The sequence below is a fragment of the Vulpes vulpes genome, chromosome 2 (genome assembly GCF_048418805.1).
Source record: "Vulpes vulpes isolate BD-2025 chromosome 2, VulVul3, whole genome shotgun sequence".
NCBI lineage: Eukaryota > Metazoa > Chordata > Mammalia > Carnivora > Canidae > Vulpes > Vulpes vulpes.
Genome location: NC_132781.1, coordinates 148,840,443 through 148,912,531, shown reverse-complemented (window position 1 = coordinate 148,912,531; position 72,089 = coordinate 148,840,443). Strand labels below are relative to the sequence as shown.

Genomic DNA, 72,089 nt, shown 5'->3' with positions numbered 1-72,089 from the left:
TATCTTGTTCCAGAATATTTCATCACCCTAAAGGGAAACCTCAAATCCATTACAACCACTCCCCGAAAGCCTCTGGCAGGCCCAAGTCTGCTTTCTATCTCTATGAATTTATCTATTCTGGGTATTTCATATAAATGGAATCATACAAGATGCAACTTTCTGTGTCTGGAGTTTTCATTTAGAATAATGGTTTCAGGGTTCATCCGTGTTGAAGCAGGTATCGGTACTGCATTCCTTTTAAAGATGTTTTTATTGAGGTAAAATTCATGTAACATAAAATTAAACATTTTAAAGTGTACAATTCCGTGTCATTTAGTACATTCACAATGTGTGCACCTACTACTTACTCTACCTAGCTCCAAGACATTTCATTACCCCAAAATAAAACTCATTCCCAATAAGCAGTTAATTCCCATTCTCCCCTACTCCCTGGCAACCATCAATCTGCTTTCTGTACCTAAGGATTTATCTATTCTGGATATTTCACATGAATGGAATCTTATAGTATGTGACCTTCTATGTCTGGCTTCTTTCACTCAACATGATGTTTTTGGGGTTCATTCACGCTGCAGTATCAGTACTTCATACCTTTTTATGGTTGAGCAATACTTCATTGTATGCATAGACATTTTGTTTATCCACTCATCCATTGATGGATATCTGGGTCATTTCCACCTTTTGGTTCTTGTGAATTGTGCTGCTACAGACATTCGTGTACATGTTTTTGTTTGAACACCTGCCTCTTTGGGGCATATACCTAAGACTGGGATTTCTGTGTCATGCAGTAACCATGTATAAGTTGCTGAGGAACCTCCACTCTGGTCCATCATTTTACATTCCCAATGGCAATGTTCCAATTTCTGTGTCTCCACATTCCCCCAACGTTTTTTAAAAAATTATTATGGCTATTCTGGCAGGTATAAGGTGGTTTCTCATTGTGGTTTTGATCTGCATTTTCTTAATGACTACTGACATTGAGCATCTTTTCATGTGCCTATTGGCCATTTGTATATTTTTGTTAGAGAAATGTCTATTCAAGTCTTTTGTCCATTTTTAAAAATTGGATTGTTTGTCTTTTTGTTGTTGAATTGTGCAGGAAATATTTTTAAATTTGAAAAAGATATCTAAACATAAAAATATTCACCATAGTATTATTTGCAATAGGGAAAAGGTTGAAAGTGACATTAATGTCTAATAATAGGGAATACAAAGACAATCCCTGTTCTCAAGGGGAACTCTGTCCCATCAGCAAGACACAAGAAAAACAATAAATTCATTAATTTCTATATTCAGGGCGTATACAGGATGCTAAAGGAACTCAGAAGAGGGGTGGAGAGGGTGTCAGGGAAGGAAGGTTTCCCCAGACAGGTGGAGAAATGTGAGGGTAGGTGTGTGCAAGGCAGAAAGCTGGCACTCATCCATAGCTATGAAAGAGAATGATACAATTGGAGAACCACAAACAATTTTTTGGGTTGTGGTATAAGTTTCAGTGTAGTGAGGCAGGAAGGAGCTGGAACAAGAGAATCTTTTGTGCTAAATCTTTACCTGAAAACTCAAGGAGCTTCCAAAGGAGGTGAATTCCAAACATCAACCTTACGTTTTGGAGAAATCACTCTGACAGCCACATGGAGGATGGGCGATGGGGCCAGACTAGGGGCCAGTCAGGAGGCATACCAAGACAGGATGAACTAAGCAGCCATCAGGAGAGAAGAGGTAAGAAGGTTGGGGAACAAATATAATTCCTAGATCATAATTCCTGCCTGATATGGGTTGGATTGTGTCCCCTCAAGACAGTTAAGGTTTTTTTTTTTTTTAAGATTTTATTTATTTATTCATGAGAGACACAGAGAGACAGAGAGAGAGGCAGAGACACAGGCATAGGAAGAAGCAGGCTCCATGCAGGGAGCCCAATGCAGGACTTGATCCCTGGTCTCCAGGATCATGCCCTGGGCCGAAGGCAGTGCTAAACCGCTAAGTCACCCGGGCTGTCAAAGACAGATATGTTGAAGTCCTAGCTCCCAGTACCACAGGATGTGACCCTGTTCTGAAATAGGGTCACTGCAGCTATAATTGTTAAAATGAGGTCATCCTACAGTAGGGTGGACCCCTAATCTAATAGGTCTTATGTCCTAAAAGAAGACAGCATATGAAGACAGAGACATGGAGGAAGAAGGCCATGTGATGATAAGGCACAGACTAGGGATGTGCAGCTCTAAGCCAAGGAATGCCAAAGATTTCCAGCAAACCACCAGAAGCTAGGAATAGGCAGAGAGATTCTCCCAACAGGTTTCAGAGAGAACGTAGCCCTGCTGACATAGGGTTGGAGGGGCAGAGGAAGAGAGAGAATCTTAAGCAGACTCCCCACTGAGTGTAAGCCCAACTCTGGCCTTGATAGGACGACCCTGAGATCACGACCTTAGTCGAAACCAAGAGTCAGATGCTTAACCAAATGAGCCATCCAGGCTCCCTTCTGTCAGACTGAGTTATAAGTGTTTCACCCAAAGCAACTCATTCCATCCTCTCAGTTCTCCATGAGGAAGATTCTACTAGCATTCTTACTTTATATTTAGGGAAATGGAAACACAGAATGGTCAAGCAAACTTCCCAAGGTTTCAAAGCTTGGGAAATGGCAGAGCCAAGATTTGATGCCTGGCAGGCTGACTGCAAGCTCTAGTGCTCTTGCCCAATATGCTATACAGCCATTCTGATAAATTTGCTGTACGTTTCGTGGGATGGATGAATGAATGAATCAGTACATCTGGACATGGTACCAGCGTGAAAAATGGGGCCAATGAAGAAAAGAGAGGGATCAAGAATGAGCCCTGTGTCTGTCTCAGATAACTTAGTAAAAAAAGCGTCTGTATTGTAGAGGCAAAGTCAGATTTGAGGGGTAGAGATTGAAGGCTTAAAGAAGCAATGAATAAAAAAAAAAAAAGAAGAAGCAATGAATACAACCTTGAAATGCTGAGTTTGAGTTGCTGTGAGACAAGCAAGTGAGATGTCAAGTAGACTGCTGAACAAATGGATCTGGAGCTCCAGAGAGTTGTGGTTAGGAATTACAGATTTAGGAGCTCTCAGGGTACTTAATGTCGGGGAATTGGATGAGATCACCGAAGCAAGATGTATGGGAAGAGACAAGCAGACCACCCACAGCAGAGCCCTGGGGAATACTAGAATCAGGGGGCCAGCACAGGAAAAGGAGATTTTACCTACTAGCACAGGGTCTGTCATAGAAAGGGCAGAAGACAGCTTGTGGTAGGTTTAAATTGAGTAGAAAGTGAATCAGAGGGTAAGCAGATGAGCTGCAGGTGAGAAAGTGACAGACATGGCTTTGTGGGCTGGCATCCAAGAGTAGGTGCAGATAATGATTCTCCACAGTGTTGTGCTGGGGTAGTTAATATCAACTGACTGGTAAATTTTAGGAATTTGCTAACTGTTGTTAAATACAGCCATTACTTAAAATTAGGTTATAAAAACTTACATTCAGTGCTTCCTTCGGCAGCACATATTTATAAAAACTTACATTCAAATAAATTATATTTAAAGACAAAGGTCAAACTTTTCAAACTCATGTCTTTCACTATATTTTACTATTATCTGTTGTTTCTGTATGGTGGAAGGACTATAGTGGTGCGCCACTGCATCTCTCTTCCCAGTTCTATGTTCAATGACATCTATTATAGCTTGAAATTGGCTGGGGGGGGGGGGGGTGTGTATTTATACCATGGAAACTGGCAAGAGCTACAGATTAGAATTTGATTTTTTGTTGATTGTCTACACTTAAGAAAATAATAGAGAAAATGTTGGTAATGCATATTAAACTTAAAAGCGCATAGTATCTGTAGCCATTACATTGTAAATAATGCCAAAATTGAGGAAATAGTCTTCCTGGGATGCCTGGGTGGCTCAGCAGTTGAGCGTCTGCCTTTGGCTCAGGGAGTGATCCTGGAGTCCTGGGATCAAGTCCCACATCGGGCTTCCTGCAGGGAGCCTACTTCTTCCTCTACCTATGTGTCTCTCTCATGAATGAATAAATAAAATCTTAAAAAAAAAAAAAGTTAATAGTTTTCCAGAATTCAAAAACTATTATCTAAATGTCAAGAAATCACATCATTGATGAATGAGTGAAGTTTTAACATAAATCTTCATTTTTTTACTTTTGAGTCTTTAACATAGAGGAAAATTTCAAACAACACTTATGTTGGGTTTGTCAAGTGCAACCATAGATGGCTAGGATATAAGTTTGGCAAAAATGAACAAAAGTGTTCTGTGAGAATCAGCTGGGGGCGCCTAGGTGGCTCAGTTGGTTAAGTGTCTGACTGTTGGTTTCAGCTCAGATCACAAACTAAGGGTGGTGAGGTCAAGCTCCACATTGGGCTCCACACTAGGGGAGTCTGCTTCTCTCCCGCTCTTTCTGCCCCTTCCCCATCCCAATCCCCACTAGCCTCATGCTCTCTCTCACACACTCTCTCTCAAATAAATAAAATCTTTTAAAAAGAGAGAATCAATTGGCTACATGGAATTTACAATAAAGAGTAATACATATTTTATTATTTTTAAACTGTAGGTTATACAACCTTTATATCAGTAAAATGTATAGTAAATTATTATGTGTGTGGGTACACACACACATATCATTTAACCTCCTGACTCCAGCAGAGCCAGAACAGTCTTACTCCTAGAAATGAGTCATTGGAGTTAAGGTAGCAAAGGCCTTCAATGCTGAAAGGCCCGATGATGCACTAAATTTGCCCAGGATGAGAATGACTAGGGGTGGCCTTCAAGAGCCAAAGAACTCCATGCACTGAGCGATGGGGAGGGTAACAGAAGACAGCAGCAAGGAAGGGTGGTAACTGTCTCAAGCTGGTATTACCCAACGGTGGAAGAGCAATGGTCTGGACATGGCCCCATATGGATTGCTGAGCCCTCATCTCACCTGTACTTTTGAGGTCCCAGAGAAAGCAGTGTCCTCAGGGAACAACGTGGTTTCAGCTAATTCTAATAGCTTCCTCTTATTGAGTTCAAGGGGAGCATAATGCAGTGAGATGATCAGGGTTCCTGAGTTAGACATTTCAGGTTAGGATTCTGGCTCTGCTGCTTCTTGGATGAGTGATGCTGGGCAAGACATGTTCCACCCTCCGAGCTTTCATCTAATCCATAAAATGGAGAATGACCTAACACTCAAAAGATAATAAACTGGGGCACCTGGGTAGCTCAGTGGTTGAGTGTCTACCTTTGGCTCAGGTGGTGATTCTGGGATCGAGTCCCACATCAGGCTCCTCACAGAGAGCCTGCTTCTCCCTCTGCCTATGTCTCTGCCTCTTTCTGTGTTTTTCATGAATAAATAAATCTTTAATTTATTAAATTAAAATCTTTAAAAACAGAAAAAAAATACCTAAAACACTAAGCACAGTGCCTGGAACATGGTAAGGTTTCAATTTATAAATATTGGGCAGGCCGGGTGGAGTAGCGGTTTAGTGCTGCCTGCAGCCCAGGGCATGAATGATCTTGGAGACTGGGATCGAGTCCCATGTCAGGCTTCTTGCATGGAGCCCGCTTGTGTCTCTGCCTGTGTGTGTGTGTGTCTCTCTCTGAATGAATAGATAAATAAATATTTTTAAAAATTATAAATATTACCGTGGCTGTGTAGTAAAAAAAGAAAAAAATATGTATGATTTATACATAATTATAAAATTATAATTACACATGGCAGGGGGAGGAGGGGAGGAGAAAGGAATACATCATAATGTTAACAACAGTTGTCCCTGGATGGTAAGGACCGTGCTGTTTTTACTTCCTCTATATTTCCCAAAAAGTCTACAATGACCCTATTTTTACATTCATTCCGAAAAAATATTTTTTAAAGCAAGGAAGGTGCATAGGAAGGAAAATATTCATTAAAAAAAAAAAAAAAACGGGGTGCCTGGGTGGCTCAGTCAGTTAAGCATCTACCTTTGGCTCAGGTCATGATCTCACAGTCCTGTTCAGCACGGAGTCTGCTTTTCCCTCTCCCTCTGCCTCTCCCCATGCTTGTGCTCATATGTGCTCTCTATCTCTGTCAAATAAATATTTTTTAAAAATAAAAATAAAGAAAATTTAAAAGGCCAGTGTTGTCTCAGGGCATTAGAAAAATTCTAAAGTCTTCTGTGGTAGGTACACAGGCCTATCACCCGAGTAAATGATTGCAAAGGGCAGAAAAAACATTTGCAGAGTTTAGTATTCCCAAGTCATCCATTTTCACCAGTAAAAAAATGGATAAGTTCAAAGGCTGTTTCCTCTTCTCTATTTTCTGTCTCATCCTGTGATTTTTACATTTCAGGAGGACTTATAATGAATAAAATGCTATAAATTAATCTAAACATGATTCAAATCTTTAATTTATGTATTCATTAAAATTTTACCTGTTATCAATCTTAGGGTTCCAGGTGTTAATGGCAATTCTAAATGAAAGTCAAATATAATCATTTGCATAAAAGCATTAGAAGATGATTAATTGGTATTTTCAGACAGCTGGGATCCATTCTGCACTTCTAGAGCTGAAAAAAAAATTTTTCCCCTAAAAACATTTACCTATGCTAATCCCCAGGAAGCTGCAGAATACCTTCCAGTTTTTCATGTACTCAGCTACATTTATAGCGCTTTCGTTACTAGAGCCACATTTCATATTTCCTGACTTTAAAAGACATTACAATTGTGCACCCTTGAAAATTAGGCAGATTTCCACACCATTCCTTGAATATTTATGTGTTCCATTCTGACAGGAAGCTAAAAATTAAATCTACCCATGTTAACAAATTCCCATTTGTGTGTTTTAACATGATTTGGGGGAATATATTCCAATTTCAAGGGGCCTAAACTTGAGGTACCCTAAAAAAATAAGTCACAGGACTTAGGTAGAAAAGTGCTTTCAGAAAAGTGCTTTATCTATGCTGAATAAAAGCTGTGGCACTGGCAGCTCAGATCCAGTTACGATTGCTAAAGCATGTCCAGGCTGGTTATCTAATGCCTCTGCAGGAATTTAGGCCACGCATTAATGCACTAAAGATAAAATCAATTTGAAAATTTCTTAAGTCAAATACCAATCCTGGAGTAAAACTCTATGTGCAAGAGAATCAGCCAACAGTAATAGGAAGCCAATTATAAACTCTAAACTACTCTGCTCAAACGTCCTGGTTTGTTACTGGTAGGGCCCATTACACACAGTTTGCACAAGTTAAATCCACTGACTGGACAAAACTGCTTGCTAGACACAGGCATACATGTGCTCCCCTCCCCCACTCCACATACTTATAAAGCTGCAGTTCAATTAACAGGAAGTCATTGGGTGCAAAAACCACAGCAACATCCTGAATATAAACATCTTCCCATTCTGCTAGGCCATAGAGCCAGGCATTTTAGAAATAAGGCCCTAATTCATATACTGGCCTGGCCAACTTCTTGCTATTATTTCCCTTTTCGGTTTCCTCATCTATAAAATGGGGTCATAATGAGTGGAAGCCTATGGAAAATACATGAGAAAACACATGTGAGATTCCGAACACAGCTGTATTTGGCAGATGTTAGCTAGTGTCACCCCTTGTTCCTCTGTCTTCCTCACTGCCCTGACCCCCAAACAACAAAGGCATGGCACTGTTGTCACACTGGCCAGTGAACTGTTGCAGCATGGTTGACAAGGGTGCAAGCAATTTCTATTTGCTTTTATTTGCAAGTGTGACCTGCAGAGAAAATCAGAGGTGAGTGCCATTTTATAAATCTTTCTCAAGGCCAGATAAGCCAGCTGATGTAAATTAATCCCTTGAAATGTGAATGTAGATATACAGGTCATCTTTTCATGTAATCCAGGCTCTGGTGGCTGAAAAAAAAAAGATAGTTTTTGACCCTATTCCTCTGCTGCTCCCTTAGATCAGGTCCCAATACCTCTGTCCTGGCCTACTGCAGGCCATCATCAACCCACCACCCATAAATGGTCTTTCAACTTCTATTCTCTGCAATTCATTTTCATTCATTCAGCTATTTATTGCATGCAGATATGAATCAAGCACTGGGTTTACAGGTACAGTCTCTAAAGAACTTCCTCAATAGCCTCTTTAAGCACAGATGTGACAATGTAACTGCTGTGTTTACCAACCTTCAGAGGCTCTCCATTGTGCAAAAGCAGATTCCCAACTTGAAAACCTGATTTAGAATGACCTCAGTGGTGCCTAAGCATGGACACTTTGAATAAACCACATGGTTGAGTCTGATGTTTCCTCCTGATTGAGAAACAATAGAAAAACTTTCAGATTTCTTGCTATGAATACGTAACAACCTCTGCAATATGACCCCCACCTTCCCAGACTCACTAAACACAATTTGGCCTCTGCCTAAATTTTGCCTTTCCTCCTTACTATACTCCAGCCATACTACCTACACTGTTTTGTGAGCATACCAAGCTCACTCAAGTTTACACATACCGGTGACAGGCACTACTTGGGAAGTGCTTCCAGCACCTTCCCATAACATTTACATATAGTAGGCTCCTTCACCTTCCTCAGACACCTTCCCTGACCATTCCACCTAATTCATACATAACTCCAGCCACTAATCCCTTACCTACTTTACTTTCTTCCAAACTTCATAGCACCAAACATTATCTGAACATATATTCCTCATTGGTGTCCCTGTTTATTCTTTCATCTCAACTAGAATTTAAGCTCTGTAAGGGCAGAGAGTTTGTATAGTATGTGATAGGGGCTCAAATACTTAATGACGAAATCATCACTCTCTCCCTATAGGTGCTTCAGTCACAGCACTTAACATGCTGTTTGTATAATCAAAGCCTAAGCTCTATTGGTTATTAAGAAACTGACTCAAACTATTTCACAGAAGGGACAAGGGAAGGGGCAGAAACTACTGAGAAGGCTTCCTGGGAAAGTGCAACTTGGCTGGAGCCAAGGCATTTCTATTTCTCCCCAACTCCCAGGCCATCGTCTTTTTGTTTTGCTCCCCAAGCTACTACTCCATTCTCCTCATTGTCCTTTGTTTATTTAGCTCACATATGACCTAATATATGTACTAGCACAACTGGCTTCTCAACATTTAAGAGTCTCCCTCAGTGAAAAGTAAGAGCCTGCTGGCCACTGGTTAGCTTTGAGTCAACTGTCTATCTCTGACCCAATTAATTGTAGCCTTGGGGTGGAGAGGGAGGGACAAGGGAGGAGTGTCTAGCACACTTTCTAGAGTTTGAGGATGATCAAAGCAGCCTGGCACAAATCCATACCCTCCAGAGATATCAAACCATGCCACTTCTCCCAAACATACCTTGCCCTTTCATACCTCTAGTCCCTTGTATTTTCTGCCTGAAAAGTACTTTCCCCCTATCAACCTTTTTTTTTTTTTTTTGGTAAATGCACAATTCAATAGCATTTAATACATTCACGCTGTTATGCAACCGTTCCCACAAATTTCAGAACATTTCATCACTACAAAAAGAAACCCCATACCCATGAGCAGTCACTCCACATCCTCACCCCCAAGCCAACCCTGGGCAATCATTCATCCTTTCCTTCCTTTCAGGTATGTATCTAGAATTGGATGTTGGATATATAGGAATTGCTGAGCTATATGGCAAATATTATGTTTAACTTTTTGAGACGCTGTCAAACTGTTTTTATTTATATTTTTTAAAGATTTATTTATTCAGAGAGAGAGAGACAGAGACACACAGAGGGAGAAGCAGGCTCCATGCAGGGAGTCCGATGTGGGACTCGATCCTGGGTCTCCAGGATCATACCTCGGGCTGCAGGCGACACTAAACCACTGCGCCACCGGGGCTGCCCTGTCAAACTGTTTTTAAAAGAGACTGCACCACTCTACATCCCCATCAGCAATGTATGAGGGTTCCAATTTCTCCACTCTTGCCAGGACTTGTCATTATCCATCTTTTTTACTTTAGCCATCCTAGTCGATGTGAAGTGATACCTCACACATCAGCTTTTTCTACATCACCTTTAAAGCCCAGCTCAAATATGACCACTGCGGAACTACGTAACATGCTCCAGGACAGTTTTAGTTACTCTCTTCTCTATAGTACCATCATTTACCTAGAAGCACCAATTCACTCAATTACTGAGCACCTACTACGTGCCAAGCACTGTTTTAGGTGAAGATATAGTGAACAAAACACACACACACAAATCCCTGTGCCCTGTGGGGCTTATAGTCTGGTGGAGAGGCAAACAATAAAAAGTTAGTGAAATGGTAGTAAGCAGTATGGGGAAATCTAAAACACAGCAGGGTAAGAGAACATGCCAATGGTACAGGGGTGGGGGGCAATTCTAAAATGAAAGTCATGGAAGGTCTCACTGAAGTTACAGTTAAGCGGGAATTAAAGGTTTTTGAACTCTTGGACATCCATGAGAGACGTCAAGTAGGCTTTGGATAATGAATCTGGAGTCCAGAGAATAGAGTCCAGGCAGATATAGTGGAGATGATGAAGAACCAGAACCTCAAATTGAGGTGTGACTGCTAAACTAGGTGAAAACTCAAGAGTATGAGGTCTGTCCTAGAAAGCAAAAATCCGTTTTCTGTTGCAGCTGTAACAAATGAACACAAACGTAGTGGCTTAGGACATAAATTCATCACCCTACTGCTCTATAGAAGTCCCACATGGGAGCAAAATTAAGGTATTGGTAGGCGAGTTCCTCTTTGGGAGATTGTAGGAGAGAATGTTTCCTTGATTTTTCCAAGTTCTAGAGGCCCTCTTCCTCTATCTTTCAGCCAGCAACATTCCATTTTCCAGACCATTCTTCCTCATCCAAGAAAGATCCTCTGCTTTTAAGAACTCATGCAATTAGGCTAGACCTATCCAGAAAATATGAGATAATCTCCCCATCTCAAGATCCTTAAAGCCATAAAGTCCCTTTTACCATGTAACATATTTACACGTTCCAGGGATTTCGAGTATGGACATGGGGTGGGAGGTTGGGGATATCATTCCTCTTACAGTAAATAAGGAACACATTTCAAAAAGGAGTGATCAACTATGTCATAAACTAACGTCAAAAAAAGGGATAAAGAATTGACCATTGGATTAAATATGATAGAAGTTCTAGTGATCTTTACATAGGCAGTTACAGTGGAATCAAAATCCTCAATGGAGTAGGTTCAAGACAGAAGTACAGTGTGCAGTTAGAGAACTCTTTTTGAGTTTTGCTATAAAGAGCAAAGGGTATGAGTGTGGGCCAAACAGGATTTTTTTTTTCTTTAACACGGAAGAAATAATAGTATGTAGTAGTAGGCTGATGGCAATGATCTAGCGGAGGGAAGTTAATAAACAGAATGGCTAAAGCTGCATCCTCTGAATGATGGAATCTAGGACACAACTGGAAGAGCATACCTTACAAAGGGCAAGCATGTAACTAGAAGAAAGACAGAGCTTACAAGCAGAGATGCAGGTAGATGAGTAGATGTGATGGCAGGAGCCTGTGGAAATTTCCTTGTTTCTATTTTCTAAGTTAAGAAAAGCAGAGAAAAGCAAGCAAGCCACAAACTGAGAGAATGAGAAAGTATTAAAATTTAAGTGTTTTCAAGGAGAGTCAAGAGTAAATGAAATAAAGAAATGTAGCAGGATTGTCAGATGGTACTACGGTCTATTTGAGGTCATGACTTTCAACAGAAACAGAGTCAGCATGTTCAGTTGCACAAGTGCAGATAAAGTGGCAGACTGAACTTAACCAAAAATGGAGTTTAGCCAGGCAAGTATAATGAAGAGATGGGGCAGGGCAACTTGCTGTGTAGCCAAGAGTGAATGTAACGATGGACCACTGAATCTACACTAATGAAGAACAGGAGGTGGGAATTTTAAAATAGGAAAGAGGATCAATTAACTCTAAGTCACACAGTACTGTACCCACAGAACTCTGTTCTTAACATCTACAAATCTAACTTCTCTTCTAGACTAAGATCCTCCAAAGTGGAAACAGTGTCTTCTCTTCTCATTCTTAGTACCTTACTAGATAAGCTTATTTTCTGAATGAATGGACAGATTATTACCCACCGTCTAAGGGAAATTCCCCATCCTCAGTCCTACAATATGTAAAGTTCCTCCTTCCTCGCTGTTCTCTGAGTTTGAGTAAAAAGTTGCAATGCTTCATCAAAATCTATGGTATAAAAAAAATCCCTTGGAAAGAAACAAGATGCTTAATTCCTAGAGTGTTGTGTCCAAGAACTAAACCACAAAATGTACCAGATATATCCCAACTCTGGTTAGGTTTGCCCTGGTTGAACACCTGGGTGGCATAAAATCTTTGAACTTCCCAACCTCTAATTATTTTACCTCTTTGCAGTAATTAACAGGACCCAAAACAAGACATAAATTAAATTCAACCTAGGGTGGAAAACGATACACAGACAAAGAGCATGTAAAATACGTTTTATTGTTCTTTAAAAGGGTTCAGGGTTTGGTTTTAAATCAGGCTGCACACCTTTCATCAGTCTGACATCTCTCTCACCATGTCAAACTGGCTTCAGCTAGCAATACTTCATTAAATCCAAAAGAAAAAAACTTTTAATTTTGAGGAAGAAAATCCAGTTCTGAGAACAATTAACATTAGTATGTAATTTAAAACAAAATGAGGGATAATGTTTCTTGTTGCTTTATACACCCTTCTCCTCATACAGAACCAGGAATGTAATTTTCCTATCTCAGGCAGGCACTGATACTGCTGGACACTGCACACACACACACACACACACACACACACACACTCCCCACAAACAACAAAAATCAGAGCATGTCAAAGGGAAAAAAGTTTGTTACTGTCTTGATCAAAAAAACCCTTGGAGTCAACAGACAGTCTGAGTTTAGAGGGTATGCGGTTTTGATCCTGAACCTATGTTAAGAATCTATTGTCAGGTTCTGAAATAAAGAATTTTGGAGTACCATCATTTTTCACTTTAAAATTCTAGAAACAGTTTCAAAAAGCATTATTTTGTTTTGTTTTCTGGGATAGGGGAGGAAAGAATCTACAGATATTCATTTAGTTAAAAATCAAAACAACTCCAGCATAGGAAATAGGCAGTTCACATAGCCAGCCAACGTCTGAGGTATCATCAGTGTGAGACAAGGTCCCAGTCCATTCCTACTGGCCTAGCTGATCCTTAAAAAATGGGAAGTTTATGGCTCTGCATAGCAAATTCCAGCAAGACAAGATGACCCTAAGCCTTTATTCAAATCCTTAGAAGCAGAGCACTATTAAGTAATATTTAGATGAAGAGTGCAAGAGCCCCAGATGGTGTCCTTCAAATTGCTTTGTCAATGCAGCCTGGTCACAACTGCCGTCTGCAAATGAGCAGAGAAACAGCTTCTCTAGATCAGCACATTGAACCCGGCAAAGAATCTCCAAAAATGACACTACACCATTTCATCAACAATACAGTCCCTTTGCTACTCATTGGGTTGCTTTATGTCTCTCTTCTACCCTGTATGGCCTGTGGACACATACTCACTAGGCATTGTTGGTTTGGAACCAGCAAATTATTTTTTTTTAAATCTCATAAAGAAAATAACAAGGCAATCAGTGGTTAAACTGAACTGTACATATAGGGGGCAGTTTGGAAAATACACATCACAGGCATTTCTCAAGTCCAAAATATCCTATCTTTGCTGTTATTACTTTCACCATTCCTGAAAATTCATAGTACAAGTCAGTCCTAAATAAAAATTTTAAAGTTGGTAGTAGTTCTCTGATATCATTAGACAGAAAATCAGAGTAACACTACAAATCCACAATTCTAAAAAGTGTGCTAACTCTCTGCCTGGACACATCTTTAGTGATAACCTGGAGTGCTCCCCTTCAGAAAACAGAAGTTTCTGGGATACCCACTTAGCTTCATTGGTTGGGAAAGAGAAAAATTCGACTCTCAGCTAAGTTCTTTGAGAAGAAAGACTATTCTTAAAATGCCATCTCCCCACTAATTTACCAAAATAAAAACCAAAACGAAAGGCTCCTGGCTACTTTGCCTAATGTTGAATAGGGTTTTCAAGAAAAGAAACTAACATGAACACCCCATCATCAGTAAAGACTAAAAACCACCTGGATCATATAATATATATGCCACTGCTTTTTTTTTTTTTTTTTTTTTTTGGTACTTTTTGTTTCTTTTTTTGTTTTTTTGTTTTGTTTTGTTTTTTCTAAAAGTGCCCAGGTGGGCTTAAGGCTGCCAGACTGCACACACATCTACAGCAACAAGGGCTTCTCCTATTCCATCTAAAACATGTATTAAGGGAAAAAAAAGAGGGATGGAGAAAGAAGAGAAGAGGGGAATAATATACGCCTACCACCAAAAAAGAGAGAAAGAAAGAAAGAAAGAAGAAAGAAAAGAGAAAGAGGGAAAGAGAGAGAAAAAAAAATAGAGAGAGAGAAATCCCACAATAGGGAGATCTATGTGCCAAGCATAATGGAAGAGTGCGCTCCCCAAACAGATGGTTCTGCACAGGCTAATGTTCTGCTGGTTTTCCTTAGAGACATATTCTGAAAAGTTAAAAAAGACAGGAGATTTTGATATAATTCAATCCTGGCAGAAATTCAAACTCCAACAATTAGGAGCAAAATCATCCTTCACTGAATTAATCCCTTTTTTCCTTCTCTTTTTCTTTTCTTAAACATTTTATTCATGTTATAGAGGGATTTCTTTTTTGTTTGCTTTTTTCCAATCATTAGGAAAGTGGTTGAGGAGTACTGAATCCATCACTACTTTGGTGACACAGTTAAGATTCCAGATTCACATTTCCAGGTACCAAGAGTTCCCCCTAAATGCACAATCAAGCCAGCCTTCGTTTACACTTCTTTCTACTGAACACAGCAGTGCCCATTGGTGTCTCTGACGCGCAATCGCATCTTAGGTCGGTATTTCTCCAGGTAAAGCAGCTGTTTGGAATTGAATGCTCCCCTTCTTTTTCTGAAAATACAAGAATGACAAACTTGATCACGTAAAAAAAAAAAAAAAAAAAAAAGAGCTGACTCACTAAAATGCATTATTTATGGCCTAAGGCCTTTCTAACTCCACACAGCTGAAAACCAGCCTATTTCCTATACAATATCACTTAAGAGAAAAGGGCTGATGAGTGAGCAAGTATTATATGAAGCAGCAGGCACAGATGGTGTTCCTTGAAATATGTCACCTTCTTAGAGCTGCTACCATACATTTCGTGCCCTCTTATCACAGTCTTTCCCCCCCCCCCCTTTTTTTTTTTAAAAAAAGAAAAGGTTGAAAGGGAAAGACAAGATAATGATTGCTAAAGAATTCTGGACAACAAAATAACATGGCCCATTATTCCAGATGGATGCCAAGATTCTATCTGGGCAATACCATTCTGATTTTGTGCCTGAACAGGTCACTTAAGAGTCCTAATTAACTACTTCTCTATAGATTCTTCTCTGCCTCTTGGTCATAGTTGCATTTGGACGGTACTTTGAACATTCATTAAGAGAGTCACTAGATCACCTAGACTACTACTTAGTTATTCATTTTAAAGATTCCTAGATACTCAAAAGTCATATACTGGACATACTCTACAGTGTCCAAATTTGCCAACTAAATTAGAAAATCTTTAAATCTGGGAGCAAACAATACCATTATGAGTCTCTTCACCACATGGTCCTCTTGATTTCTTCAATCAAACAATATTTTAAGCCAACAAATTATTCCATACTACAAAGAGTACGTTCCATAATTCCTTCCTCTTGTATGGTCTTGCTTTATGAGTTTGTGAACATAAAACTTCATACTCACTGTCTTATAAACTGAACTGCGTCTTCATACTTCATTCCACATTCAATCAAAGCAAGTGCAACCAGCACAGGTGCCCTACAGAGAGAAACTCATTTGTAAATATCCACAAGTCTTTGGAAATAAAGGATCTTTTTTATTTTTTATTTTTTAATTTTTATTTTATTTTATTTTAATTTTTTTTTAATATTTTATTTATTTATTCATGATAGTCACACAGAGAGAGACAGAGAGGCAGAGACACAGGCAGAGGGAGAAGCAGGCTCCATGCTGGGAGCCCGACATGGGATTCGATCCCGGGTCTCCAGGATCGCGCCCCGGGTCAAAGGCAGGCGCCAAATCGCTGCGCCACCCAGGGATCCCAAAGGATCTTTTTTAAACCAAGGATTATACATTACCAAAACAATGCAAAGCTTGAGCTTTCCTTTCTCCTATATACTAAAATTTTTGCTATTTTCCCTACATAGGAAAAATGTCTGTATCAGGATAGGGTCTTTGGTGTCATCTACTTTTAGTAAAGCACTAAATTCTTTTTTTTTTCTTTTTAAGATTTTTTATTTATTTATTCATAGAGACAGAGAGAGAGAGAGAGAGAGAAAGGCAGAGACACAGGCAGAGGGAGAAGCAGGCTCCATGCAGAGAGCCCACGTGGGACTCGATCCAGGGTCTTCAGGATCAGGCCCTGGGCTGAAGGCGGTGCTAAACCGCTGAGCCACTGGGGGCTGCCCAAGCACTAAATTCTGTACCTTCATTAAGAGATCTTTATTCTTGGCGTGCCTGGTTGGCTCAGTCAGTTAAGGGTCTGACTCTTGATGTCAGCTCAGGTCATGATCTCAGCATCGTGAGACTGAGCCCTGTATGGGGCTCCATACTGGGCATGAAGCCTGCTTAAGATTCTCTCTATCCTTTCCCTATTCCCTCCCCTGTGCATGCACTCTCTCTCTCTCTCTCTTTCTCTCTAAAAAACAGATCTTTATTCTTTAAACATCATGACATTATCTGAATGTTCATATTCTATGTCATCAAAAATTCTTCATTGGTCTTTAACCAACATTGCAGTTAAAAAAAAAAAAAAAATTGACCAAACGTGTCATCTGTATGGATCTCAAAAACTTTATTACAGGGACACCTGGCTCCGTGGTTGAGCATCTACCTTCAGCTGGGGTCGTGATCCCGTGGTCCTGGGATCGAGTCCCATATCGGGCTCCCTGCATGGAGCCTGCTTCTCCCTCTGCCTCTGCCTCTGTCTCTGCTTCTCTCTCTGTGTGTCTCTCATGAATAAATAAATAAAATCTTTAAAATAAAATTTCAGCACAAATCCTTTTTATTATCTTTTCCTCATCAAATACTAAAAAGGCACTAGATTTCTTCAACAAAATCCATTCTATGAGCTAAGAGAATTGATAATCAGAACAGTTCTCTATAAAAGTATGTTTTTAAGGTTTTGGTTTTTTTTTTTTTTTTTTTTTTTTTTTTTTTTTTTTTTACATCTAACAAGGTGACACTGAGGCCTGAGCAGGTCTCAACCTGTCCATGGTTTGGGGAATGCTCTCTGCTTCATGAACCAAAAAATAGAGGGTTTGTCTTCTGGGAAGACAAAGCTGTCTTTTCCTTTGAAAAAGCCTCCAACATAGTTGAATTTGGAGTCTTCCAGGAATATGAAGGCAGGGATTGAGGCCTCATGAGTCTGGATTTTCAGCTGGGGTAGAGAAAGAAGACAATGGTTATAAACAGCAAGTCCAGGTGAAGTATAGTTAAACTCCAGGACTTGTCACTGTTAATCCAGCCTGGGCTTCAGGACAGTCACAGAAGTAGATTCCTTAACAATAAAATACTACTACACACATAGACAAAAATCTAGCAAGGGAAATGACTTAAAAAAAAAAATTCATTAGAGAGAAAGGCAGAGACATAGGCAGAGGGAGAAGCAGGCTCCCTGAGGAGCTTGATGCTGCACTCGATCTCAAGACCCCAGGATCTCAACCACTGAGCTGCCCTGGTGCCCTTGGGAAATGACACTTTAAAACATCTACTACATGGTACCAACTTTAGACTACCTGCTAAGATAGCCACCAGTTTTAAAACTGCCCAAGTTAGGACACTACCTTCACCCTTCAGAATAAGGACTGGAACTTCTGGCCCTGAAGAAGAAATTATACAACACTAAACTGCAAAAAAAGGGGGGAAAAGAGCAAAGAACAGACCTGAGCAGAGATAATAACCTGAGTCACCACCACCTGGAGGCAAGAGCAGCCTGCACTACTGTTCTGAGTCAAAGTGCACATCATAAATTAGCATTTAATCTGTTGTTGATGAGACTGTTGCAACACCGTTCCATGCAATGCTCAAGGAAAAAGGCTTTAAAAATCAAAGTTAAATTTTGTTCTCCATACATCTCCTTTCAGAAGTTTAAAGTTCGGCCATCTGCTCTCTACCTATTAACTTCCCATTCATCTCAATCCAAAATTAACCACATATAGTTTCTTCAGAAATTTAAAATTATTTTTTGTTGCTCATCTCAAAGACCTAAGCCTCTGAATATGTGAAATGAGGGGGAAAAAAATCCATACTGAACTAAGACCAATTTTTAGCTCAAAAAAAATTTCTTTTAGCTCAAATATAAGATAATTACATTAAATCAGTTTCAAAACAATTTCTGAGCCATCATCCACTAAATCTATCATGGGCATCAAACTCTTAAGAAACCATTGCACCAACTTAAGCTCTCATTTCCTTTTCTTTTAGGAAATTTAATATTTGGTGTAATAAATACAAACATCTATCAGAGTGAAATTTTTGATAATGAATTCACAGACAAAAAGTAAGAGCTTACCTTCCCAATCCTGCAACACAATGCACTGCAACACAGCAACCTGGCTCTTCACGAAATTTGGTCTTTAACAAGTTTAGCCAATCGTCTACTATCTGATTAGGGGGTGGTGCTCCATCATCAAATGGCCAATCCTGGAAAGAAAAGATGTTTTACATTAACTTGTTATTTTCTCCAGGTAAAATCTACTGCAGAATACCTGCATAGAACACATCTAACTTTTAACTAACTGTACTTTATATACCTATCCAGTTTTTTTTTTTTTAGAAGGTGAGTGCAGGGAATGGGGCAGGGGGTGTGGATCTTAAGCAGGCTCCACTCCCAGCACAGAGCTGGACTCGGAGCTCAATCTCACAACCCTGAGATGATGACCTGAGCCAAAATCAAGAGCTGGACACTTAACACTGACCCACCCAGGTGCCCTATATACCTATCCTAAATAATACAATTCTGATCACTGCTGTAAAGTTTTTTCCAAGATCAAAATTCAAGTGTGCCAAGTAACTTAGCCTTCTCAATCACATGTAGCCAGCATTGTAAGCATCTAATTTTATCTTATGGAAATCTCTTATCAGAGTGGTAAGAAACTAGGGTCTTCAAATACTTTATCTGAATAAAGCAATAATTAGACATAATAGAGAAAACTATAATTAAAGCCTAGACAAAGTAAGAGAGAATACAACACCTATCAATATAATTTAAAAGTCCACTGTGGCAAAGAAGTATACCAACTGGGATGCCTGAGCGGCTCAGTGGTTGAGCATTTGCCTTTGGCTCAGGTGTGATCCTGGGGTGCCAGAATTGAGTCCCACATCAGGCTCCCTACATGGAGCCTGCTTCTCCCTCTGCCTGTGTCTCTGCCATTCTCTGTGTCTCTCATGAGTAAATAAAGTCTTTAAAAAAAAAAAAAAAAAAGTACACCAACTAGTATCTCACTGATCTCTACAAATATTTTGAGGATTATCCCCCAAAGAGCTCTAAGTTATGATGCCTTTTCTTTAGAGAAAGATTCTCTCATAAGAAATCTCCAGCAGTTAGCATATCATAACAGAAATATACTATCATCTCTGGGCGTATATACTAAAAAGGCAGGAGAGGGGGCACCTGGGTGGCTCAGTCAGTTAAGCCTCTGCCTTCGGCTGGGTCATGACCTGGGGTCCTGGGATGGAGCTCCACGTCTGGCTCCTTGCTTGGTGGAGGGAATCTACTTCTCCCTCTCTCTTTGCCCTTCCCCCCTCTTGTGCATGTGCATACATGTACTCTCTCTCTCTCAAATAAATAAAATCTTTAAAAATAAATAGCCAGGGATCCCTGGGTGGCGCAGCGGTTTAGCACCTGTCTTTGGCCCAGGGCGCGATCCTGGAAACCCGGGATCGAATCCCACGTCGGGCTCCCGGTGCATGAAGCCTGCTTCTCCCTCTGCCTGTGTCTCTGCCTCTCTCCCTCTCTGTGTGTGTGTGTGTGTGTGTGTGACTATCATAAATAAATAAAAACTTAAAAAAATAAAAATAAAATAAATAAAAATAAATAGCCAAGTAGCTAATATTTTTAAAGCTCTGCCTAAATCATACATATCCCATTTAACAAGCACAGTGCCGCAAGATATGTTACTAAACAAATGGAGACCTTTTTCTCAAGTATCCCTTTCTCTTTCTATATTCATTTGTACATGTGTATTTAAGTAATCTCTACCCCCAAGGTGGGGCTGAAACTCACGACCCCAAGATCAAGAGTTGCATGCTCTACTAACTGAACCAGCCAGGCTCCCCTTGGGCTGTTTTTTAATTAAAACCAATCCCATGTGCATATAGGCAGTGTTTATCTTCCTTTCTACCTAGCAAAAGGGCCTAAGTAGCCAACATAAATCAGCTTTAAAGAAAGAAGGGAAGGGAATTCACATTTTGCATTCCCTCTCTCCCATCTAGCTCCAAGGACTGAAATGCAAAAATGCTGGGAACTTTTTTTTAAAACGTAGGATTACTCTAATGAGATTGGATAAGGACACTTTAAGATGCTAGAGAAAGCAAAAGAGAAAAGTGACAAAGCACTAAATTGATTCTGCACTCATTATGGGCACTACTAGAACACTTCATGTAGCCCATTAGCCATGACAACATATTATGTTTGATTTGTCAACTACACCCCATAATTAAAGGGTTGTCAGTGTTATTATTATAAACGTCACTAAGTTTAACTGTAAATAGCAGTAAAACCCAGTAAGCAAGTACCTTACTTGAGAGCTTACTTCCTCTAATACCCCCCTAAAATGCACTCATTTAAGTAACAATAATATGAAACATGCTTCACTTACTCATATAAAGCAGTTTCTATCAAAAACAAATCATTAAAATTATTATTTGGAACTGTCTGAACTTCAAACTGACATAATGGATACCACTATTAGGCTTTTCCAATATGCCTCTGATTTGCAAGAACATTAGTCAAAAGATTAAAAGATCTTCTTTTGGGGATATCCTCTTACAAAGTATTCCAGGGGGTACCTAGGTAGCTCAGTCAGTTGAGTGTCCAACTATTGGTTTCAGCTCAGGTCATTATCTCAGGGACATGAGACTAAGCCCGATATCAGGCTCACCAGGAGCATGTAGTCTGCTTAAGATCCTTTCTCTCCCTCTCACTCTGCCCCTTTTCCCATTTGCACTCTTTCTCTAAAATAAATAAAATCTATAAAGTATTCCAAACCCTCTTTACCTAGCAAAAGTAGATTATCAATCCACTTAAAATCTCTGGGAAAAGGAAAGAAAGTCTAAGCTTAATTCTGTTTTTATTTTTTTTAAAGCTTAAGTTAGACCTTTAATTTTATCTGATCACATCTATTTAAAACAAAAGTGTAGATTTAAAGGCCCAGAATAAATCCCAGACCTACCATTATCTTTTACAAACTAGTTCAAGTTCTCTGGTTCATTTCTATTTCATAAAGGTGTTTATCAACATTACTAATTCAAACAAACTACAGTCAATCCATAGTTCATTTTCTCATTCATGCCATCTGTCAAAACAAACTGATTTCTCATCTGCCCACTGGAGAACATACAATACAGGAAAAAGAAGTCATATTCAGCCTAGTTTCAGAAGTTAAAATTTTGTTTTTATAAACACAGGGTTATATTTTATACATGTTTATATTTATCCCCACAGTGATTTCCACCCAGGGGACCTTAAAGTCCTTTAGAAATGGGAATGCAAGCAAATTATTACCATGCCATACTATTAAAATACATTTTTAAAAAACATAATGCTTGGCTATTTGGTTTTTGTGTTTTCACCAAAATGGAGGTGAGAGAACTTTATGGATCAGATATGAGAGAACTGCCTTACCAACAGGACATTTATTTTCTTTGCATGAACTGCCTTCCCTACTGACCAATGCATAAAGACTACAGAACTAACAGGAACATAACTTTGTACCAGTATCATCATCTTTTTTTTTTTTTTTTTTTAAGATCTTATTCATCTGAAAGAGTAAGAGAGGGAGCATGCGCATGCACACACAGGCAGGGGGAGTAGCAGGCAGAAGGAGCAGGAAGCAGCAGGCCCCTTGCTGAGCAGGGAACCCGACTTGGAGCTCAATTCCAAGACCTTGGGGGATCATGAACTTGAGCCAAAGGCAGATGTTTAACTGACTGAGCCACCCAGGCACCCTCAGTATCTTATTATTTTCTTCCCTTTTTTTTTTTTAAGATTTTATTTATTCATAAGAGATTGGGGCGGGCAGAGACACAGGCAGAGGGAGAAGCCAGTCTCCATGCAGGGAGCCCAATGTGGGACTCAATCCTAGGTCCCCAGGATCACGCCCTGGGCCGAAGGCAGGCGCCAAACTGCTGAGCCACCTAGGGATCCCCACTTTTGCGGTTTACACGACTATTTAGGGAAGAAGGTAGAAAATTTTACCTCATCTGAGGCTCCTGTTTCCAATAAATAAAACAGTGTATTTAGGGGCCAAGGAGGAATTTAAAATTCCAATCACATTATGTTCAAACTGAAAACAAAAGAAAGCTAATCACACAAAAGCTACTTAGAAACCTACCACAAAGTGTCAGAAACTATGTTGATTCTCTGAAGCAAGATGCCTTTCCCTGTCCTTAACCTCTTTTCCAGACTTTGTCCCCTATAGGTTATTCACAAAACACTAAGTAACTAATTAGTACTTGCAAAGTGAGAGAGAATACAGCTGACCCTCAAACAACACAGGTTTGAACTGTACGGGTCCACTTACATGCAGATTTTTTCCAATCAACACAGTATAGTACTATAAATGGATTTTCTCTTATTTTTTCTTAATAAAATTTCTCTAGCTAACTTTATTATAAGAATATAGTACATAAAAAAAAAAAAAAAAAAAAAGAATATAGTACATAGGGCAGCCCGGAGGTTCAGTGGTTTAGCACCACCTTCAGTCCAGGGTGGGATCCTGGGGTCCCAGGATCGAGTCCCACATCGGGCTCCCTGCATGGAGCCTGCTTCTCCCTCTGCCTGTGTCTCTGCCTCTCTGTCTTTCATGAATAAATAAATAAAAATTAAAAAGTTTTTTTTTTTAAAAAAAAGAATATAGTACATAATATATGCAACATACAAAATATATGCTAGTGGCCTGTTTATGTTATTGGTAAGCCTCTGGTCAATAGTAGGCTATTAGTAAAGCTTTTGTTAAGTAAAAAGTTACATGTGGATTTTTTACTATGTGGGAGTTGGTGTCCCTACCCCTGCATTCAAGGGTTAACTATATTTCCATGTAACTTAAGAACTTCTGATGAAAATTATTTTCAGGACAGTCTGGGTGGCTCAGCAGTTTAGCGCCACCTTCGGCCCAGGGCCTGATCCTGGAGACCCAGGATCGAGTCCCACGTTGGGCTCCCTGCATGGAGCCTGCTTCTCCCTCTGCCTATGTCTCTGCCTCTGTGTGTGTGTGTGTGTCTCATGAATAAATAAATAAAATCTTAAAAAAAAAATTATTTTCAGTTAGATTCAAACCAGTAGCCTATGGGCAGCCCGGGGGGCTCAGCAGTTTAGCGCCGCCTTCGGCCCAGGGTGTGATCCTGGAGACCCAGGATCAAGTCCCACGTCAGGAGCCTGCTTCTCCCTCTGCCTGTGTCTATGCCCCTCTGTGTGTGTGTGTCTCTCATGAATAAATAAATAAAACCTTAAAAAAAAAAAAAGTAGCCTAGAAACAAAAACTAAATATTGCAATTAATTTCCTAGAGAAAACAAAATGCAAATTTCCATTTTCTTGAAGTAAATGTATATTCAATTTTGCTTTTCATTTGTTGAAAATACTCTGCATATATAGACTTTAAGGGGACAAATGAATAAAACTGCAAATCCAAAAATTTTTAAAGATTGCTGTCAACACTGTATCTCCTATAAACTTAAAAACCATACTAAGTGCCCAGTTTTAAAAATAGCTAAGTTTAAAAGGTACTAGTTATTTGTAGTGAAAAATTAAAACACTACACACTCACTAGAACGTGGATTCCTTCTTTTTCAACTGGAGCTTTATCATATGTAGCATCACAAACTCGAACCAAAGTTGTCACTCCATACTTCTTAAGTTCCTTTAAAGAAGAACAAACATAAGGGATACTTTTAGAACCTGCAACCAAAACTTTAAAAATGTACTATTATAAATTGAAGCAATGAGACATCATTCTTGGACAAAGATCAAAATCATTCTCATTGTAGCAATATATCAAATGGACACTCAGGCTCTTAGGGGAAGCACCAACACAATCACCTTTCTAAAGGTAACAGGTCACAAAAACTATAAAAGCACATATACATTTTGACCTAGAAATGCTACTTCTGAGAATTTACACTAAGAAAGTAATTAAAGACATATATAAAGATTCAGGTACCAGTGTGCTCAGCATGGGCTTTTTAGAATGGTAAAATGATGGAAACATTAATGGTCCAAAAGCAGGGGAACTGTTAAAGTATGTGACAGCTATAAAAATAATACTAAAAAGGTTGGGGGAAGATTTTTTAAAACATAGTGTGATCCTATCTATGTGTATATAAGTAAATATACACATATATGCAGAGAAAAACATCTAGAAGTTAGGTACTAAGAGTTAAGTATTTTTAAATTGTCTTTTGCTTTTATGTACCTTCTGATTTTCACATAGTAAAAATACTTATTGTTTTTGCTTTTTTAATTTCAAGAAACAAAAGCAGGGAACCTGGCTGTCTCAGTCAGTGGAGCATATGATCCTTGATCTTGGGGTTGTTGAATTCAAGCCCCCTGTTGGGTGTAGAGATTACTTAAAACCTTTTTAAAAAATTAAATTAAATTAAAAAAACAAAAGTAATATTGAAAGTAAGATTAAAAAGTGATATCATAGAGTACCTGGGTGGCTCAGTCAGTTAAGTGTCTACCTTCAGCTCAGGTCACGACCCCAGGGTCCTGGGATTGAGCCCCAAGTAGAGTTCCCTACACAGCTGGGAGACTGCTTCTCCCTCTCCCTACCTCCCTGCTGGTGTTCTCTCCCTCTCTCTCTCAAATAAATAATTTTTTTAAAAAGTGGTATCATATTACAAAGCCAATAAACATACAATTATAGCCAGAGCCTTGCTCCTTTAAAAATTTTCCTATAGTAAGGCCTAATCCAGCGACTATCTATCTTCGATGGGCCACCAACATCTTTTTATAGTTGTAGGACAGTGGCCTCTGCCACTTTTGGAGTCTATGACTAAGGAATCCACAGGCTGAAAATAGGATCACATAATTCAACCAGGCTTAAAGGTGACTGAACAACCCTAAGGGCACATAGGCCTGAAATCAACTTGTACACTGTGTACACAAAGTTAAGCAGCTCTGGGAATTAGAAGTATAAATGAGCAGGAATAGTTATATCCTACAAGAGGTGTTGATTAGTCATTTGGTTATCTAAAGAGTAAAGTCATTTTAACTGCTAAAGGACTTTTTCACAAAAAGGCCTTCTAAAACAGACTCGGGATAGTTGTTATTACATGGAGTTAATTTTTAAACATTTCAAAATATAAAACAAATCCTATTAAAATAAACTCCATAGATGCCATTCACTGAAAGGTTATAGTAGAAATTTTTATAGTATTTGTGTCCTCAAGCAATTCAAAATCTCTTCTGAACTCAGTTTTGCCATCTGTAAAATGAGACGGGTAGATTTAGAATCCCTGGGAGTTCATCCAGCTCTCTAAGTCTAGTCCATAAATATAGCAGAGAAAATGAAGGGTCTGACATAAAAATGTTACCTGTAACACCTTTCCTCCCTGAAGGTTCTGACCCTTGTATATGATGGTTACTATTGCTAAACAGTTCTGGAGTAGGTTTTTATCAAAAGTGGCCAGAATATTTGAGGCAGACATGGGTTTTTGAGTCAGAGACCATTCTACCATATGCTATAACCTTTAGGGAAATTACTAAATTGCCCTGAACCTCAGTTTCCTAATCTGTAGGAGGGACAAAATAATAGTACCCATACCTCATAGGGCTATTTTGAGTAAATGATATAATACATAAAACTGCTTACTGTAATGTTGGGTACATACTAAATGTTCAATAAATGTTAATTATTTTTATTTTTAAAAATATGGGGCAGCCCTGGTGGCACAGCGGTTTAGAGCCGCCTGCAGCCCAGGGTGTGATCCTGGAGACCCGGGATGAGTCCCACATCAGGCTCCTTGCATGGAGCCTGCTTCTCCCTCTGCCTGTGTCTCTGCCTCTCCCTCTCTGTGTGTGTGTGTGTGTGTGTGTGTGTGTGTGTGTGTGTCTCATCAATAAATAAATAAAATCTTTAAAATAAATAAATAAATAAATAAAAATATGAACTGCTATGTTGAAAGGATATTAAAAAAAAAAAAAAAAGACTACATAATCTCTAAAGTCTCCCAAAATCCCACAAATGTTCTTTTAAATATCTGTTGTAACTAATTCAACTCAATTCAAAGATTGGTAGGATGACCATCCATATCCTAATCACAGAAATAAATGGCTTTGTGGTAAGAGATTTCTTTATAATGGTATAATGGTGTTCATTTATAACTTTACAAATTAATCAAAAAGTAAAAAAAATAAACTAATCAAAAAGTAGACCATACTACAATCTTACCTCTGTGAACTTGTTGAGGGTAGCATTGGTAGGGTTGTGAGTTATCAGAAAACGCATATTCTCATAGGAGATCTCCACAGGGGCTGGACGGTTCATTATGGCAAATAAAAAGTGTGAGCGTGCGTGTGTGGGTGTGATGGGGAAAATGAAAAAAAAAAATCAAATCTTGAAATGTTTCACAGCAGAAAACATTAAAAAGACCACTAAAATGCCTAATATCGATCAGTGTTTTTCTCTATTCAACTTGTTTATTCTTTAAGAAGCTTCTCTCTTCAAGGTAAGCAGAAGTATTTAGAATCCACTTGAATCCAAATTCAACTTGGGCCTCAATGTCTGCAGATGGATACCTTCGGACTCCAAAAAAAATCCAACTACGTTCAAAACTTAAGTAGCCTTTACTACATTTAGGCACTAGTGAGACAAGTTAAAAGTGTAGGTTGCTTTCCACTTTTGTTTACTTGATGCTTAATTTTACTGGAGTCATTAAAAGAAATATGCTTGCAATAAAAAAAAAAAAAAAGCCAACTATTTCTGAGGCCAGTCTCGGTGTCCAGAGTCTTCAAGGCAATGTTAATTATGGCACATAGAACCCCCAAGCTCACTTGTCAGCGAAAACGCTGTGCTGAGCCTGGCAGAAGTCTGCCCTCACGCTCAGAATCGCCATAAATGTGCAACGTATATTCCAACGAAAAACCTAGAGGAGAAAAGCATAAATAAAATGAACTGGAGGTTGACAGCATAGTGAACATCATGCTCAAAGTCAAGAATATGTACTCTATGAGTCCAAAGACATTTGAAAGGTCACCAATTCTAATTAATTCAAATTATTGTCATCTATGAAGACTAGGATAAAAATGTAGATCAAGAGTTTTAAAAGTCAGAAATTCAAAAGTCTGTCTTTCTTTTTTCAAAAGGGAGTTCAAAAAAATTTGTGTTAATAAGATTTGTAACTCAAGTCATTTTTAAATGACCTTATTTTTAAATATAGTTATTGAAAGATCCTTAAAGAAACCTTCCCTCCATAGATTCTTCATAAAGTTCATAATGATCTTATTCTTCTGCTTTGATGATTAAGTCCTTCACATATACACTTTAATTAAAATAAGATATATTTGTAAATGGATGAAGGATATTTACCAAAATTTCACTTTGAGGATTTAATTCTTTCTATCCAAAGGATATGTACCGGCCCCCAATTATAACACTAGTCCATAAAGTACTTTTTAAAAAAATTAACTTATTTTCCTCACAACTCTTGAGTAGTTGTTACCACCTACAAGGAATGAGGAAAGAGGATCAGAAAGTGAACTTTCTTCATGACTTATCTAAGGCGAATGTCTTCTGTTAGTCCAATGTTTTTTCCAATGTACCATAATGCCTGTTGCCTCAATTAATGCATAAATACCATCATTTCAAGTCCAATTTACCTTTTTTCTCTCTCTCTCTCTCTCTCGCTTTTTTTTTTGAAAGAGTGTGAGGGGGTTTGGTAGGGTGAGAGAGAGAGAGACTCTTTAAGCAGGCTCCATGCTCAGCACAGAGCTCAATGCAGGGCTTGATCTCATGGTCCCAATATCATGACCTGACCCAAAATCAAGAGCTGGGACGCTCAACTGCCTGAACCATCCAGGCACCCGTAGTCCAGTTGACCTTTTAACTATTTCTCACAACACATCACTACCTCAAGAGTACAAAAGCTTGTCTAAAGGTCAATGATTCGGGATCCCTGGGTGGCGCAGCGGTTTGGCGCCTGCCTTTGGCCCAGGGCGCGATCCTGGAGACCCGGGATCGAATCCCACGTCGGGCTACCGGTGCATGGAGCCTGCTTCTCCCTCTGCCTGTGTCTCTGCCTCTCTCTCTCTCTGTGACTATCATAAATAAATAAAAATTAAAAAAAAAAAAAATAAAAAAAAAAATAAAGGTCAATGATTCACACAGCTTTCTTCTGCCCATACCAAAAACAAGGTGAGAAAGTGACAGAATTTTTAATATAATTCTGGGCCTGTTGCACTGAAACACAGCAATCTTTATAGTTAGCTCAGAGTATCAACAAAATCATCATCTTTATAGTTAGCTAGTCAGAGCATCAACATAATCATAAAATCCTCTGGGGGCACCTGGCTGGCTCAGTTGGTAGAACAAGTGACTCTTGATCTCAGGGTCGTTAAGTTCAAGCCCCATGTTGGGTGCAGCAATTACATACATACATACATACATACATCCTCAGAAATAAATAGCTCTGGAAATAGGGACAGGGTCTAAGTTCTTTCACTTGCCTTTTCTCTAATCCACCAATAAATGCTTATTTAGTAGTCTCTCAAAAGAGGACTGACCAGACAGAAAAAGATATGAAAGAGGGCCACAGAACCATTTTCAGGAAGAAACTAAAATATATTTAAGAAAGAACCAAGGCCTACAAACTTTCAAGCCTACTCTATTCACAAGTCTTTTGTAATATTCTTATGGCACTATGTAAGTTACATGCTTGTGACTATATTATCATGGACAACACAAAACTAGAACATTCCTAAAATATGAAAGATATGTAAGAAATTCAAAATGGCAATCTAACCTCAGCAGAGGTTATATACTACAGTAAAATCATGAAACTTCTAATATTCAAACTAAGAAAAAAATACATACCACCACTTTCCTAACTGTAATCCCCAAACACAGGCACCTTAGATCACACATTTCATAGGGTATTCCTTGTGCAGTCAAGGAATTTTAAAGCTAGGAGAAGGGCATCTGGGCAGTTCAGTCAGTTAAGTATCTGCCTTTGACTCAGGTCATGATCTCAGGGTCCTGGGATCAAATCCCACAGCAGGCTGCCTGCTCAGCTAATAGCCTGCAGCTCCCTCTGCCTGCAGCTCCCTCTGCTTGTGCGTGCGCGCTCTCTCTCTCTGTCAAATGAATAAAATCTTTTAAAAAAATAAATAAAAATAAAGCCAGAAGAATCTTAGAGAGCAACAACAACTCCAATCTTTAAAAAACAAACAAACAAACAAAAAACCCAAGATGATGTTTGGGAGCAAGAGAGGTTAAAATGACTTAACTAAGACCACATGACTAATTAGTAGCAGACCAAAGACAAGAACCCAGGTCTCCTAACTATTCATTTTTCCTTCAATTTTGATTATGGCGGTATCCACATATTTTTCAAGTCATAATCTTCTTCATGTAACTATAACTTTTCTTCAAATATTTGCTTGGATGTTGATCTACAACTCTGTGACCTTAAATAAGGGGAGAAAAGATTATTAAAGTAACCATTCAAGAACAATGCTCTGCATGCAGTGAAAAGCAAAACACAAGGAAATTCTAACCTGTTTGAATCCCTTTGGTTAAATGATGTTATCACGCTAATATGTGTGTCAGCTGAGTAAAGGCACTGAAAGACCTGCTTTGTAGTGATGGCCAGGCTTGAAAGGTTACATCTCTAGCATTAAGTTTTCTACCTAGTCTCCAATGTTTGTCTGCTCAGCAAAGAGAACAAGTTTTATGCCATCTTACTCCTCCAACCTCATTTTGGAAGGACCACTTCCAAAGATAAGGATTCATTATTAGATTTTCAATTCTTAACACACACTGAGATCCCCGGCAAAGGAATTTCCGTCAAACGAAACAGTATGTTCTATCAATGTTAACAGATACATGATAAAAACAATCTTCTGTTCCTTCTCCCACCCCCAAGAGTTCAACTATGCATCAACAGTTAAATGCTCTTGCACCTGTCAATTCAGATAAACTAATGTTAATTCCTGTAACAGACATAAGAATACAAAGCAGTCTGTAAAAAAAATCATTAACAGTCTACCACAGCTGGAAAGTACTCAAAAGTTATAAAGCCTTGTATTTTAGCATAAACTCAGCACCTGTACATCTGACAGGAAAACTTTCTTCTAAACCTGTCTCCTCGGGATCCCTGGGTGGCGCAGCGGTTTGGCGCCTGCCTTTGGCCCAGGGCGCGATCCAGGAGACCCGGGATCGAATCCCACATCAGGCTCCCGGTGCATGGAGCCTGCTTCTCCCTCCGCCTGTGTCTCTGCCTCTCTCTCTCTCTCTCTGTGACTATCATAAATAAATAAAAATTAAAAAAAATAAAAATAAACCTGTCTCTCTGACATTAAGTGATTTTGCCTTTATAGAACCTTTTCTTTTTTTAAGATTTTATTTATTTATTCATGAGAGACAGAGAGAGGCAGAGAGAGAGGCAGAGACATAGGCAGAGGGAGAAGCAGGCTCCCCATGGAAAGCCTGATGTGGGACTCGGATGTGAGACTCAATTCCCAGACCCAGGATCACGCCCTGAGCCGAAGGCAGACACTGAACCGCTGAGCCACCCAGGCATCCCTATAGAACCTTTTAAATGTTGAATTTGGGACATTCCCATTTCCTATGCAACATTTCCATTTTTAACCAAAGAAGGTGACTTCACTGGAGTATTAGAAGAAATGGTTTGTGACAGAGAAATCCTTTTAAATCAAGAAGGGAGGGAAAAGAGAAAGAGCAAAAGGAATGAAGAAAGAGGCTGGAAGAACAAGCAAGCAGAGGCCAACCAAGCTAAGATAGCGTACTACCAGTAAGACTAAGTCAGGAACACAACAGAGGCTACTCAAAAACTTTGAAGAGGTTTATGTTAGAGTTTAAATGTCCTGTGTTGATACTCTAGTGCTAACATCTAACCTCGATGAGAATCAAAAAACTCAAATGCATGAATACAACAACAACAATCACTTAATCATTACATATTCTTAAAATGGAAAACTATGCTGACCTTAAAAAAGAATAAAACAGATCTATATGAAATATGGAAAGCTGAGACACTGATAACTGAAAAGAGCACATGACAGTGTGAACAGTACATATTGAAATATTTGAGAGTGCTACATTAGCTTTCAAACCCATCAACTATCTGGAAAGTTACAAAGAGGTAACTGGTTGTCAGGGTGAAGGTTGACAGGAGCTGAAGGCCAGAAGCATGATTTACTTTATCATAACACATACCTTTTGAAATGTTTTGTTTTTCCCATGTACATGTACTACCTCTTTTTTTTTTTTTAATTCTAAGGTGATAAAGAACCCTACGATGATTTACAATTTAACCATGTTCTCAAAAGTGCTATAACCATAGGCTTATAAAGAGCCTTAAGAGAGCTCTGTCCCAGGGAGGCCCGTACCTACACAATTCCAGACAATTTTCTTGTTAAAGAAATTAAATTATTGAGTAAAATTCAGGTTTTTTGGGGATTTCCAATTCTAAATCAAACACATATAGAGAGAACTTGAGGGCAAACCAAACTTATTAAGCATCCTTTTAAAAATCCTGTCAATCCTGCTTCTCTCTCTGCCTGTGTCTCTGCCTCTCTTTCGCTCTAAATAAATAAATAAATCTTTTTTTAAATTTTATTATTTATTTATGATAGTCATACAGAGAGAGAGAGAGAGAGAGAGGCAGAGACACAGGCAGAGGGAAAAGCAGGCTCCATGCACCGGAAGCCCGACGTGGGATTCGATCCCGGGTCTCCAGGATCGCGCCCTGGGCCAAAGGCAGGGGCCAAACCGCTGCGCCACCCAGGGATCCCTCTTTTTCTTTTTTTAAGATTTTATTCACTCATTCATGAGAGACACAGAGAGAGAGAGAGAGAGAGACAGAGAAACAGGCAGAGGGAGAAGCAGGCTCCATGCAGGGAGCCCAACGTGAGACTCGATCCCGGGACTCCAGAATCACGTCCTGGGCCAAAGGCAGGCGCCCAACCGCTGAGCCACCCAGGGATCCCCCCACATCACATTTTCCACTGAGAAATCCTCTATTGAAGTAAATGATATAACTCTCTAATTTGATGGTTATGCCAGGATTCATCAAATTAAAACAGTACATTATAATATAAATGTACAATAAAGAAGTCTAGATCTAAGAAAAAAATATAAAAACAAAGTTCTGGAAAAACAAGCAAGCATACATTTACTGTTACTTTTCTTACCAGAAATTCTACAGGAAGTCATGCAAATTTAAGTCAGCTTGGTTTGTACAAACAGGCAACATGAAAGCATTATAGTGCATAAAGGCTAAAACCTTTATACAGTGCATATAGGCTAAAACCTTGCAACAATTTCTTCCTAAAACAAATTCATCTCACTTCAACAAGGACCCTGCACCTCTCTTAAGTATGAATAATCTGTCTACAGTTAAAAATTAATTCTTAGGGACGCCTGGGTGGTTCAGCAGTTGAGTGCCTGCCTTCAGCCCAGGGTGTGATCCTGGAGTCCCAGGATCGAGTCCCACATCAGGCTCTTTCCATGGAGCCTGCCTCTCTGTGTATCTCTCATGAATAAATAAATAAAATCTTTTTAAAAAATTAATTCTTATGAAGAGTTAAGACATCTTCCTTACAATTTGGCTAATTAACAATTTATTAATAAATTTAACTATTAATAATTCAAGTACTTATTAGACACATACTATGTGTCATAGTACTTTTTAAAAAGATTTTATTTGTTTATCTGACAGAGAGAAAGTACAAGCAAGGGGAGCAGCAGGCAGAGGGAAAGCCCAATGCAGCACTCCATCCCAGGTCCTAGGATCATGACCTGAGCCAAAGGCACTCAACCAACTGAGCCACCTAGGTGCCCTGTGTTAGAGTTTAAAAGTGCAATAGTAAACAAAAATTCTTATCAGAGTGGATCTTTTACTTTAGAAGGCAGAAAAAGGCAAAATATGCCACTGTTATGGACAAAAATGCAAAGCAGGGGAATCTACAGTGCCAGAACGCAGAGGGCTTCCAATTTTAAATAAGGCTATCAGGTAAGGCCTCACTGAAAAAAGTGACATTTTATCCAAGACCTGGGGGTGTGAGCCAAACAGATATTTGAGGGAGCATTCTAGGCAAAGGGATTAGCTGTTGCAAAGGTTATGAGGTGGGGCCATGCTTGGAGTGTTCTAGGAACAGCAAGGGGGCCAGTGCTACCGGAGCAAAAGGGAATGGAATGAATAGGGTGTCAAAGAAATAAGAGAGCCTTACAGGCCAATGTAAGTATTTGGACTTTATTACAAGAAAAATGAGAAAGTTTCAATCAAGAGTGACAATTTATGTTTAAAAAGACCGCTTTCACTGCTATGTGGAGACAGATTATACAAGTAGTAAGAGTGGAAGCAGGGAGATCTGGTAAGAGGCATTGCTATAATCCAAGAGAAATAGCGTGGACCACAGTAGCAGCAGTAGACAGTGTAAGAACACGTCAGTTTCAAGATACACTTTGGGATCCCTGGGTGGCGCAGCGGTTTGGCGCCTGCCTGCCTTTGGCCCAGGGCGCAATCCTGGAGACCCGGGATCGAATCCCACGTCGGGCTCCTGGTGCATGGAGCCTGCTTCTCCCTCTGCCTATGTCTCTGCCTCTCTCTCTCTCTGTGTGACTATCATAAATAAATTAAAAAAAAAAAAAAAGATACACTTTAAGGTAGATCTGTACAGACTGGATGTGAGGTCTGTGAAAAAAGAGCTAAGGCCCTGAGTAACAGCAAGAACTAACAGAAACCTAACATAATATTCTGAGACTATTCAAACAACAAACCATAAAATCATCACAACTATAAAAGAAGAAAAGTAGAGAAATTCATCCATAAAGTACTACTGTATCTACTGCATTCTGACCATTTGGGAAAAAAAGGTGTCTTAAGGACTTGTTCATTAAATAGAACTTAACTTTGCTAACTAGTTTTCTAGTTAACTGGTCTCAAACTGAAATCATACTCCTCTTTGATAAATCTACTCCCATCGCATCAGAGCCTTATAGAAATAATAGTTCTACTTTCTCTGCTACTTATCTTTGTTCATCCCTCTATGGTTGCATTTATCAAACTAAAATTGTATACAATTCAAATTAATGTTAGTTGCCGCCCCCTACTATACAGACCCGGGGAGCTGATAAGGAAAAGAGGTATCATTAAATTCTACACAAATTGGAATCCAAAATATCTGTAAACAAGCTAAAAATAGCTTCTTTACTGCTAAAAAAAAAAAAAGGTTTCATAGTTACTCTCTTGGTTATTCCCACTTTTCCACTTCCTCATTTAAAGAGGGAACTTGAGAATCAAGTTCCAGTACAGAAATCAATAATCACTTATGTGAAAAGAAATTATGACCTTGATGGTGGGAAAATATCTTAACATTTCAGAACCAGCATGAGATACATGCCTGCCACTCAGAAAGGAAAGGAAAGCAATTAACCAACAATCGCACCTGCTTCTGAGAACAGTAACCGTTATTTACTGAAGTCTTGTGGGCCCTGTTCCCACTCAAACGAAAAGGGAGTGGTTTTCAAATTTGTATGTACCCTAGTGATTAGAAGTACTTGTCATTTTCTAGAAATTCCTACCCTCTACAAATAACTCTGAGACAAAAATTATATTAAATATTTTCATGCCATACTCAAAAATATTTAGTTTTCAATTCTGTACTGTTCCTCTAAAGATAAGCAAATTCTCCAGCTGAATTCATTGTCCGAAAATGTTTTTCCTTCTATAAATAAAATTTAAATGGAGGTAACAGGACTATAGCCAATTTTCACTTTTTCTAAAAAATTATTTGAATACCAGTAATAATATTAAAAATCCTACCAGCACAATTCTAATATTGGGTATTATTGATTTCAGTGAATCTTTTACAAATTAAGCTAAAAAGCTCTATTAAATTGATTCTATTCATTCACACTTTTCACTTCCAGGCAAAGGTATCATGGCTATCCTTCGCGGACTTTATGCTTAAAGATTTTAGTTTATGTGCACTTTAAGATTCCCAAGCCTCTTTATTATAAAGTTTAAGCATATTATTTTCCTAAATAACTGTGGTAATCTCCCTTATACGATAAAAAGTAACTCAAATTCAGCAGCATTCCCATATAATTAAATTCTAATATTTGTTTTCTTCTTTTCTTACATCCTTCTTTTAACCTCAAAAGACTAAGTAATTTTCCTGGAGAACAATTTAAGTCTTAACCATTTTAATTTAGTTTCCAACATTAATATACATTAACCCAGAAACAGTGAATTGATTATTTCATTAATAAATGTATTTGAGATTCTGAACTCCAATTGTAAAAAAGCAAATTCAGTAGTGAAAATCAAGAAAGAAAGGAAGAAGAAAGAAAAAGAAAGAAAGAAAGAAAGAAAGAAAGAAAGAAAGAAAGAAAGAAAGAAAGAAAAAGAAAGAAAGAGGAAGGAAGGAAGGAAGGAAGGAAGGAAGGAAGGAAGGAAGGAAGGAAGGAAAGAAAAAGAAAAAAGAAAAAAGAAAAAAGAAAAAAAAAAAGAAAAGAAAAGGGGAGGGGGGGAGGAAATCCAAAGGGACACCTGGATTCATCCTGTCAACACCACTTGACTATTTTCTGAGCTATATCAGGACAGTTAGAATGACTGTAACAGCTGTGAGTTCCTGAGGTTGCAAAATAGATACTTGGGAAAAGGTTATTTGAATCACCTTTCAAAATAACCTACAGCACAGGAGCAGCATGCAAAGTAAGAACTTCCAGGCTATTGTTAGCATTATTTAAAATACAAGTTTTAAAGCTGAGCAGTTTATGGGTCAGCTTAACTCTTTCATTTCCCCATTTTGTCAAATGCATTGAGCATTATTTAAAGGTCTTATTCAAATATTCACCACCAATAAGAAGAGAAGGAAGCTCACTATGTACAGGATACAGAATAAAAACATTCCAAATTACATCTTGTCAGCATAAATTCTTTTGTTTGAGCCCCTGAAATTTTTCTGCTGTTAGGGCAGTTTGGTCCAAGTTTCCCCTAAAACCAGTTAAGCTACACTTCACTTCCTCTCCTAAACTTGCTTTTTATAAATCACATTGTACTTCACAGCCATCTCTCTATGTACTGAGAATAATACAAGATAAACAGACAAGAACCCAAATCATTCTATTTGGAGCTTCTGATGGCTTCTTAAAATATACTTTCTTCCCACTAATTGTCCAATAGTGGCTTGATATTTATTTTCATAAAATACAACATTTGCAATCTTTAAAAAACATACAGTGAAAGCAGTTGTTTCACATTAAAACACGAAAGTAAAAACGGTGAAATACTTCTATGATGCCATGTCAAGGGATTATTATTCTTTGCTCACCAGCTTAGTTCAACATGGATCCACCTTCCTTCTCTTCCCACTTAACGGAAAATTTAATCTCCTGTTCTCTTCCTCCAAATGCTTACTGAGACGGCGGACAATATACCACCTCTGAATAATACTAAAATGCAGCATATCCAATCTTACAACATGCATTTGTGGAGCTCTTTGTGCATACCATACAAACACTATCGAGGATTAAGATACTAGAAGAATCCAGGTGGATGAAAAACATTTTATAAAGGACATTAAAATTTCATATTAATGCTATATACTTTGAAGACCCAAAGTATGAATAGAATGGAGTAGGATTAATTAAGACTTCTGAGGAAAGGTAAAACTTTTATGACAAGATTGTACAATCAGTGAAGGGCCATGGTAACATGATTGAGAAAGGACTCTGGTTAGGTAAGTCTAGGAGGCTTTGACCATGCTGAGAATTTCAAACCAATTCAAATGCAATAAAAGCTCTTAGGAATTTAAAAGTATGAGCAGCGATAGGCAACTCTTTGCTCAATGAGAAGAAACAAACAGGCCACGTTGGTGCGCATCTTATGATCTACTGAGTAGCTTCATAATTAACAAGCTTCACAAAAATAGACAACTTACTAATTCCTATGGCATAGGTGAATTATTTTTCCTACTAATCATATAGGAGTTTAAATTCTACTTGCTGATAACCTCCAACTAAAGATCTCAGTTCATCAGAGAAACAATTTAGGTTATAGTCTATGACTTAAAATTTGAAGTGATTTTCATCGAGAAAGATCTAAATTATTTGAATAATTTAAACCAATCACCAAAAGGAAACTTGTTTGTAACTACACGTGTGGAATGAAGAATAATGTCACTATAGTCTATTGTTTCTCCATCATATCCTTCTCAATTTGCTGACAAATCCTACCGATGACTCATATCCTTCTGCACTAACCAGTCACTCTGTTCCCTCATGATAGGCTTTTCACTAATAATGGAAAGTAGAAAACACATCAATTTGTTTTCCTACTAAAAACAGTAAATATCAACATATGTATATAAATCCAATTTATGGATACTGGATGATACAATCTAGTGAATGTCTCCTGTAAAAGACTGAAAAAAAAAAACAAAACCTTATGCTCAAATATCAGCTAAAACTAAAGGACTACAAGAAAGCAGACTGATTGTGAATTTGAATTCTTGTCAAACGATACATTAGTTAAGAGCCAACATTTTTGACCACTGCAGAAATAAAAACACAAAGCAATTTATCTGATCTGCTAAAGCAAATATATCATGTGTGCATTTTATGCCAAAAGAATTAACATTTTCTGAGAAGAATGAAATTTCAACCCAAAAATACTATGAAAGGAATTAAATTTCTCTAAAGGTAAAGACCATTCTTATCGTCAAAATATTTTTTCAAAACAGGCTCAACTAGCAAAGAAAGGGGTCGTAGAAAAGCTTAAACTTCTCTGCAGTTTCAAAAGGCAATGTTGTGCAATGTAAATATACATTCAAATGATGAGATTTAGTTTCTAGGCCACTTAAAATGGAGTGGATGCTGTGTTACAGAACCTATGGGTATAAGAAATCAGTGCAGGAAAACAAAAAACATTTGTATTAAAATCACATAAAAACTGTCGGTATAATCTGTCAACTCCTCATACATAGTCTTTTTTCTAGAAAAGTTTTTTTTTGTTGTTGTTTTTTGTTTTGTTTCTTTTGTTTTTTTAAGATTTTCTTTATTCATGAGAGACACAGAGAGAGAGAGAGAGAGAGAGAGGCAGAGACACAGGCGGAGGGAGAAGCAGGCTCCATGCAGGGAGCCCGATGTGGGGCTTGATGCTGGGTCTCCAGGATCACGACCTGAGGCAAAGGCAGAAGCTCAACCACTGGGCCACCCAGGCACCCCCAGGAAAGATTTTGTACCCTGTCAGTCTATGTTGATTGAACAGACAGTTCGGGGGGGGGGTCATTTTCTCACCTGGGTCCTGGTAACTCCACAGGGTAACTGTGGAAAGTGGACAGAGCCTGCAATGCTGTGTAGCTTCTTTCTTAAAAGTGCTAGAGTAGTGATAGTTTCTGGTTTAGCTTAGACCTCTACAACTCCAAGGAGCAAAAAACAAAACAAAACAAAACAAAACATATAATATCTACTCGAGCTCTACACCAAGCAATCCTATAGGGCTGCAAGTCCCAAGAGAGTGGCCAGGAAGTCAAGGAAGCTAGAGAATGTGGTTCAGTCAATAAAACAAAAGATAACCAGAGAAAGCTACAGACACTTCTATACATATACTACCCCTAAAGATGAAAATGGATAAAAGGCTTTTCTAACATTCCAGATTAACTGGCTCAAATCACCTTTTCCCAAAAAAGTTGTAATTGCTGGTATCCATTGTTCACTAACAAACCCAAGGTACAAAATTATGTGAATTGTAGTATTACAGACTCTCACTTTATAAATTTAGAGAATAATCATCATTTCTATATAACCCAACTAGTATCTCAAGAAACATCTCAAAGCAGCAACATACCCCCACAAAAAAGGATCCAAGTAACTTTAGTATCGTTTAAAAAAAAAAACCTAAAAACTAAATTTCAAACAAAAAAGGCCAACTTTAGAATATCCACTTAATTCCTATATAATGACCAGAGTTAATTAAAAAATGAAGTTTAGCAAGAGATTTAAAAGTACCTTAAGCCTCAAGGGGAAACTTTTTTCATCTACTGCCATCTATTTACTGATATTTTTAACTTAGATTTCAAAATCTGGAATTCAACAATTGATTCTATAAATCAATCTCCTTATCTGTACAAATGAAAGTGCCACTTATTCAAAGGATTATTATGAACTTTAATTAAGTAAGATGATTTATGATTCAGCATAATAAAATTCTCAAGAAGGGAATGTTGAAACCTGAAACATCATGTTGGACTTCACAAGGGTCCTAAGACCTCAAGATCTCTACTACGGCCCTACTCAATAAACATTAACTAAGTCTACCGTGTTAAAATTATGGATCTTGATTTCCAGTTGCTCAAAGTTTTTAAAAATCCCCAACCTCTCTAAGTAATATAGCTGATTATATAGCATTTGAAGAAATTGAGCTAACTTGGGTTTCACTCTCACTTAAGTTTTACTCTTCCAAGAGCAACAGCTAAAAATTTATGTACTGTTCTTCTGCATCTTATTTGTAAGATGCAGTAAGAGGCTTCACTGATTACTAATCCCACATTCCAACAAAAAGGAACAGTACAAACCTTGTTAAATAAACCTCTACTAAATTTAAACTCTATGTGTCAAAAATCATAGTTCTATAACTACTGCATACAAAAATGCCACCTTTAAAAGACAAAATGTTAAATAAATAGAATAGGGTTAAATCTTAAAAATCTTTTATCTTGTTTCACACAAATGTCTTTTCAAGGAAATATAAATATGCGACTTCCAAACTTTTTAAGAAAGTTATATGCAAAAGCATTCAAATGTTTACTCTTCCCTAGTGCCACCAAAGTTCAATGATGTTGTAAATGGTTTCTGCTTATAAATTTAGTTAGTTCAAATTAAATATTACTTGACTGAGTCATGGAGGGAGTGGTTTGACTTTTGCTGTTCTGAGTCAGAATAGACCCAGTTCAGCAATTCTAAACAATTTTTCATTTGTATAGGTGTCCTAAATGCTGGCTTTTTCCAGTTACCAAATATAACAAACTGTTGCCTTAGTAGAAAGGTCTTAGTGGTAATATTTTGAATCTGTAGTTCAATTTATAATTAACAAAGTGCTTCCACATATATTTTCTTATTTGATCTTCACAATCTCCTGAGTTAAAATCTCATACAGCTGAACAGAGACTTTCACATAGGAGTGACAACTTCTAGTTGACTCTTAGCGCCAATAAATGCCCCAATAAATACACTCTTTCTCTCCCCCAAAATAAAAAACATAAAAGGCTGCTGGGTTTCTTTAATCAGACTTTCCTCTCCCAGACATATCCCAGGTGCCTCATAAAAACTATGTCTCAAAGCACACACCCTGGGGCCCCAAGAGTTTCAAGGCAGAATCTCCACCCACATAAAAGCCTAGCTTAGGCCCCAAAGAGCCTCAAGTCAGCATCTCCTAAATGATCTCCTTGCCTTCAGCCATCTAGTCTTCTGCATTAAATTCAACACTTCTCATGCCACCTAGTCTTCTGCATTAAATTCAACACTTCTCATCTGTACAAGCTGCTAGGTCACTGTGTGGTTGAGAAACCTCAAAGTGAGACAACCTATTGAGAGGGTGGTAATGGTGTAGTGGAAAAACCAAGGATTTAGGAGTCAGAAAGTCCTGGGTTTTTAATCCAGCTCCAATTCTTATTATCTTGTGACCTAGGACAAGTTACTTAACTTCTTCTTTGAGTCTTTAGATCTCTTCATCTCATCACTGTAAATCATTGAGGGCTCATCACTGTATCGCAAGTGCCTAGCAAATAGAAACCACTCAGTATGTGCCAAATAAATGCAACCATCTTTATAGTAACTGAGAATTAAGTGAGAGTGTGTAAAAATACCTGGTACACAGTAGACCCTTAATACCAATTAATCCAATCTCCCACTAAATATTAGTTAACAATACTATTTACTATTTCTGAAAGCACCAAGCATGCTAGTGATGAAAAAAAAGGACACTCTAGAAAAACAATTTCTGACTCCTAATTACACACTGATGTTCTGGCCTATAATTCTATTAGGTCTACTATTAAAAGGACTACCATACTCTTTGCTTATCCTATTGAAAGACTTCCAACTTCTGAGAAACTTCTCATCATTAAAGTGTAAAATCGGTATCAAGGTACTCTTATCAACAACCCCTACTTCCACAACACAAGAATCTGGCAAAAGTCTGTAACAATGTCCATTTACTATCCAATATGAAACAATTTTTAAAATGTCAAGATTAGAATATGGGCAAACAACTTCTCACCATCTTCACCAACACAATGGCACGCTGGCAAGTGATTCTGAAGCCTTAAAAATGTGTCATTCTGTAGCCTTCATTTCCTTTTGCCCACTGAACAAGGCATAACTTCACTCACTTCCTGTCTGAAATTACTCTGTAATACAGAGCATGGCAGCAAATAACTACCATATTCTAATCCAGCAGCAGTTGTAGTTTAGTAATTCCAAACAGACAAGCATGCCTACAGTAGTGGTGCTACAACTGTTAAGACACTTTATATGCTTCTTGACAAACTCCAGGGAATAATATACTAGCCTCTGGTTGTTCCTCATCATCAGTGCTACATTATTTTTTTTTTTTCCTTAAAAGATTTCTCCAGAAGAGTAGAAAAGAGCCAAAAGCCTAATAAAAATTTTTCCCATTTATGCAACGATAAAATACCTTTCGCCTGAAAAACTAGCAGTACTTTACAAAACAGCCTATGCTTCTGAACACTCGGAAGGCAAAAGCCTAGGACCCTGGGCAATAATACGCAAGACTGGTTTAGTTAGCTCTCAGAGCGCCAGACTAGGATGGGATGGCGACCATGTCCTTGACAAATTCAGAAATTTATATCGATGTCACAAAGCATTTACCCCTCCACACACACACACACACACACCAAAAAAGCAGGACTTTTCTTTTAAAAATCCCAGAGCCAGAGGACGATAGTGCTACTGGAAGAGATTCCTATACCGTTTTCTCACACTGGAACCCAAGAACTGAGGGCCAGGACGCTCCTGGAAAAGCAGCAGGGTTCACCATCGCCACACACGGCGCCCACGACCTCTGAGAGCCTCCAGGGCGCCCGCTCACACACTGGACAATCCCAGGCACACCCTTCCACGCTCCCTCAGCTGCCATTCATCCTCTCCCCGGCCTCCCTCCTCACACCGCACTCAGGTTCCCCACACACACTCCCCCGCTCTACCCCATACACTCGCCGCCCTCCCTCTCCCACCTCCTCACTCTCCCCCTTGACCCCTCGCGCCCCCGCGCACTGCCCCCCACGCCCCCTGTCCTCCACACGCACTGCCCCCGGACACGGCCCCCAAGTCGCTCAGCCACACTCCCCGCCCCGACTCCGTCTTCCCTCAGCGCACACGCACACCCAGCCCTCTCCCCAACTCACACCGTCCCCCCTCACGCACGCACATTCCCTCCCGACACTCCACATTCTTCCACACGCACCGTCCCCCCTTCCTCACCCACCCTCGCTCTCCACGCTTCCCGGCCGCACTCCCCCCGCCCCCGGCCCGGCCCGGCCCTCCTTCCGGGGACGTGTCTCGGGCCTGCACTAATGGCTGCGGCGCCTCCCGCCCTCCCCTTCCCCGAGGCCCCGGGAGCCGGAGCGGGGTCCGCCCGGGAGGAGCGCACTCACGCTGGCGAGCTGGGGACTGGGCATTGAAGTCCGGCGGCGGCGGGAGCGAGGAGGCGCCTCTCTCCTCAGTCACCTCGGCGGCGGCGGCGGCGGCGGTAGCGGTGGCGGCGGCGGCGACGACTCCCCCCCAGCCTCGGCGCGCGACACCCGGCCTGGCCCGGCGGCGGCGGCGGCGCGTGTCCACGAGTCCGTCTTGCTGCTGCTGCTGCGGCCGCCGCTGCGTCTCCTGCTGCCGCCGCTGGCCCCGCTGCCGCCGCTGCCCTGTGGCGTCGCCTCGCGCCGTGCCCGGCCGCCGCTGCCGCTCCAGCCGCTACCGGACGGACGACGGTTACAGCCCGGCCGATCGCGCCGCCGCCACCACCGCTGCGCGCGCAGCCGGAACCAGCTCCCGCCACCGCCCCTCAGGGGGCGCTGCGGGGCGCGGCGCGCACGCCCACTGGCCCGCCCCCCGCGCCCGCTGACTGGCTGGCGGGCCGGCTCGCGGGGCGGTTGGGCCCGCCCACCTGCCCCGCGGGGCTGTGACCCACTGCCCTCGGCGCCTCCCCCGCTCCTCCTCGTGGTTCGTTCCTCTCCGCACTCCCGGCTGCGGAAGGCGCGTCCATGTGACCGGGGAGGGGGGGCCGGTACGTGGCCAGGGGAGTCGTTCGCCCACGCCGCGGCCTCCGCATCCGCATCCGCACCTGGGCAGAGGCGAGACCCCGCGGCCGCGCTGTGACCTGCAAAGTCGAAGGGCTTTTTCCCGCATCCCGAGCCGGGAGGCCTGGAGCCAGACCCTGATGGGATGGGGCGGCCACCCAGCCCTTTGCTCGGGGATTTCCAACTCTGAAGTGACAACCGGGGCAGCTCATTCTTGGCTGCCCTTCTTCGAGGCCCCAAATAAATAGCGTGCGTGTCTGCAGTTCTGCAATTGCGAAGATGTTTCTGCGCCTCTCCTTGTCCCATCCCCGCGCGACACATACACATACACACACACACTCACATACACACACCCCAAAGAACCCTTCCTGACAGACCAGAATTCAAACTTCCGGGACGTAGCATCTTGGGCAAGTTAGTTCCTCTCTCTGAGTGCTCTCAACTATTAAATGGAAATAGCTATTAGCTACCTCCTGGGGCTCTTTTCACGTTTCAATGATATAATGTATGAACAATTCCTGATTAAGAGGAAATCCTGAATTTAAAGATTTCCAACCTAATGTCCTCTTTAACGACAGAGATTAGCCTAGAGATTCCAATATTCTCTCTTACTCTTGGAAGGTGACCAGAAATTCTTAAATTCTTTGTCAGACCACGAGTTCTAAGTTTTGGTTTGGAAAATGTGGTCACCGGTGAGTTAGGAGGCTGGTCTGGGCCACCGCTGGAGGGCAGCCAGACTAAGAGGCACTGGAGACTGGCTTGGGAGGATGAGGGGGAGGCTCATCCATGAGAGTTGGGGTACCAGGGCTCTGTCTTCCCTATCCATCCTAGGAAGTCATACCTGCCCAGAACTGGCATCTACCTAGAAGAGACCCCTGCCCCTTGGGCTGCATCCTTCCCACCACCAGACCACACACATGTTTATCTGGCCCTGTGGGGAGAAGCAATGGTCAGTAGACATCATTAGGCCATCCCCACAAGGTAGACCTGAGGCATTGCTTCTGGCCAGAAGGCTTCTATTAAAGCTTAACAGTAAAAAGCAAGGTCTTATGACTCAGCCACATCAAGCCACAGAACAGAACCCAAGATGTTCACCACCAGCAGGTGGCCCAGGAGAGGGTATTCCAGGGCAAGGCTGGCTGGCTGGCAGGACTGTGTGGGAGTTGAGAGGCCCTGAAAGGAGGGGCTGCAGATCAGAATCAAGGCCCTTGGATGAGGAGCACAGGCTCAGCTGCCCCTTGCATTCTGCCTGCCTCCAGCAGGCAGCATTTTCCACTTCCTGGAAGCACAGATTTGAAACAGAGAAATACCTCCTCCAGAAAACTTTTGTTGAGTCTTCTGATCATTGATTCTTCTTCCACTAAAATCTCAAAACACCTTGTGCAATCCTCTATCATAGCACTTACCACAGTGAATAGTAAATGTCTATTTTCATGATTCTCCCCCCTCCTTAGAATGACCTACTTGGGGCAATCAGGTACATGGTTGAACAAATGAATGCATCTTCCCTCATCTAGCTCTCAGCCTGGCCCTAAAATGTCAGTATAAATAATACAATAACAACATAAGGAAAACAATAGCGGCTATGATAGTGGCTACCAGTTATTAAGTATCTACTCTTTTCTAAGCCCTGGATAAGCTGTTTTAAAATATATTGTCGAAAAAAAAAAAAGAAAAAAAAAATATTGTCGGGATCCCTGGGTGGCGCAGTGGTTTGGCGCCTGCCTTTGGCCGGGGGCGTGATCCTGGAGACCCAGGATCAAGTCCCAGGTCGGGCTCCCGGTGCATGGAGCCTGCTTCTCCCTCTGCCTGTGTCTCTGACTCTCGCTCTCTCTCTCTGTGACTATCATAAATAAAATAAAATAAATTAAAAATATATATATATATTGTCAAGTTTACTCTTCAAAATAACCTTATTGGGCAGCCCGGTTGGCTCAGCAGTTTAGCGCCGCCTTGGGCTCAGAGCATGATCCGACCCCGGATCTAGTCCCGGGTCGGGCTCCCTGCATGGAGCCTGCTTCTCCCTCTGCCTGTGTCTCTGCCTCTCTGTGTGTCTCTCATGAATAAATAAATAAAATCTTTAAAAAACAAAACAAACAAACAAAACCCACCAAAGTAACCTTATGAGGGACGCCTGGGTGGCTCAGCAGTTGAGCATCTGCCTTCAGCTCAGGGTGTGATCCCAGAGTCCCAGGATCAAGTCCCACATGGGGCTCCCTGCATGGAGCTTGCTTCTCCCTTTGCCTGTGTCTCTGCCTCTCTCTCTCTCTCTCTCTCTCTCTCTCTCTCGGTCTCTCATGAATAAATAAAATATTAAAAAAAAAAAAAACCAACCCTATGAGAAAGGTATTATTACTTTCATTTTAAAAGGAATTGGAAGGGGCAGCCCTGGTGGTTTAGCGGTTTAGCGCCACCTTCAGCCCAGGGCGTGATCCTAGAGACCTGGGATTGAGCCCCACATCAGGCTGCCTGCATGGAGCCTGCTTCTCCCACTGCCTGTGTCTCTGCCTCTCTCTCTCTGTCTCTCATGAATAAATAAATAAAATCTTTAAAAAAAAAATAAAAGGAATTGGAGGGGCAGCTGTATGGCTCAGTGGTTGAGTGTATGCCTTTGGCTCAAGGTGTGAACCGGGGGTCCTGGGATGGAGTCCTGTTTCAGGCTTCTCGCAGGAAGTCTGCTTCTCCCTCTGCATCTCTCTGTGGGTCTCTCATGAATACATAAATAAAATCTAAATAAATAAATAAATGGAATTGGAGGGGCACCTAGGTGGTTCAGTCAGTTGAGCATCTGCCTTCGGCTCAGGTCACGATCCCAGGGTCTTAGGATGGAGTCCCACTTCAGGCTCCCTGCTCAGCAGGGAGTCTGCTTCTCCCTCTCATTCTCTCTCTGTAATCTCTCTCTCAAATAAATAATAAAATCTTTTTTTAAAAAGGGGGGAAGGGGATTGGAAGATCAGAGAGATGAAGTGGGAGACCCAGGATTCAGGTGTCTGCCTCTGAAGCCCAAATAAGCATCTTAGTCTTTGACTCCAATCAATAACTGTGTCTCTCAGAGTAGGCTGGAACCCCTTCTGAGATGTTGGAAACACCCACCTCTGAGAGCGAAAGCCCTGAAACCATGACACAACCATGCCTCCAGATAAGCAGGGAAATACTCTAACCTCTGACATAAATGATCTCACCCAAATGGTTTCCCAGGGACGACTGCACCCCTCAAAACAGATCAGGAACTGGGCTGCAGGCACCTTTATATGGTGCAAACCACCCTTGGCAGTGAGTTTCCCACATAATGAGTGCCCTGAGTTTATCCAGTACCTTTGCTGAAACCTTCCAATTGCCATTAGCTTATTAATCTTTGTGAGGTAAAGTTAGCAGTATTGTTGGACAGTTTTTTTTAAAGATTTTTTTTTTATTTATTCATAAGAGACACACACAGAGAGAGAGGCAGAGACATAGGCAGAGAGAGAAGCAGGCTCCACGCAGGGAGCCTGATGCTGGACTCAATCCCAGGACTCCAGGATCACACCCCGAGATGAAGGCAGACGCTCAACTGCTGAGCCACCCAGGCATCCCTCTTGGCCAGTTTTATAGTTAGCTTCTTTTTTTTTTTTTTTAAGATTTTATTTATTTATTTATTTATTTATTTATTTATTTATTTATTTATGAGAGACACAGACACAGAGAGAGGCAGAGACGCAGGCAGAGGGAGAAGCAGGCTCCATGCAGGGAGCCCCACGTGGGACTCGATCCTGGGTCTCCAGGACCACACCCCGGGCTGAAGGCAGGTGCTGAACTGCTGGGCCACTCGGGCGTCTCTATAGTTAGCTTCTTAAGAGCAGGAGCTGTATGGTTCTGCCACATACAGGAGTTCGAAGAAGTAATGGTAGTGTGGCAAAGAAATGGAGACCTTTGAAGAAGTGGTTTAGACAGAGGTGGGGGCATAAGCCAGGTGCCTAGAACCCACCCTGGGATTCTAGACTGTTTCATCTGGCATCCTCGCATTGCCATTTAGTTCCTGGGTAGCCTTGGGAATTACTTCATCTAGTCTCAATTTCCCCATCTGTAAAATGGAAAAGGTAACAGTACTTACCTCCAAAGGTAGTTCTGAGCATCACAGGAATTCATATATATAACTTGGAACGATGCTGGACACCTAGTAAGTGTTCGATAAATATTAGCTAGTATTACAATTATTAGAATGGTACTTGGCACTGTGGAATGAATAAATGGAATAAGCACTGCTACTATGGTTGTAGAGAGTTTATTTCAAAATTGCAGGCTCTGCTACTTACTACTAGCTTTGTGACCTTGGACAGGTGGCTTAACTTCATGATGAACCTCTGTCTTCATCTGTGAAATGAGGTAGCTCTGAAATGAAGATCTTGAAAGTGCTTTGTAAACTGTCCATCACTATATAAACATTAACCATTGTTTTGTACCATCTGCAGGATTCTCAGCTCTGCCCCTTAGAATTCCTGACCTCTGAAGTTTCTTCGTGTGTAATATGGCCATGGTGATCACGTCTCTCTCAGGGGGTTATTGTGAAAAAAATTAAATGATTAATGACAATATATTTATAGTACCTCACAGGGAAGAAGTGGACCATGCACGCTACTTCCCTACCCCCTAACAAGTGTTGCTTTTCAGTGTCCCAAAGTAAAGGAAGCTGCAGGGCCCTGCAGCTGGTGGGAAATTGATGAAACCAGGGGAGCTGGGATTATTCCAGGCTCTGCCACTGTGAGGCCTTGCGCAAGTTACCCAACATCTCTGAGGTTTCAGATTCCCTTCCTTTAACGAGACCCTTGAACTACTCTTACGGAAAGGACCCAGTTGGAAGCAAGGACCCAAATTCCCCACCCTCTATACCAGATGGGGTCAGGAGCCGCAAAAGAAGCGATCCAGGCTCTACAAAGTTGAACTGAGCTTGGGAGGCTCCCGCCCAGCACTGCTTGGCTTGTCCCAACCCTGTGGACCGGTCAGGAGAAGGCCACGGGAGGACCCCACCCCTCCCAAAGTGATAACCGGGGAGGAGGAGGAGGAGGAGGAGGAGGAGGAGGCAGGGGGAGGAAGGAATGTACTGATTCACCGCCCCACCCATCCCCTGCCTCTAATCTCTCTTCCGGAATTTTACAGCCCTCTCGTACGGGGGCGGAGGCGGAGGGGGCAGGGCGCCGCACTCCGCCGGCTGCTGGACCCCCCCCCAACACACACAAACACACACACACACACACACACACACACACACACACACACTCCCCGGGCAATCAGCGGCTGCGGGGAGCCCCGGAGAGTGGTGCACCGGCCCCCGGGCAGTGTGCCCCCCGCGGAGCGTGCTGGCGGGGGGCGGGGAGGGGCGAGCCCTGCGGGGAGGGAAGGGAGCCGTGAATTCCCACGGGCCGCCAGGCTCGCTCCGGCGTGGCTGCCTCTCCTCTAGCCGGTAGGAGCCGGAGAGCTGGGGCGGAACCCCGGCTCGGGCCTGAGTGCCCTGGAAGGCCGCGGCCTCCTTCAGGAACTTTCCGGCGGCCAATCAGCTCTCCGATCCCCATCTCCGCCGCAGTCAGGTGTAACTGGGTTTCAGCCAGAAACCCAGAGAGAAAGCGACTTCAGGCACTGGCAGCGACGGAGAAGGAAAAGTTTAGAGACGTAGCTCAACCACCTTAGTTTAGCTTCCTCAAGATGGGACAAGGGCGGCTCGCACAAGGTGGGGATGTGCTTGCTCCAGGCGGTAGGTGCTGAGGGCCCGCGCGGTGGAGTCCCCAGAGGAGCCCTGCACCCAGGCCTTGAACCAGCCCGTCCTGCTGGGTGCAGTTCACAGCATTCTCCGCTAACCTCGAGACTTCATTTCTCCGTTTGGCAGTCAAAAAATGTAAAAGAATTTGTTAATAACTGAAGCAAGTGCTGTTGGAACTGCAACTCCCAACAAAGGGATTAGGAGGTAATGATGGCCACAGCTAACATTTACTGAGTACTTACTCTGTGCCGAGGACTGTTGTTCTAAGCATTTGATACGTATGAACTAATTTAATTTTCAAAATAATGCTAGGACATGGAAATTTTTATTATCCTTCTATGGAAACTGTGATAACAGCAAAGCCACTTGACCAAAGTCACTCAGCCAATACATGATAGAGACAGGATCTGAACCCAGCGAGGATTTTTCCAGGGCCCCACACCCTCAACCACTATGCCATCTGCTGCTCCTGATGAGAATGTGGTTGCAGTCTACCCACCTGGACATTGGATTACGGTGTATGTTCTCTTCATTATGGCAACCTCTTTCAGAGTGACTTAGATTATCTGTGTGTGTATAAATGTTTAATATGTGCTCTCTGACTGTGATAATGTTTCTACACACTGAGACATCAAAGTACTAGGTTAAATGAGGCAATCAAGGTCACATTGTGAAATCGAGAAGATTCCTTCCCCAATGGTGCACAGTTGTCTTAATTCTGTCAAGTGCTATGGCCAGAATCTTGACTTCCCCTCCAAGGGGGTCCCCTTTTACCTAGTGGTAACCTGGAGTACCCATCTCCACATCAGTGATCCTAATTTGACTACTGCTATGTTTTTCAAGGATGTTGCCCTGGCCCCCAAAACATATCCCTTACCCTATCCTCAGCTGTGTACATATAAACTGCACCGTTGGAGGTTTCTTTTTCTTTTTTCTTTTTTTTAAGATTTTATTTATTTATTCATGAGAGACACAGAGAGAGAGAGGCAGAGACACAGGCAGAGGAAAAAGCAGGCTCCATGCAGAGAGCCCAACGTGGGACTCGATCCCAGGACTGCAGAATCAGGCCCTGAGCCAAAGGCAGGCTCTAAACCACCGAGCCACCCAGGGATCACCAACTGGAGGTTTCTTACTTGGTTTCAAGCCAAGATGATAGTTCATCTTTTGTCAAAATGCAAACATTACAAGAGAGAAAAATAAACTGGATTTCACCAGCCATTTTCATGTAATGAGAACAAGATTATAAGAGCCTTCCTAAAAATGAGTTTTGGTGGAAGAGGGAGAGCAGAAGGACTATGAATCCCTGAATTAATGTCTGAAAGAACAGCAGAAATCATCTAGTGCAAACCCCCCTTTTATAAACCCAGGTAAAGAAAAGGAATGTCGCAGGCCTCTCAGAGATACTGAGATTCGGAGGAGAGGAAGGGGGGACCACTGTGGGGAAGGGAGCAGAAATAGAGGCAAAGGGACAAAAGACCAGGTTAGCCTCAATGTCAGAAGCCTTTCCTTCCAGTGGCAGGGGTTATTTTCCTAAGCAAGCTCTATGCCCGATGTGAGGCTTGAACTCATGACCAAGAGATCAAGAGTTGCCTGCTTCATCTACTGAACCAGCCAGGTGCCTCTCCAGTGGGGCTTTAAAAAATCTGTTCTCCCTGCAGCCTTAAAAATAATATATGCATTTTATGGTATGTAAGTTATACTTTAATAAAGCTGTTATAAAATAAGACATGCTTCTTATAAATATTTTTTAATTATAGATATGAATATTTAATAAAGTAAAAGTCCCCCACAGTTATATCCAGAGAAGGAGCCACTTTTAACAATTTGTATTATATTGCTCCTCTAGATTTTTCTCTGCACATTCATATTTTTTTTCTGTGTATTCATTTACACATGCATGCCCACACCCGCGCTCATGGGTATGTTTAACAAAAATGGGATCGTTTCTCTTAACAATATGTCTTGGACAGTTTTCTATGTCAGCGCATTTAGATCTACTATATTCTTTTAAAGGCTGCCTACACAGTATGGATGAACTATAATTTACTTAACAGGTTCCCTAGTGATAGATACTTGGATTGTTTCCAATATTTTGCTATTACAAGCAGTACTGCAATGGACATTTTTGCACATGCATTTCGGAACCCTTTTAGGGGAATTCTGTATGACAAATTCCCAGAGAAACCGTTCCTTTTAAAACAGCATGCTTCATAAATTATCATTTTCATCCCATTCCAAGTGCTTTGACATAACAGCCTGTGCCTGATCCAAATGACATAAAGTGCTTAGGATATAGTACACATTAAATAAATGTTAGTTATTTTCATGATTATTATTGCCTTTGTTTCACAAAATCATTGGTCTGGTAGGAAGAAATCCATTCCTTCAGTCAACAATTATTGATGAGCTGCTGCCACATGATGGGCCTGAGGAGGCAAGGGTGAACAGAAGTAGATCCTGCCCTCAAGAAGTTGACAATCTCATTGTGGATGGATGTGTCAGCTGTCAATTAAAACACTGTGAGATAAGTACCACAAAAGTGGTATCCACAGGGGAGATAAGGGAGCAAGTAGGAGGGACATTAACCAGTCTGAGGAAGGGCAGGAATGATGAGAAGGAGTAACAGCTTCAATTATCCAAAGAAGTAAGGTAGTTAGTTAGTGCCCCAGCCACCTAAGCAAAGGCCAACCCACCATCCCCAAGAGATACTGATAGGACCCATAAACCAATCAGTGGTTCTCACATGTCCATCCTCAGATTGGTGCTAGTACATGGGGAAAGGAAGAAATTAAAGATAAAGTGGTAAATTTTTATATGTCAAATCTGTTGGATTTATTTTTTTTTAGGATTTTATTTTTAAGTAATCTCTACACCCAATGTGGGGCTCAAACTCACAACCCCAAGATCAAGAGTTCTATGGTCTACAGCCTGAGCCAGCCAGGAACCCCTGAACTTGTTTAGCTTAAAAGAAAGCCTTTCCAACTTGACAGGATGAGCACTGGGTATTATGCTATATGTTGGCAAATTGAACTCCAAATAAAAAAAAAAAAAAAAGATAGCCTTTCATTCTGAGAGTATATCCCTCCTTGTTTGGTGGGTTGTTTTTGTTTTGTTTTGTTTTGTTTTTTTATTTTTGTTCTTTTTTTTTTTTTTGTATTAAAATGTTCTTTCTTTTATGAAGCAGTGGTTGTAGTACATGATAGTTGTTTTTCTTGAATGTTCTTGTCTGACCAAACTAAAAGCTGGAAACCTAAGCTCAGATACCCTCCTCATTTTTTAAACTTTTGACTATTGATGACGTCTAAAAGTCTGGGGACCTCTGAGCCAAGGGACTTCTTTTATCATTATTACTGAAGTATAATTAACATACAATGTTATATCTGAGCCAAGTAACTTCTAAGGTTCTTTCCATACCTGTGGTTATAAGATTCTCTGCTCAATAGTGATTAAGTCCCAGAGCTAAATTAAGTTTAGAATCCGTGAACCAAATCTTTTTCAACAGACCCCAGGTAAAAATAAATACATAAATACCTGAATAAGTAAAAGAAAGAAAAAACAATTTGGTACCCTCTCAAACACTTTCATTTTTTGGTTCCCAAACCACATAAGAGTGTGTCAAGTTTTCATATAGACTTGGTCTCCTGTTCCCAGGAAATGCAGCACTGAAGAAGAGAAGCCACAGAAATAACAGATAGAAGGGATATGGGAAAAATCAATTGATGCAGTTTTCACAAACCTTTAAAATAGATCAATTTAGGTGATGATGGGGTTTCATGACCAGTGGCGACAGAGCCTCTGATGGGAATGCTGGTGTTTTTCTGGCATTTCTCTGAGTGAGCTGGAAGGGGAGGAAGGTGGGGTTCCCCCCCCCTTCCACTTATAAAAAAATGGAAGTGATGAAAAGCAAAAGTTTCCTGTAATGTAGTGTTAAGAGGAACAAATGAAATGCAGCTCCTCTGCAGCCAGAAAATGCAAACCCTCTGACAGGCACTGGGCAGGCCCTCCCCGCTGATGCTGCGGGCACAGGCTAAGTATTCACCACCACACCTGGCCCTGCTGTTGCCATGGCGACTTCTCACCTTTTGCATTCCTTGACTTGGGGGTTGAGAGTGGTTCAGGGCGCATTTGAGCTTTCATGTTTCTCCTTGGCTTCTGGAAAAGGAAAGGGGAGGCAAGGGAAGGATTCTAAGTTAGCTTGGCCGGCCTTGGCTGTTTGCTTTTGAGCTTATGTAACTAAAGCCTCACTAGGTGAGAGGCCTCTGCAGCAAGGGGAAGGAGTGGAAATGGCTTTGGCAGAGCCCAAAAGACCTAGGTTCAAATCCCAGCTCATCGATGAACTCCTCGTCTGGGCTGGCACTGGCAGGTACAGAGAAATGACTGAATAGCCAGAGTTGGCCCTCAGAGAGGCAGCAGTCCAGAGGGACATCTGGGTCAGCAGAGCCAATATAAGTGTCTTCTCAGCGGCCAGTGCCCACTGCCCAGAGAGATGACCTTATAGGGAGGGGAGAACCAATATGGTACCCACACAGCATTGAGCAGCACTTTTAGGAACACTCCGGCAAGGATTCCTTCCCCTTGAGCATGAAGCCATCAAATTAAGGGTGTCAAGAACTGAGACTTCCACTATGACCCAGGCAAATTAATTCACTCTCCCAAGCCTCACTTTCCCCATCTATAAACCAAAGCTAATGATAACTACCTTAGTCTCGTTGAGAAAACTTGCATTCATTAATATATAATGATGAAGCAAAGAGCAGAGAGACCCAAATTCAAACCTTGACTCTCCGATGCTCAATTGAGTGACCTTGGATAATTCTGAACTTTGGCCCTTCTGAGCGAGATTCCTCACCTGTAAAAGGGTAACCATAATCATACCAACTCCTAAGAATATTGCTAAAATTACACGAGGTAATGTATAGCATCAGCATGTAGCAAAATGCTGCTTACTTCTTACTAACAAGTAGAGCTCCTGCCCCAGTGCCTGATGTGTCCTAAGTCAGATACTATTGCTGTTGTTACATGGCACCTGGTTTGCTTTTGGTAAACATTCCTTTCCCAGCCTTCTTCCAGGCTTCTTCCTTCTTTCCTCCAGCCACTCCACCTTTGCGCTTTCTTTAGCTTTCACAAGTGTTAGCTAGGTCTCTCCCAGGCCAAGGAGGGTGCAGCTTAAGATCCATGTCCCTCTCTCCCTCCCCAGTATCCCTTTTATCACCTTGGCTTAAGCCTCTCTTCCTGGGCTGAATGAAGGGGAGAGGGCCTGGGCCCACTCCCATGGGGCTCCCCTGAGAGTGAGGTGGGGAGAGGCAGGGAATGTGTCATCCCTGATGCAATCACGGGCTCATTGCTTGGCCCACTTCCTTCTCTTTGGGTGTTTACCAGAGCCTGGATTCCACAGGATCCCTTGGAAGTGTGCTCTGACAGCAGGGGCACGCAGCACAAGAAATCATGTGACAAAGCAGTACTGTGTCCACCTGGGCCTCATGCGCCATGGCTCAGGGACACAGGAAAGAGATACCAGGTGTGAGTCCTGAGGGAGCAGCAGGGAAGGCAGGCTCTAGGAGGGAGGGACTAATCCCTAGCTGATGCCGGGGCCAGCTTCCAGACCCAGCTCCCTGAGTCTTGATGAATAGGCCCTTTATCCTTGAACTTAGGGGGAGGGAGCCACAGAAGGGGTCTCAGGTGACATGGAGACCCTGAACAAGCTCAGAAGATCTGGTCCTGTCCTTCCCAATAGAAATCCTAGCTGGGAAGAAGCTTGTTTTCCAATCATTTGCGTAGGATCTTCATTTGGGGTGGAGGAAGCCTCATCAATATCTCAGCCTTGCTTAGGATGTTAGCAACATCCTAAGAAGCACAGGTCGCCTAGTGCTAAAGAATGGGGCTTTGGGCAGTCAATTCTTAGCTCTTCCAGCTACTGGTTGGATGCCCCAAGCAAGCCACTTCCCGTCTACCTCTCAATTTCCCCTTGTCAAATGGGATAATAACAGTAGTCAACTTCAGAGATCAAGCCGGTAGGCCCACAAAACAGTACAGGGCAATGGTAAAGTGCTTAATGACTGTTTGATATTGTTATTTTTATTCAGACCTTGGGGGGAGGCAGAGACAAAAAGCATCCCAGCATCAGCTGTTTGCTCCCAGATCCAAGCCCTAGAATTCTCTAGTGCTTAGAGAGCCTTTTTTTTTTTTTTTTCTGAAGCTAGGGCCTCATTGTCCTTTCAATATCTAATGACTGTTTCCCAGTTATCAGGAGAGAATCTGACCTCCCCTCCCCCAGAGCTGTGAAACCAAGTAGCAAAACTTGCTCAAGTCCTGAGTCATTCAGCAAAACCGGCCCAAGGTAATCGGTGGATCAAGGAAACCAGATGCAGAGTGGGGAAAACCCAGCCACAAAGTTGGGGCCTTCTCTTAGGGCAATTCCCTCTGTTGGTCCCTAGGATGAGCTTTCACACAGGTTCCACAAATAAGACGGCACCTGATACCTGAGAGCTTCCCAGGCCCTCTGGTGCCAGAACAAGATATTGGCTGCACCTAGGTCTCCAGCCCATGGCCAGGCCTTCCCACAGAATCTTGTTTGACACAAGATCTTGGAAAAACTCTCTCTGTCCCTCCACACCCCAGTCCCAGTCCTAGGGAGAGTGGACACCTTGTCCTCCCATCCTCTCCACCCACTCATTTCTCAGCCCCTGCAACTTAAACCCAGCCACTCCACTCCCATGGCTGATCTCTTAATTGACAGACTACCTCCAGGCCTTTCCTTCCTGCCCTCTGTAAACATCAAGCACTGTTGACTACTCTATTCCTCTCTGGATTTCTCTGAGGTCATAGTTGCCTGGTTCTCCTTCCCCCTCTGCAACCAGCACTGTTCAATCTGGGTTGTTGGCTGCTCTCCATTCTTTAAAGGTTGCTTCCTGGTTCTGCTCTTAGCCCTCTTTCCTCCTAGCCTGCATTCCCTTCCAGAGTTAACCTGTGTCCAAGTGGTTAACTTCCACTGCTTTGCTGGTGACTTCTCAGTATCTCCAGCTCAGATCATCCCCCTCCCCCCCATTGTCACCTGCCTACCAGGCAGCTCTGTTTGCATGACCCCAGGCAGAGCAAAACCCATGTGCCCCAAAGTGAACTCCTTATCTCGCTCCCCCCAACCCGTTCCTCCTCCTGTGTTCCCCTGATGAATGTGCTCCCTTGATGAATGACACCACCTTTTCACCCTGTTACCCAAGCCAGAGGCCCCATCATCACACTGGCCCCCTCCCTGCCCTGCCCACAAATCACTCTACTCTTAACATCTTCTCAATCTTCCCGATTCTCTTCCATCTTTATGGTTTCTGCTTCAGTTCATGCCTTCACCATGACCTGAAGCCTAAATTTCTATGTCTTATAAATGGGATCTAGGCCTTAATCTCTCCCCCATTTGTACTAGACTCATCCTGGAGTGTTTGCCCAGCTACAGTCCTTTTTCTAAGGACCCACTGTTGCCCACAGACCTTGCTGATGAGGTCCCCCAAACCCCCATGTTGACCTCACTGAAGCCTGCCCTGCTAACACCTGAACATTTTGAACCAGAGATGCACATCTGACCCAAGTTGAGTTGAATTCTATCTCCTTGGATTCTTGTCCAAATGTCCCCAAGGGTTACATCTGTAATAAAAAACTAGTGCAATAATCTAAAGAGACAATGGGGAATGGGTGATTGTGGCAAATGGAGAGTATGTGTCTTGTCTAAAGGTAGCAGCTGCTACTCTGCACTAGCAGATGGTTGCCATGGGAATATAAGCCCAGACTTGTCAGATATTCTGATTTTCCAGGGTTTTTTTAATGTGAAATTTACCAATTTTTAAATTTTGGGCACTAATTCATTCTTTTAAATGCCACTGGCTAAGCATATCTTGTGCATGATATTTGGCCTACAGGGCTGCCAATTTGTAATCAGCACCAGGGAGTCAGGTTTAGGCACTGGACCCAAAGCTGGAGACAGCCACTTCCTGCCAGTGTATGGAGAAGCAGAGAAAGCCCTCTGCATATAGAGAAAAAAGCCTGTTCCCGTTGGCTTCTTGCCTCCGATATGCCACATGCCCACATTTCCTGTCCCATCATCTCCTGCCCTTCTTTCCAGACCAGGGACTATATAATATAGTTATGGGCTCTGATGTCAGACAGACTTGGGTTCAAGTGCCAGCTCTGCAACTCTTCAGCTGTGTGCCCTTGAGCAAGTCACTTCATCTCTCTGAACCTCGGTTCCTTCCTCTGTAACATGTGTTATGTGTTTAATAGGGTTGTTATTGGGATTGAAGAAGCTATTACTCAGAAAGCCCTGAGCACAGTAAAGCACCCAGTAATCAGTGAATGAATGTTAGCCAATATCATCATTATTGCTATCAGCAGCAGTAGTGTCTTGCCTCCCAGCCTAGCCCTTGTTCCCAGAATGCTTCTTTTTTAAAGATTTTTTTTCTAAAAGATTTTATTTATTTATTCATGAGAGACACAGAGAGAGAGGCAGAGACATAGGCAGAGGAAGGAGCAGACTCCCTTCAGGGAGCCTGATGCAGGACTTGATTCCAGGACCTTGGGATCATGCCCTGAGCCAAAGGCAGATGCTCAACCATTGATCCACCCAAGCATCCCTTTTAAAAAAAAGATTTTATTTAATTATTTGACACATATAGAGAAAGCACAAGTATGGGTAGGAGCAGAGGGAGAAGCAGATTCCTTGCTGAGCAGGGAGCCCTATGTGGGGCTCAATCCCAGGACCCTGAGATCATGGCCAGAACTGAAGGCAGACACAAAACTGACTGAGCCACCCAGGTGCCCCCCCACACACCCCAAATGCTTTTTTGTCTGTATAACTCTCTGGGCTTTTACCATTTGCTCTTATTACATATCACTATTTTATCTGCCTGGTATATTGTAAACTTCTAGAGGGGAAAAACACATTTTATCTCTCTTTATATTGAGTAAAGAAGTGTATGTTTTGTACACGATAGGTGCTCAAGAGACATTTATTTGTTGGTACACTACTGGAATTTAGGCTGTGGGAAAATAAAGACCTTGTCTCTGATTCAGTTGTGTAGCCCAGCCCGAGCCTAACACGATGCTGAGCACATATAATACCCTCCATTAGGGGCGCTTGGGTGGCTCAGTTCGCTAGGTCTCCAATTCTTGATTCCTGCTCAGGTCATGATCTCAGGGTCCTAGGATTGAGTCCTATGTCAGAGTCAGCATAAAGTCAGCTTAAGATTCTCTCCCTCGGGATCCCTGGGTGGCGCAGCGGTTTGGCGCCTGCCTTTGGCCCGGGGCGCGATCCTGGAGACCCGGGATCGAATCTCACGTCGGGCTCCCGGTGCATGGAGCCTGCTTCTCCCTCTGCCTATGTCTCTGCTTCTCTCTCTCTCACTGTGTGCCTATCATAAATAAATAAAATTAAAAAAAAAATTAAAAAAAAAAAAAAGATTCTCTCCCTCTCTCTCCTCCCCACCGCCCCACCCCCAGTTCTTGCACTCTCTTTCTCTCTAAAGTAAATAAATAGAATCTTTTTTTTTTAATATTTATTTATTTATGATAGTCACAGAGAGAGAGAGAGAGAGAGAGGCAGAGAGGCAGGCAGAGGGAGAAGCAGGCTCCACGCACCGGGAGCCCGATGTGGGATTCGATCCCGGGTCTCCAGGATCGCACCCTGGGCCAAAGGCAGGCGCCAAACCGCTGGGCCACCCAGGGATCCCATAAATAGAATCTTTTTTAAAAGTCCTCAATTACAGACGCCTGGGTGGTTCAGTGGTTAAGTGTGTCTGGCTTTGACTCAGAGCTGATCCTGGAGCATGGGGATCGAGTCCTAGATAGGGCTCCCTGTGTGGAGCCTGATTCTCCCTCTGCCTGTGTCTCTGCTTCTCTCTTTCTGTGTCTCTCATTAATAAATAAAGTTAAAAAAAAAAAACCCTCAATTAACATATATTGAATGAAAGAATGAAAGATATCTCTTCACATTCCACCAAGATTCTTTATCCTTGGTGGTTAGTGGTACAAATCTCAATCCACTGTTTAAAACAGTAGGTTCTGGGGATGCCTGGGTGGCTCAGTGGTTGAGTATCTGCCTTCAGCTCAGGGCATGATCCTGGGGTCCTGGGACTGAATTCTACATTGCTCCCTGTGCGGAGCCTGCCTCTCCCTCTGCCTATGTCTCTGCCTCTGTGTGTGTGTGTGTGTGTCTCACGAATAAATAAAATATTTAAAAAATAAAAATAAATAAAATAAAACAAGAGGGGGCAGCCCCGGTGGTGCAGCGGTTTAGTGCCACCTGCAACCCAGGGCGTGATCCTGGAGACCCGGGATCGAGTCCCGCGTCGGGCTCCCTGCATGGAGCCTGCTTCTCCCTCTGTGTCTCCGCCTGTTTCTCTCTCTCTCTCTCTCTCTCTCTCAATGAATAAATAAATAAATCTTTAAAAAATAATAAATAAAACAATAGGTTCTGGAATCTGTTTGGCTTTTTTTTTTTTTTAATTTATTTTACTAAGAGAGAGAGCACAAGCAGGTAGACAGCAGGCAGAGGGAGAAGCAGGCTCCTCGCTGAGCAAGGAGCCCAATGCAAGGCTCCATCCCAGGACCCAAAGATCATGACCTGAGCTAAGAAGGCAGAGGCTTGACTGACAGAGCCACCCAGGTGCCCCAGGAATCTCTGTTAATAACACCCCATTTTGGGGATCTCTGGGTGGCTAAGCGGTTTGGCGCCTGCCTTTGGCCCAAGACGCGATCCTGGAGTCCCCGGATCGAGTCCCACGTCAGGCTCCCGGCATGGTGCCTGCTTCTCCCTCCTCCTGTGTCTTTGCCTCTCTGTCTCTGTCTCTATAATAAATAAATAAATAAATAAATAAATAAATAAATAAATAAATCTATCTTAAAAATAACAACACCCCATTTTCCCTTTGGGGGACTATCCTTCTCCCCTTAGGGCTGATGCCCCTTCAGCTCTGGGAATGGTCCTGTGACTCTGGGCTAGCCAATCAGACGCAGCTATCCCCTGACTATTGTGATTGGCTCAGGATTTTATAACTCAATCAAAGCCAATCAGAGCCGGGGCTATTGGAAAGGAGAAATACGCTTTCCACACCAGAAGCTTGGTCATGAGAATATAAGGAAAGAGCTGCTAGTGATTGTGCTACCACCGTGAAGAGAAAGCTTCCCTAGTAATGACACAGGAAAAGGTCTGAGGAAAGAAAAGAGATAGGTTCCTAACATTTTTTTGAGCAAGTGGATCTAGCTGTGCCTGAAGCCAAGCCCTTGACTGTTCTGTTAGAGACAGTAAATTCGTCTGTTGTTGCTGTTGAAGGCATAGTGGACATAGACATACACCTTTATGGGAATTTGCCAAGACCACAAAGATCCCCTTTCTCTAAGAACTGCCTCCTAATTCACAGACTAGACTAGTCACCATGTTTGTACGGTGGAACTCTTACACAGGCCACAACTGGTTGGGCCCAGAAAAGGACACGTATGGCTGCATAATCAGATAAATTCTTTGTCCTAGGGATTTGGTTTAGGGCCGAGAGAACTGCATGCTTAAACTGAGGGATGAAAAATTGGGAGCTGGGAGAAGGTCACATTCACAGAGCAGCAGAGATGATCTGCTGAAGGAGAATGAGGCTGCCACACGCATGGAAGACGAAGCTGGAGGCCATGTTTTCCCAGAGATAGAGTGGAAAGAGAGCGCAAGAGAGCACGGGCTGCTTCCTCATCCCTCCTGAGACTAATTACTTCTCCTCTTGGGTTCCATGAGATTTCTCAGTGTTCATAATTCTCTCCCCTGCCACCCCCCCCCTTTTTTTTGAACTTAAAATAGCTCTAGTGGTGTTTGTCTTGTTTTTAAAGATTTTATTTATTTGAGAGAACATGAGCAGAGGGGGGCAGAGGGAGAGGGAGAAGCTGACTCCCCGCTGAGCAGGGAGCCTGACAAGCAGCTCAATCCCAGAACCCCGGGATCATGACCTGAGCCGAAGGCAGATGCTTAACCAACTGAGCCACCCAGGCGCCCCTGTTTTATTTTTACTTGTAACTAAATGGTGTTCAGACAACCATCCCAGGAACAAGTCTGCTGCTAAGCATCCTGTTCACTTGGCTGACAAAAACCCTGGCTCCCTGAATTGAGACAACTTCACATCCAATTACTACCTGTAACTGTGGCCCAAACACCTGGATTCACTAAACTGGCTTCCTCTTTTGTAAATTGGGAATAATAATGCCTACCATACTGGATTGTTGTGAAGACTAAATGAGATTAAGTGGAAAGAATAGCTTAGCACATTTGGGGGTACCAAGAAGCCATGTAATTGGTGTGAGCTGAAGGCAGGAGAGAGACTGGGTACAAGCCTAGAGCCAGTTCACTGGTGGGTCCCACACCGGACTAACAAAGGAAGCTTAAAGGTGCAGTCTTTCTCCCCATCAGCACCTTTTTCGTCTCATTTGTACCAATTTTTCAAAAGCATTGAGGAAGAAAGGAATATCTTTGTTTTTAAACGTGTCCATTCTGGAACTCTATTCTAATAATATAGTCAAATAAGAGAAAAAAATATATGCATAAGAATGCTCACTGCAGTAGTGTTTATATTAGAGAAAAATTAGAAGTGACTTAAATATCCAATACTGTGTTTTGCTTAGATGACAGTACATACATACATACAATATTTTTAAATAAAAAGTAAACATGGAATAGAATGAAAAATGTTATGGATTTAATGCAAAATTTGTCTGAATTTTAAGGTAAGGGCCCAATATGTCCAAGAAATTTGTCCCATTGTCTTACATTCCAGCACCATGCACACTGTCTCACACACCAGCCACCCAGCAACGAAATTTGTCCCATTGTCTTACATTCCAGCACCATGCACACTGTCTCACACACCAGCCACCCAGCAACGTGTTCATTCATCTTCTCTGCCTTTGGGGTAACTTGAGTGGAAAAATTTAAGAAGCATTTATGTAAGTACAAGTCCTGAAGCCTCTAACATTAAAGGTATTGACAAGGATAAATGTCCACAACATTTTCCAAGTAAAAAAGACAGTTTACAAAAATATTGCAACATTTGTAAATAGTAGTTATATCATGCTATGGGATTTCAGGCAATTTTTTTTCTTCTTTATATTCTTACACATTGTTTGAAATTTTAAAAATGTATGTATTATATTTATGTGAAAAAAATAAAGCTATTTTCATGGGGCAGAGGAGGTTACTTTGATTTTATTTTCTCCTATATCGCCCTCGACACACGTTCTGCCAGATTTCCTCTAACATATCTTTCTTCCTCAAGAATAAAGAGGTTTTCCTGGCTGCTCAGTTCTCCATGAAGCTGCTCCAGACAGAAGCCGCTTGTATAGGGAAAGAGCCTGCCTGTCGGGCAGGAGTCCTAGGCAGCTGACTACTGCCCTCTCCTGGTCAAAATGGATCAGAGCCTGATGTAGCTAACACGACGTACCCAGTGCACCCTCCAAGGTCATCCCCAGAGGTATGACTTCTGGCTACTCCTGCAGTCAGCAGTGTGCTGCACATCAGTATCAGTAGCTCAGCACCTCATCCCAAAACATACTATGACCTGGGCATAACCAGGCTTAGCCTAATGACTGCAAACCCATCTGAACAATGTTGTCCATCCACTCCAAGCCAGAGGATCCTGGGAGATGCTCTATTCCAACTGCTAGAGCAAGTGATGGAGAGCTTTCCTGTCTGCCAGAAAACACTGATGGGCTTGGGATTTGAGAAAGTAGAAGACAGGATTGCAGGAGGACAAGCTGATCATAAAATCCCTTGTCCTTGTATGGTTCCTTTCACTTTTTAATGCATTTCCTGAAATAGTATAGCATGTACAAATAAATTCATACAAGGATGTCTGCTGCAGAATTGTTAATAACGACAAAAGGCTGGAACAATCTAAATATCCCTCTGTGTGGGAACATTTGGACAAAATGGAATAGGATGCAGCTGTTTTAAAAATGAGGTGGTTCTGGGGGCACCTGCCTGGCTCAGTTGGAAGAACATGTGACTCTTGATCTCAGGGTTATGCGTTTGAGCCCCACGTTGGGTATAGAGATTACTTTAAAATAAATAAATAAATAACCTTTTAAAAAATGAGGTGGATTGGGCAGCCTGGGTGGCTCAGCGGTTTGGTGCCGCCTTCAGCCCAGGGCGTGATCCTGGAGACTCTGGATTGAGTCCCACGTTGGGCTCTCTGCATGGAGCCTGCTTCTCTCTCTGCCTGTGTCTCTGCCTCTCTGTGTGTGTGTGTGTGTGTGTGTGTGTGTGTGTGTCTCATGAATAAATAAATAAAATCTTTAAAGAAAACAAAAACAAAAAATGAGGTGGATCTGTACATGCTGCTATAAAAAGATTTCCAAAATTCATTAAGTTAAAAAAAAAAAAGCAAGATGTGGGGCACCTGAATGGCTCAGTTGGTTGAGCATCCAGTTCTTGATTTCAGCTCAGGTCATGATCTCAGGGTCAAGGGAATCAGGCTCCACGCTGAGTGTGGAGTCTGCTGGAGATTCTTCTCCCTCCTTCTCCTTTCCCCTACCTGAGCTCTCTTGCTCTCTCGCTGTCTTGCTCTCTTTCTCTCAAATAAATAAATACAATCTTAAAAAGGAAAAGCAAGATGTATCAGAATCAATAAGTGTGAGTATATGTGTCTGAAATAAGGATATGTATAACTGCAGAAATAAGTTTTTAGGTATATAATCAGAAGGAAACAGCAGAAACTAATAATCATGACTGTCTCTGGGGAACGAAGGACTGAGGATCATGGCAATAGGAGGGAGGACTACTTCCACTATATCTTTTTGTAACATTAAATTCTTTACCAGGTACATGTATTACTTTTTCAAGATAAATTTTTAATTTAATAATTTGTTTTTTTAAAAGATTTTATTTATTTATTCATAGAGACACACACAGAGAGAGGCAGAGACACAGGCAGAGGGAGAAGCAGGCTCCATGCAGAGAGCCCGACGTGGGACTCGATCCAGGGTCTCCAGGATCACGCCCTGGGCTGCAGGTGGTGCTAAATCGCTGCGCCACCAGGGCTGCCCAATTTTTAATTTTAAAATAATATCTTTCCAAAATAAGCTTGATATAATGGCATCAGAAAGACTTGGGTTCAAAACTAGTCTCTGATATTTACCAATTGTATGACCTTGAGTAAATCACTCAGCTACTCTGAACCCCAATTTTTTCGTATCTACAATGGAATTAGTAACATCAGTCTCATGGCATTATCATGAGAGTTAAAGATAAGCATTTAGCCTCAGGACAATCTTGTTGCACACCTCCAGGGGGCACTATTCACATTACTTTCTGCACAAAGGCTGCCCCCTGGAGATGAACATTATGATGCCCTGTTGAAGGTGGGGCCTGATATGCAGTAGATGCAGGGAGATAAACTTATATTTTCATATATAATTTCATTTTAAGTGGTCATCTCTTCAAAGAATTTTATACCTAAAGAAACAGGAATGGATCAGCTGCCAAACTTAGCCTGAAACATAGGTCTCCAAATTCCTACTCCAAATTAAAAGCAAAACACTAGGGAAATTAGCCTAAAGGTCATGAGTGAGAAGGAAGACAGGATAAGAGGTGGAGATCAGGCACCTAGATTAGAAGGTAAGAAGTAAAACTATTTCTATTTGCAGATAACATGAACTTATACATAGAATATCCTAAGGAATACAGACATACACCATTAGAACTAATAAATAAGTTCATCAAATTTTCAGGATACAATATCAATACACAAAAATCAGTTGAATTTCTATACACTAGTGTCTTTGTCCATTCAGGCTGCTAGGATAGAATACCATAGACTGGCACAGAAAAACAAAAATTGATTTCCCACAGTTCTGGAGACTAGAAGTCTGAAATCAGAGCTGGGCCATCACAGCTGGGTTCTGGTGAAAACCCTCTTCCAGGTTGCAGATGGTGATTTTCTTTAGGGTCCCTTTTATAGGGGTTCTAATAAGCCCATTCATGAGGGTAGAGCCTAATCACTCTCCCAAAGGGCCCCCCCCCCCTTCCTAATACCATCACACTGGATCCTAGGATTTCAACATGAATTTTATAGGGACATAAGCATTCAGTCCCTAATAACTAGTAATAAGCGATCTAAAAATGAAATTGAGAAAATAATTTAATTTATAATAACAACAAGAAGAATATACTCAGTAATAAATTTAACAAAAGAAGTACAAGACTTACACACTGAAAACTACAAAATATTGTTGAAAGAAATAAAACAAAAAAAAACAACAACTAGGGGCTCCTGGGTGGCTCAGGCATTTAAGCATCTAACTCCATCTCAGCTCAGGTCTTGATCTCAGGGTCATGAGTTCAAGCCCCACATTGGGCTCCATGCTGCGTGTGGAGCCTGCATAAAAACAAAAAATTTTTAAAAATAAAAAGGCGGGATCCCCGGGTGGCACAGTGGTTTGGTGCCTGCCTTTGGCCCAGGGCACGATCCTGGAGACCCAGGATCGAGTCCCACGTGGGGCTCCCGGTGCATGGAGCCTGCTTCTCCCTCTGCCTGTGTCTCTGCCTCTCTCTCTCTCTGTGACTATCATAAATAAAATTTTAAAAAAAGAAGTTTAAAAAAATAATAATAAATAAATAAAAAGGCTAAGGCCCCTGGGTGGCTCAGTCAGTTAAGTATCCAACTCTTGATTTCAGCTCAGGTCATGATCTCAGGGTTGTAAGAGTCCCACATCAGCTCCACGCTAGGTGTGGAGTCTGCTTGATTCTCTACCTTTCTCTCTGCCCTTCCTTATCCCTCTCCTTAAAAAAAAAAAAAAAAAGAAAAGAAAAGCCTAAATAAAGGGAGGGGGGTGTCTCATTCTCATGGATTGGAGTATAACAGATGACATTGTCTCTCAAAATCTCAGCTGGCTTTTTTTGTAAAAATTGACCAGCTGATCCTAAAATTTGTATGGAAATGCAAGGGACACAGAATAGTCAAACATTTTTTTGTTCTTAAAATTTATTTATTTTAGGGTGACTGGATGGCTCAGTCAGTTAAGCATATGCCTTTGCCTCAGGCCATGATCCCAGGCTCCTGGGATTAAGTCCTGCATCAGGCTCCCTGCTCAATGGGAAGTTTGCTTCTCCCTCTAACCTTCCTCCGTGCTTGGGCTCTCTCTCAAATAAAGTAAAAAGTAAATCTTAAAAAAAGATTTATTTGAAAGAGAGAGAGAGAGAGGGAGGGAGAGAGCTTACACACTAGGGGGGACAGAGGGAGAAGAGAGAGAATTTCAAGCAGACTCCATGCTGATCGCAGAGCACCATGCAGAGCCCAGTCTCATAACCTTGAGACCATGACCTGAGCCAAAACCAAGAATCAGATGCCTAACCAACTGCAACATCCAGGGGCATCCCTTAGTCAAAAAAATTTTTTCAAAACATAGTATATAGCCTATTACTTAGCTAAAATAATGTGTGGTACTGGTGTAAAACTAAACATACAGATTAATGGAATAGAAATGAAAGTCTAGGGGATCCCTGGATGGCTCAGCGGTTTAGCACCTGCCTTTGGCCCAGGGTATGACCCTGGAGTCCCGGGATCAAGTCCCGTGTCGGGCTCCCAGCATGGAGCCTGCCTCTCCCTCTGCCTGTGTCTCTGCCTCTCTCTCTCTCTCTCTATCATAAATAAATAAATCTTAAAAAAAGAAAGAAATGAAAGTCTAGAAAAAACCCTTATATTTATGGCCAATTAATTTTAGACAAAAGTGTGAAGACAACAACGGGATATCCATGGGTAAAAAGAATGAAGTTGGACCCCTTACTCACATCATACAAACAATTTAATTCAAAATGCATCATAAGCCTAAGCTAAGAGCTAAACCCAAAAACTCTTATAAGAAAACAGGAGTAAATCCCCATGACATTGGATCAGGTAATAATTTCTTAGATGTGACACCAAAAGAAAAAGCAACAAAGGAAAAAAAAAAGATAAACTGGACTTTCTAAACATTAGAAACTTTTGTGTTTCAAAGGACACCATCTCTTGATGGTGGTAAGATAACCTACAGGGACACCTGGCTGGCTCAGCGGTTAAGCATCTGCTTTCAGCTCGGGATGTGATCCTGTGATCCCAGGATTGAGTCCTACATCGGGCTCCCTGCATGGAGCCTGCTTCTCCCTCTGTCGTTCTCTCTCTCTCTCTCTCTGCCTCTCATGAATAAATAAATAAAATCTTAAAAAAAAAAAAAAAAGATAACTTACAGAATGGGAGAAAACATTTGCAGATCATATACCAAATAAGGGACATGTATTTAGAATACATAAAAAAGTTTTAAAACTCGGGATCCCTGGGTGGCGCAGTGGTTTAGCGCCTGTCTTTGGCCCAGGGCGCGATCCTGGAGACCCGGGATCGAATCCCACATCGGGCTCCCGGTGCATGGAGCCTGCTTCTCCCTCTGCCTGTGTCTCTGCCTCTCTCTCTCTCTGTGTGACTATCATAAATAAATAAGATTTTAAAAAAAATTTATAAAAAAAAAAGTTTTAAAACTCAACAACAAAAAGACAAATAGTTCAATGTAAAAATGGACAAAGAGGGGTGCCTGGGTGGCTCAGCTGGTTAGACTTCTGCCTTCCGCTCAGGTCATGATTCCAGGGTCCTGGTATCAAACCCGACATTGGGCTTCCTCCTCAGCAGGGAACCTGCTTCTCCCTCTCCCTCTACCTGCTGCTTTGCTTGCTTGTGCTCTCTGTCTCTCTCATTCGCTGTCAAATAAATAAATAGAACAAAATAATAAATAAATAAATAAATAAGAATAATTTGAAAGACATTTCTCCAAAGGAGATAAACAAATGTTCAGTAAGTACATGAAAAGATGCAAAGATGCTTGAAATCAAAACTACAGCGAGATACCAATTCATATCCACCAAGATGGCAAAAAAAAAAGAAAAGAAAAGAAAAGACAGTGACAAGTGCTGGTGAAGATGTAGAAAAATTAGAGCCTTCATACATCCTGTACATTTTTTGTGGGAATGTAAAGCAGTGCAGCCACTTTGGAAAACTATTTGATAGTTTCTCAAAATGTTACACACAGAGTTACTGTATGCCCTAGCAATTCCACCCCTAAGTATGTACCCAAGGGAAATGAAATCACATCCACACAAAAATGTGTATATGAATGTTAATAGCACCAGCATTCACAAAAGTCAAAAAAGTGGAAACGACCCAATGTCCATTAGCTAATTAATAGGTAAACAAAATGTGATATATCTATACAATAGAATATCATTGGGCAATAAAAAGGAACGAAGTACTGACACATGCTACAAAATGAATGACCCTTGAATACATTATGCTAAATGAAAGAAGCCAATCCCCAAAGTAATGTATTTTATGATTCTATTTATATGAAATGGCCAGAATAATCAAACCCATAGAAATAGAAAGTTGATTAGTAGCTGCCAAGGGTTGGTGGGGGTTAGGGGCTGACTGCTAATAAATATGGGGTTTCTTTTGGGAGCAATGAAAATATTCTGGACTTGTTCGACTCTGTGAACATATTTAAAAAACCACTGACTTGTATACTTCAGAAGAGTGGTTTTTTGTTTTGTTTTGTTTTGTTTTTTAAGAGTGGGTTTTATAGCATGTAAATTATATATCAACAAATATACTATTTTTTTAAGTTGGGGATTGTTACATGGGAAATACTCATAGCTTCCTCCTGATGTTTCCCTTCCATGGAAAAGACATCCATTAGTGCCATACTCTTGGCTTCTCTTTGCCTGCAACTCACTCCTACCCTAAAGGAGAGAAGTTATGTAATTGATCTGTGTATTTGGAATAAAGAACTAACATATGAAGCTCCTCTCTTTCTGAAGGAAGCATTCTCCCTATTTCTCTCTGCCTTAAATTTTGCAACATCAAGCATTGCCTGTGAATGGATAGTTAAGTTGGGCTAATTCTGGGGTCAACATTAGGAAGCACCTACCCACAGACAAAACTCTGACATCAGCTTTATCAATACTAAGGCTGCTATTTTGGTCTCCACATGCCTTATTGCCTCATCTTATTTCTCAAGTGGCTCAGAACTTTTTGAAGCAAGGAGGGTGCTATTCATTGACTCCCCAAGAACCCCGGGCTGATAGGAGCTCCATCCAATAGCTACTTGTAAATCACAGACATTGAGTTTGGACAGGTAGCATGGAGCAATGGGATGAGTCAACAGACCTCATTTCTCCCTCTAAATTCATTCATTCATACATACATTTATTCAAAAAATATTTAAGTACCTAGCATGTGCCAGGCATTGCTAAAGGAGTTGGAGAGTTATCAATGGAAAAAAAAAGTGATCAAAACCCTGCTATAATGGAGCATATATTTTAGTGGGAAGACTGACAGTAAACCAGGATATACATTATTTTAGATGATGGTAAATCCTTTTTTTTAATTTTAAAATTTTTTAAAAGATTTTTATTCATTGACTCATGAGATACACAGAGAGAGGGAGAGAGAGGCAGAGACACAGGCAGAGGGAGAAGCAGGCTCCATGCAGGGAGCCACAACGTGGGATTCGATCCTCGGACTCCAGGATCATGCCCTGGGTGGAAGGCAGGCGCCAAACCGCTGGGCCACCCAGGGATCCCCACCCCCCTTTTTAAAGATTTATTTATTTATTTATGAGAGAGAGAGAGAGAGAGAGAGAGATGCAGAGATACAGGCAGAGGGAGAAGCAGGCTCCATGCCGGGAGCCTGACGCGGGACTCGATCCCACGACTCCAGGATCGCTCCCTGGGCCAAAGGCAAGCGCCAAACTGCTGAGCCACCCAGGGATCCCCAGATGATGGTAAATCCTAAAGAGAGAAAAAAAAAACACATAGAGAAGGAGAATAGGAAATATCAATGTAGGATGTGAAATTTTGGAATAGAGTATCCAGGAAAGGCCCCAGCAAGCAGATAGCATTGGAGTAAAGACCTGATACAGGTCTGGAAGCAAGTCTTGGTATTTGGGGCAAGAAGTTCCCAGGCAGGGTGATCAGCACATGCAAAGGCTGTGAAATAGAAGTGTGTGGTCTAAGGAAAAGCAAGTGCAGGGCACCTGAGTGGCTGAGCGTCTTCCATTGGCTCAGGCCATGATCCAGAGTCCTGGGATTGAGTCCCACATTGGGCTCCCTGCAGGGAGCCTGCTTCTCCCTCTGCCTATGTCTCTGCCTCTTTCTGTGTCTCTCATGAATAAATAAATAAAACCTTAAAAAGAAAAAGAAGAGAAAATCAAGTGTAGCAGATTGATGGTGGGGAGGGGAGACTGGACAAGGTTAGAAGTCTTGGGAAACCGCCTTGTAGCTCAGCGTAAGGACTTTGGCTTTTACTCATCAATTTCCCCACTGAAGCATTTTGAGCAGAGGGCTGACATCTGAATCCACTGAGAAAAGATTAAAGAGGACAAAGGCAGAAGCAGGGAAACCCATGACAGATGATGATGGGTTGGACCAGAAAGGGAACAATAGAGACAGTGAGAAGTGGTCAATTCTGCACATATTTTGAAGAAAGAGATGACCAAATGTGTTGATGGGTTACAGCTAGTGTGTATGAAAAAGAAGTCAAAGATAACTCAAAGTTTTTGTCCTGAGCAACTGAAAGATAGAGTTGTAATGACCTGAGCAGATAGAGGGGGGTGGACATCAGGAAGTCAGTCTTGGACATGTTCATTCTCAGATGGCCATTGGACATTCAAGTGCATGTGTCTGGTAGGCAGTTGGACAGGTGAGTCTGGAGTTCAGGAAAGAGGTTCCTCCTACTTATTAGCTTACCATTCAGCTGTTTGTTAGCTTCATGACCTTAGGCAAGTCACCTAACTCCCAGAGCCACACTTGACTCTTGTGTCAAATAGAGATAAAAATGGCAGCTGTGACACAAGTTTGTTATGAGGGCTGAATTTGATGGTTAGTAAAGTAACTGGTTCATGGGACATTCTGAATCAATGGTCACTATTATTAAGTTCAATTAAACATGCAGTAGTTGAATGAAAGATACATCCCCTACCCTCAATCCCAATGGAGAAAATTTGGCCAACCCTCTCAACAAACAAACTTGCAGGTAACAAGAGTTCTGTGGGGGAATCATCAGGTCCTATCACCTGGTTGGACAAAGAGAATAAAGGAAGAGCCAAAGATAATGGACAACAAGCTTCAGGAAAGAAGAAATCCAGGGAACTAGAGAGTAAGCCAGAATGTCTATCTGGTCCTCACAACAGCTAGCCAGGAAATGCTGAACTCACCAGGCCTCTACCTCTCACTTCCCCAATAGGGTAAACCCCAATCACCCAGGGAAATGTTCAAAGCTGCTCAGAGGGAAAACACCGATACAGTGACACTCATCACATCACATTCCCATGTCTGTTCTCCCCGCTGCTCTCTTCTGATTAGGTCCTGTCCCCCTGTCAGGACTTCTCTGGTATCTTGATGGCCCTGAGTCTGGTTCTTCTCAGCTTCTGGGCAACAGAGTATTAGCTCAGAGACCCTACACAACATCAAAGAACCAAAAATGGCAAACACTAAGGAGACACTTGAACCAACACGAAAA

The 72,089-nt window shown here is 41.6% G+C and overlaps 1 protein-coding gene across 2 annotated transcripts; it reads right to left on the bottom strand.

Annotated features, from left to right (window-relative positions):
• Window positions 1-12,395: 12,395 nt before the first annotated feature.
• On the bottom strand, window positions 12,396-43,315 carry PTP4A2 (protein tyrosine phosphatase 4A2). Of its 2 annotated transcripts, none has more exons than XM_026014385.2 (6): window positions 43,173-43,315; window positions 26,704-27,397; window positions 24,079-24,171; window positions 18,605-18,735; window positions 15,775-15,849; window positions 12,396-14,940 (listed from the first exon to the last, which is right to left on the bottom strand). In XM_026014385.2, the coding sequence occupies exons 2-6, from the start codon at window positions 26,797-26,799 to the stop codon at window positions 14,832-14,834; spliced, it is 504 nt and encodes a 167-aa protein (XP_025870170.1). In that variant the 5' UTR covers window positions 26,800-27,397; window positions 43,173-43,315; the 3' UTR covers window positions 12,396-14,831. The 2 variants fall into 2 exon arrangements, with proteins under 2 accessions (XP_025870170.1, XP_072606499.1); XM_072750398.1 differs by lacking the exon at window positions 43,173-43,315 and adding an exon at window positions 27,841-27,976.
• Window positions 43,316-72,089: the final 28,774 nt, after the last annotated feature.

Excerpts from the sequence above, each read along its gene's own strand:
- PTP4A2 (XM_026014385.2), bottom strand. The coding sequence starts at position 26,799 with ATGAACCGTCCAGCCCCTGTGGAGATCTCCTATGAGAATATGCGTTTT. Across the intron at positions 18,736-24,078 it reads AAGAAGGAATCCACGTTCTA|GATTGGCCATTTGATGATGG; the intron begins GTGAGTGTGTAG and ends TTTTCTTTCCAG. Across the intron at positions 14,941-15,774 it reads GCAGTTCAGTTTATAAGACA|AAAAAGAAGGGGAGCATTCA; the intron begins GTGAGTATGAAG and ends TTGTATTTTCAG.